We start from the raw sequence: 72089 nt of genomic DNA on the forward strand, positions 1-72089 counted from the left end.
CAACAAGTTGGGGCAGAGCTTAACTTGCCACCATCTTGAGTAGTTTTCTCCGTGTGCTTGTAGGCGTTCTTCTTCTTTACAACTTGTGGACCGACTAAAACACTTACTTATATTTGCTGCCCCTATCAGTTCCAGAAGAGGTGCAGCCTTGGTACCTTCATTACCAACAGTACTTACTCTACTGCAGAAAAACAAGTACCGTCAAGTTTTAAGAAGGTCGGTACCGACTTGGTACCGAAGTATCGATTCTCGTGACATCCCTAATATATATATATATATATATATATATATATATATATATATATATATATATATATATACACATGTTGTAGTTTAAATGAATGCAGTATAGCTAATTGTCTGCAAGATTTAATTCTTCTGTTTGTGAGGTCTACAGATAAATTAAGAATTCAAGAGAATAACCACTGTAGGCCTTGAATCTACCTTTATGGCCAAACTTGACCTTTGCTCTCCGAAACTGATGGTTCTCATGGAGGATGTAGTCTCAGCAAGGGGAGGATCTACAGGAGTGAGACTCAAGCAGATCAAAGACATGCTCCTTGAGGTATTATAATTATTTAGACTTATGTTAGAAATGCAAGTTGTTCACAGTCACCCATTCATATTATATTCATTTAGGTACTTTCTCTTTATCATTTCCCCCCCTTTTTTTCTTAATTAGCACAATACAATTGAAGTACGCAGAGAAGTAGCCATCCGCTGCTTTGTCGTGAACCTTGGAGAGAAGGAAGGGGACCTTTTCAAGGAGTTTGCTGTAAGTAATTTCAGCATCTTGAAAAGAAAAGTAAACACACAGGGCAGAAATCTGCTCCTGCATTGCTTCCTGTCAGTACAAGTTTTAGGCATATTGCACTTGCCACATTCTAGCCAAATCCCTGTCAGTGAGATCATAAAAATGGTCCATTCAGCATGAACAGATGTTGAAAGCAATGGCATGGGAAAAGGCTCATGAAAAATTTGACAAGTGGCTGCTGTGGCTAATTTAATGAGTTCAAGTATTCTATGAAACCTTCAAAAAAGATGAGGAAAAATATCTAAATGTTGACAATCTGATGGTCAAATAATTTCAAATATAAATAAAGCTTCAAGCAGCGATGAACAGGCCCTTGCACCCAGGTACAGGTTGGGGCTGCTCTTCCAGGGGAATGCCATTCCATTTTTTAAAAACACCTTTTAGGACTTATATGTTGTTGTGTATATGTGGATCAGGATGTAAAGCATGTAACCCTCAATACACACCATATACAGAAACGCCTTTTGCTTTGCCTTAACTGGTTCTTGTCCCGACACCCATGTTCGATAATGTTACGAAACGGGACTGGAGGCGGACGCAGGTGCAGGTCAAAGTCTTTATTAATTAGCAGATAAACAAACACAGGGAGCGCGGTCTCTACTGACTATACTTAAACTCTGGCCATCTAGCTAAGACCGCTAGCATGCTACACGTTAGCACATACCGCCATACTTCCTTGACATGACAAACGTAATCCAAATAATACTGCGCAAAGTGCGCAGTCACCGAGGGGTTTAAATAGTCAACATAATCAAACCAAAACATGAACACCTGGGGCAAATGAGAGACATGATCAGACTTAAATTAATGTCCAAGCAGGAAGCAAACGAAAACAAAAGAGAAGCCGTGCCGCAGTGCCCTCTGCTGGCCGTGAGGTAACAGATAATTTCCTGGATTAACCTCATGTTGCGCAACTGTTGATAAATCTAATTTATTATAGCAGGTCAATTTGGTCATAGAACATACTATTTAAGTTGTGTTATAAAAGAAAAATGGACATATGTTACCATTATTGTGTTTTATGATACAATAAATGTTTTGTGTTTCTTGTTGATGCAACCTATTTAGACCATTTGAGTAATTGGGTGCATGTGCATGTGTGAGTATAAGGGTTAAAATAAAATAAATAATGGCTCCATTATATTCAGTAAGAGTGACAGTCTAAAAAGTCATCAGTAATCATCCAATTCATTCTCTCTAACATGCTAATCTATCTTTTCATCTATCTTTCAATCTATCTTGTGCTTTACAAGGACAAAGAAGAGTCGGAGGCAGGATTTGATAGGGCAAATGATGAAAACTGCCATCATCAGTGACTGGTCCACCTCAGGATCTGACCACAAGACAGCAACCATCATGGTCGAGGGAACCAAAATCTTGCAAGGAACGGATATCCCAAGGTGCTGTGCTTTGCTGATGGGCATAATATATGCTCTGAATCTGAGCTATCGCAAGGAACTAAAATATACATTTGAAGAGTTTCAGAAGCTGTTCCCTGAACTTGATGAACTGAAAGCCAGTGCAGAAGTAATGAGTCTAAAGAACAATATTTTCTGAAGATTCCACTTGTTTCAGAGCACTATCAGATTTTATTCAGATTTTGCAGTTTTATATTTTTAAGTCAACTGAAAAGGCACCAAAACTGGTGGTGTAAAAAAAAGAGGGAATTTGTGACGGAAAATTCATTTGTTGTTGTTTGTTTTCAATATGTAAATATTGCAGTTCAAAATAAAAAAAAAGTTAATTGTCTAACAATAGTGTTGTTGAATGAATTCATTTAATAAGTGCTATAAAATTAACAAAAATATGAAAGCTATAAACTATTGAAGAATATCTAATTATAGCAAATTAATTTTTAAACGGTTGTCAACTTAAAAAATGGCGTTCATAATTATGGTAATTAAGTACATAACACTTAAATTCCTTTTAAATAATGTGAAGAAAAAAACTAGTTGGATCAACTTAATTTTTATGAGTAATCAACTTAAAGATGTGTGTTTATTGTACAAAATATTAACTTAGTGTTAAGTGAAAATACATTTGACTGTAGAGGAAAAGGTCATTCGTCTAACTCAATATAGTTTGAACTTGGTTGAACTTAATTTCATTATAAGCTGTCACAACTCAAAAAGATTTGACATAAACTGTTGCGCTAATTTTTTTTTGTTGTTGAGCCAAAACATTTGTTTTTAAAGTGCACAATACGATTTAAAAAAAATCTTAACCGATTTTAAAGACCACAGACATCAAACGTGACTTCAGAAAGCTGAGTTAAGTTAGTTAGTTAGTTCGATATTCGTCACATATTCGGAGATAAATAACAATAACTCCAAAACGATTTGCCCCCAAAAAACCTAAACAGTATTACCGCTAAAAGGGCATAAAGTTAATAATGTTTCACAAGCTTCCTTTTCATTATTTGTCTCGATATAATGAGCACTAGTCCGCAAAAAGATTTCGCAACGTGAGTTAAACCGGAATATCGCTCTTGGCAGAGCTGTAAGTATGGGACCGTGGGGAAAGTGCAAGTTTTCTTCGTTTTTGCTATAACTTCGTGGGTGGTATTTTTGTAATGGCCTTTTTGTTAAAAGGCGTATAGGCATGAAACCAGTGGCACTCAGTAATGGGGGAGAGTGGACATCTTTCACAACCTTTCTTTTTACCCTTACTGGCTGGATACGGAACTGCATGTCCAAAATTAATTTAGTTTTTGTAATAGCTCTTTCCATCAGAGAAGCAAAGACATGAAACCAGTGTCATTAAGTAGAGGAAGACAGTGGGCATCTTTCACAATCTCTTGCTTCGCCTTCTGCGCCTTCTGCCCCATGCTCCCTGGGATAGGCTCCTGGTTCCAAGAGACCCTGTAGGATAAGATATAGAAAATAGATGATGGAAATTTAACATTCATAGAATAAAATGATCTGACTCCAACCAAATTTTTTCACTTTAAAAATGATTTCAAGCAATATTGTAATGCTTTACACAAATGTAAAGGTAAAAAGGTGATTAGAGCTTATAATATTGTAATCAAATATGATATTGTTACATAACAGGCACACTTTACTTTTTTCTTTTTTTTATTGTATTGTACTCTGTTACTATGTATTTGTTTGTTTTTTTTCTTACATTGGAATGAATATTTTCACTGTATTGTTCTTGTATATGGCATTAATTAAAAACAAAAAACAAAAGAACAAAAAAAAAGGTATTTAAACATCATTCAGAAAGCTTTTAGCGTTCTTATTCTGCTCCAAAGCAAATCTAAGAAAAAGTGTGTAAAATGCAGAAACTGATACACTAAGAGTTGCTAAATCTGTTAACAGTATTACAATAATATTACACACAGCAAAAACAAGTACATAATGTGGAGCTGATCACACATTACTGCCATATAAAATCTCCACATGCAATTTAAAACATGTCACATACTATTTAAAATCCGTTTAAGAGTACAGATTTGTAAATTGTTTGTTTTTTAGTGTGATGTTGCTATTTGTCTGTCCTCATGTAGACCTAAACCCAATCTCAGGGTTCTGTTCATTTTACTCAAGTGACAGCATTTCTCCAGCAGATGGCGGTAGAAGGCGATTTGTACGGATTAGTAGGAGAGAGTCTGCACTCTAAAAAAAAAAAAAAAAAGGTGTGTTATTTTTTCTACCCCACTCTGGGTTGGGCCTTTTGGGTCATTTAATTGGCTTATTTTCTCAGTCTTGGGTAGTTTTGTGTAATCCAAGCACTGAGTTAGTGGCTGGGTCAGTTTCACTGACAGTTGCATCAATGCACCCCTCCCACACCCCAGCACCTCAGCCCAGCTACTTGGGTCAAATCAGCTCAGTGTGGACTGTTTGAATTCATCTCAGGTGAAGGTAGCGGTTTTCACACGGACAGACTATTAGAATTATTTGGAGAAACCACGTTTGTATCAATATATTTATTCATAAAATCATAACTGTTCACTAGAAAAAGCAAAAATGTGCAATAACAGTCCAGTTTACATGACATTAAATGCACCGCTATTTTGTTTGTAATGCCCATTGGATTGTTGGAAGTTGGTTACTCAGGGTTTTTTTTTTTTTTTGGAGGTTTTAAAGTCTCCTTTGATTAAAATCTGACATTTCCTCTTAAATATGACTTATTTGAGTAATTTACTTCAAAATCTATATAAACACCATTTTAGCAGATATAGCAATACATTTCTGAAGACCTTCTTGTGTATAAATTAAGGAGGTACCAAGCTGATATTTGTTTATGTTTTTACTGTCATGTCACAGCAAACCAGTGACTACATTTCCCATCCTGCACTGCAGAGTACAAACATGGCCACCATGGACACTTCCCCCACACACGTTCACCTTCTCCGGAATTCTAATCACTCCTGTTTCCAATCTCACACACACTCACACCATAGTAGATAAGAGACTTTTCAAATACTATGACTTTGCATAGTATTGAGTGTATTCTCATTACCAAGCAGTTGTTCGTCGTTTCTCAGGTTTGAGTCACATTTATTGACTTCGTTTCTCATTTTGGATTCTAGCCTTGCTCAGTTTATGCCTGTTTGTAGATTGCTTGACCCATTGCCTGTTTTGACCCTGCTCTTGTATTACGATTTGGATTTGTCTGACCGTCTCTCTCTATTAAACAGCTTTTACTGCACTTGCATCTGTCCTCAACTCCATCACATACTGGAACGTGACATATACTTGACATTTTCAAAGGGTTAAAAAAAAAAAAAAAAAAAACCCTGAAAATATTAACCTATTTATGAAATATAATTAACCCAACATTTAAAAAAAAAAAAAAAAAGAAACCATCCTTTGGGTTGAAAAACAACCCAAACAATGGGTTAACATTAACAACCCAACTCGATGGGTCAGTTTAGCCCAAAATGTGTTGTGTCCTATATTTTCCCAACCATTGGGTTAAAAATAACCCAATTTGGGTTGTTTTTTTTTTTTAAGAGTGTGAGATGTGAGGCCTTGTCTACGCTGAAAAATTGCACTAATCACTAGTGCGTTAAATATGTGAATTAAGACTACTGTCAGGAGATGCCAAGATGGCATCAATCCAAACACATGTTGCTTGTTTTTGTTTGCACTTTCCCTTACTTTAACCTCTTTTTCTTTTCACCAGGATTATCACCAAATATGATACGAACAAGCTTGTTTCTATTGGTTAACAAGCCACTCAGCTATCACTATTTTTGAACACTGAATCCATGCTGGCCAAGCGAGATCCTGAGGAGGAACAAAGGACACGATCTGAAGCAGCGGCCTTGATGGAAATGTGTGGTATCAGGAAAAGGCTGAAGGCCAACATTCAGTCTCTGGAGAACAAGCTTGATGACTTCAGGGCCAGGGTTATGTTCCAGAGGGACATTTGGGACTGCAACCTCCTCTGCTTCACCAAGACATGGCTGAACCCTGCAGTACCAGACTACGCCATCCAGCTGACCGAATTCTTCTTGGTTTACCGCATGGTAAGTCAAGGGGAGGTGGAGTGTGTTTGACTTTAAACAGCAGTTGGTGTTACAACATTAACCTTGTTCCTTTCACATGCTCCTGCACACCCAACCTGGAGCTCCTGACTATCAAATGTCACCCATTCTACCTTTTTCAGGAATTTACCATTGCTACATACCATTCAAAAAACAGATACAAGGCCCAGTCTCAACCACGTTTTGGGAAATTGGACTGGTACATGTTCAGGCACAGCTTTGATGACATCAACACTTTATATGGAAGCAGTTGTGGAATTTTTGGGAAAACTGGCAGATGATACAGTCCACAATCAATCATCAGAACATTTCCCAACCAGAAGCTGTGGGTGGATAAAACCATCTGTGCTGCCTAGAATGTGTGGCTCACCATTGGGAACATGGATGATTACAAGGCTGCATTCTACAACATGCACAGAGGCTGGTGAAGGAGGCAAAGCAGTGCCATGAGAGGATCCTAGAGTCAAAATTCAAACAGGGTGGCTCTAGGAGCTTGTAACAGGGACTGAGAATAATAATGAACTATAAAACACCATCCTACAGAAAGGTGAACACAGATGCTTCTCTGCCAGATTCTTTTCTCTGGCAATGAAGGGACACCATAACACACCTCCTACACACAGCTCAGATCTGGACATCAAGAATGGAAATTAGGTTAAGTGTTTTGTTGACTACAGTTCAGCATTTAACACTATAATGTTCCTCCAAACTCACCACCAAGTTTGAGGACCGGAGATTGAGCCTGTCCCAGTGTCAGTAGATCTCTAAATTCCTGACAGAAGATGACAAGTAATACAGGCAGGCAGATGTCTCACCCTCAGCACTGGAGCCCCCAGGGTTGTGTCCTGAGCCCACTGCTGTACTGACTGTACACTTATTGTCATGTAACGTAGACTGAGACAGAAGTAATTGCAGGAATGGCAGTATAATAAAATAACAAGTCCAAAGGATCAGGAAGAAATCATTGTACATAGACAGGCAAGGGTCAAACGATCAAGAAAACAGGTTAAACTAGGCAAGGCAGAGAATCAAGGTCAACAGAGTAAACAAACTCTAGAACCAGAAAAACAAACATGATATAAGGCTTAGAATAACAACAGAGACTAAACAACTGAGAGAAATACTTTGAAAAGCCATTGTGTTGAAACAGTCTCTATATGCTGAGGAGCGAGTGTGTGTGAGATTGGTAACAGGTGTGTGTGATTAGAATTCCTGAGAAGGTGACTGTATGCATGTGGGGGAAATGTAGTCCTGTGAGTGAGATATAATTACACAGAGAGAAATGTATTAATCAGTTTGAACAGTACTGAATTTTGAGCAGGTTAAAGTGTTCATTCGGTCCAATCTAATCTAAAATTCTGTCTAATTAGTCTAATGAATATGGTTGTTTTTATCAGCAGCACAGGACTTACTTGTGAAGGCTGAGGTTTGAGTTGGTGCTCCTGCAGTTTTTCCATCTGCAGCAACTGCAGTAACAGTGAATATGTAGTTCACTCCAGCAGTCAGACCAGTGACAGTGTAAGATGTGCTTGAAGTGTTACTGCTGTTATTCACACTGCCATCAGTCCAATTTACTGTAAAGTAGGACCTTTTCCCAAGTGGCCCATTCCAGGTTAGAGACACAGATGATGTAGTTTTGTTAGAGACAGTGAGACTGGTGACAGCATTTGGCTCTCCAAATCATACACATGCACAAACAGAGAGAGAGAGACACACACAGAGAGAGACAGAGAGAGAGAGAGAGAGAATGCAAAATATTATAATTAGTGATCCAGCTGGACTGCAAGCTTAGCAGAATCCATTAAGCCCAATAGTTTGAGGTATAGCTTGAACAAGGCGCAATTCCCCCTGAGGAAGAAGGCTGGACACACATGAAACACACATACTGGTTCAGCTGACATGCTTGCTTTAAACGATACCTAGGTTGGGGCTTTGAAACAGTCTTTACCATAACTGGGGTGAAGCAACAGGAAATTGGAGTCTACCTACAGTTACAAACACCTACTCCAATGTCCAGTATGTGCACCATGTTTCTCTAGCTCCACTGAGAGATGTGAGGCATCTTATGACTAAATACATGGGAACACATTCTTGTTGCCCCATGACCACCCTCAAGGAGGAGTCTTATCAATCTCCTGTGAGATGGATCTGCCTGTGCCTTATCAAGACAAATTTTTTTTAGCAAAACTCCCTCTCAGCAGCTAGTTTTGAGAGTAGCAACTGAGGCTGTGGACTAGCCATAAATTAGCTATCCTGCAATCCACGTTGAGATTGTTGTTTAAAACCGAGAAAATATGCTGTTTGGAGGCAACAAAACTCTGTATCCATGGAAGAAGAATCTTTTATGGTGGAGAAACATCTCTGCACAAACAAGGTAGGTCATAGAGTTTGAATTGTGGACTGTTTCGCATAGTCCCCAAAACATCCGTGTAAACGGAGAGCATTCTGAATAAAGCAAAATGCTTGATAGTGCATTAGCCATTAAATATGGGATAGATTGATTATTCTAATCAGTCTAATGAATAAGGTTGTCAGTATCAGCAGTACAGGACTTACTTGTGAAGGTGGAGGTTTGAGTTGGTGCTCCTGCAGTTTGTGAATCTGCAGCAACTGCACTAACAGTGAATGTGTAGTTCACTCCAGCAGTCAGACCAGTGACAATGTAAGATGTGCTTGAAGTGTTACTGCTGATATTCACGCTGCCACCAGTCCAATTTACTCTAAAGTAGGACCTTTTCCCAAGTGGCCCATTCCAGGTTAGAGACACAGATGACGTGGTTTTGTTAGAGACAGTGAGACTGGTGACAGCATTTGGCTCTGCAAATCACATATACACACACACACAGAGATATGTTAAATATTGATATCTATATATTTTAATATCTTAACCATTGTTTCAAGAAATGCATCTAAATCCGGGTGTATAAAATTCTGAATGATTAAAACTCTGGTCAAAACTGTAACTACTAAAACACAACTACAGCCCACATATAAATAAAGGTATATCTTATCTTATATACAGAGACGCATAGAGATATAATTACACAGAGAGAAATGTATTTCTCAGGTTGAACAGTACTGAATTTTGAGCAGGTTAAAGTGTTCATTCGGTCCAATCTAATCTAAAATTCTGTCTAATCAGTCTACTGAATATGGTTGTCTTTATCACCAGCACATGACTTACTTGTGAAGGTGGAGGTTTGAGTTGGTGCTCCTGCAGTTTTTCCATCTGCAGCAACTGCAGTAACAGTGAATATGTAGTTCACTCCAGCAGTCAGACCAGTGACAGTGTAAGATGTGCTTGAAGTGTTACTGCTGATATTCACACTGCCATCAGTCCAATTTACTGTAAAGTAGGACCTTTTCCCAAGTGGCCCATTCCAGGTTAGAGACACAGATGATGTAAATTTGTTAGAGACAGTGAGACTGGTGACAGCATTTGGCTCTGCAAATCATACACATGCACAAACAGAGAGAGAGAGACACACACAGAGAGACAGAGAGAGAGAGAGAGAGAGAGAGAGAATGCAAAATATTATAATTAGTGATCCAGCTGGACTGCAAGCAGAGCAGAATCCATTAAGCCCAACAGTTTGAGGTATAGCTTGAACAAGGCGCAATTCCCCCTGAGGAAGAAGGCTGGACACACATGAAACACACATACTGGTTCAGCTGACATGCTTGCTTTAAACGATACCTAGGTTGGGGCTTTGCAACAGTCTTTACCATAACTGGGGTGAAGCAACAGGAAATTGGAGTCTACCTACAGTTACAAACACCTACTCCAATGTCCAGTATGTGCACCATGTTTCTCTAGCTCCACTGAGAGATGTGAGGCATCTTATGACTAAATACATGGGAACACATTCTTGTTGCCCCATGACCACCCTCAAGGAGGAGTCTTATCAATCTCCTGTGAGATGGATCTGCCTGTGCCTTATCAAGACAAATTTTTTTTAGCAAAACTCCCTCTCAGCAGCTAGTTTTGAGAGTAGCAACTGAGGCTGTGGACTAGCCATAAATTAGCTATCCTGCAATCCACGTTGAGATTGTTGTTTAAAACCGAGAAAATATGCTGTTTGGAGGCAACAAAACTCTGTATCCATGGAAGAAGAATCTTTTATGGTGGAGAAACATCTCTGCACAAACAAGGTAGGTCATAGAGTTTGAATTGTGGACTGTTTCGCATAGTCCCCAAAACATCCGTGTAAACGGAGAGCATTCTGAATAAAGCAAAATGCTTGATAGTGCATTAGCCATTAAATATGGGATAGATTGATTATTCTAATCAGTCTAATGAATAAGGTTGTCAGTATCAGCAGTACAGGACTTACTTGTGAAGGTGGAGGTTTGAGTTGGTGCTCCTGCAGTTTGTGAATCTGCAGCAACTGCACTAACAGTGAATGTGTAGTTCACTCCAGCAGTCAGACCAGTGACAATGTAAGATGTGCTTGAAGTGTTACTGCTGATATTCACGCTGCCACCAGTCCAATTTACTCTAAAGTAGGACCTTTTCCCAAGTGGCCCATTCCAGGTTAGAGACACAGATGACGTGGTTTTGTTAGAGACAGTGAGACTGGTGACAGCATTTGGCTCTGCAAATCACATATACACACACACACAGAGATATGTTAAATATTGATATCTATATATTTTAATATCTTAACCATTGTTTCAAGAAATGCATCTAAATCCGGGTGTATAAAATTCTGAATGATTAAAACTCTGGTCAAAACTGTAACTACTAAAACACAACTACAGCCCACATATAAATAAAGGTATATCTTATCTTATATACAGAGACGCATAGAGATATAATTACACAGAGAGAAATGTATTTCTCAGGTTGAACAGTACTGAATTTTGAGCAGGTTAAAGTGTTCATTCGGTCCAATCTAATCTAAAATTCTGTCTAATCAGTCTACTGAATATGGTTGTCTTTATCACCAGCACATGACTTACTTGTGAAGGTGGAGGTTTGAGTTGGTGCTCCTGCAGTTTTTCCATCTGCAGCAACTGCAGTAACAGTGAATATGTAGTTCACTCCAGCAGTCAGACCAGTGACAGTGTAAGATGTGCTTGAAGTGTTACTGCTGATATTCACACTGCCATCAGTCCAATTTACTGTAAAGTAGGACCTTTTCCCAAGTGGCCCATTCCAGGTTAGAGACACAGATGATGTAAATTTGTTAGAGACAGTGAGACTGGTGACAGCATTTGGCTCTGCAAATCATACACATGCACAAACAGAGAGAGAGAGACACACACAGAGAGACAGAGAGAGAGAGAGAGAGAGAGAGAATGCAAAATATTATAATTAGTGATCCAGCTGGACTGCAAGCAGAGCAGAATCCATTAAGCCCAACAGTTTGAGGTATAGCTTGAACAAGGCGCAATTCCCCCTGAGGAAGAAGGCTGGACACACATGAAACACACATACTGGTTCAGCTGACATGCTTGCTTTAAACGATACCTAGGTTGGGGCTTTGCAACAGTCTTTACCATAACTGGGGTGAAGCAACAGGAAATTGGAGTCTACCTACAGTTACAAACACCTACTCCAATGTCCAGTATGTGCACCATGTTTCTCTAGCTCCACTGAGAGATGTGAGGCATCTTATGACTAAATACATGGGAACACATTCTTGTTGCCCCATGACCACCCTCAAGGAGGAGTCTTATCAATCTCCTGTGAGATGGATCTGCCTGTGCCTTATCAAGACAAATTTTTTTTAGCAAAACTCCCTCTCAGCAGCTAGTTTTGAGAGTAGCAACTGAGGCTGTGGACTAGCCATAAATTAGCTATCCTGCAATCCACGTTGAGATTGTTGTTTAAAACCGAGAAAATATGCTGTTTGGAGGCAACAAAACTCTGTATCCATGGAAGAAGAATCTTTTATGGTGGAGAAACATCTCTGCACAAACAAGGTAGGTCATAGAGTTTGAATTGTGGACTGTTTCGCATAGTCCCCAAAACATCCGTGTAAACGGAGAGCATTCTGAATAAAGCAAAATGCTTGATAGTGCATTAGCCATTAAATATGGGATAGATTGATTATTCTAATCAGTCTAATGAATAAGGTTGTCAGTATCAGCAGTACAGGACTTACTTGTGAAGGTGGAGGTTTGAGTTGGTGCTCCTGCAGTTTGTGAATCTGCAGCAACTGCACTAACAGTGAATGTGTAGTTCACTCCAGCAGTCAGACCAGTGACAGTGTAAGATGTGCTTGAAGTGTTACTGCTGATATTCACGCTGCCACCAGTCCAATTTACTCTAAAGTAGGACCTTTTCCCAAGTGGCCCATTCCAGGTTAGAGACACAGATGACGTGGTTTTGTTAGAGACAGTGAGACTGGTGACAGCATTTGGCTCTGCAAATCACATATACACACACACACAGAGATATGTTAAATATTGATATCTATATATTTTAATATCTTAACCATTGTTTCAAGAAATGCATCTAAATCCGGGTGTATAAAATTCTGAATGATTAAAACTCTGGTCAAAACTGTAACTACTAAAACACAACTACAGCCCACATATAAATAAAGGTATATCTTATCTTATATACAGAGACGCATAGAGATATAATTACACAGAGAGAAATGTATTTCTCAGGTTGAACAGTACTGAATTTTGAGCAGGTTAAAGTGTTCATTCGGTCCAATCTAATCTAAAATTCTGTCTAATCAGTCTACTGAATATGGTTGTCTTTATCACCAGCACATGACTTACTTGTGAAGGTGGAGGTTTGAGTTGGTGCTCCTGCAGTTTTTCCATCTGCAGCAACTGCAGTAACAGTGAATATGTAGTTCACTCCAGCAGTCAGACCAGTGACAGTGTAAGATGTGCTTGAAGTGTTACTGCTGATATTCACACTGCCATCAGTCCAATTTACTGTAAAGTAGGACCTTTTCCCAAGTGGCCCATTCCAGGTTAGAGACACAGATGATGTAAATTTGTTAGAGACAGTGAGACTGGTGACAGCATTTGGCTCTGCAAATCATACACATGCACAAACAGAGAGAGAGAGACACACACAGAGAAACAGAGAGAGAGAGAGAGAGAGAGAGAGAATGCAAAATATTATAATTAGTGATCCAGCTGGACTGCAAGCAGAGCAGAATCCATTAAGCCCAATAGTTTGAGGTATAGCTTGAACAAGGCGCAATTCCCCCTGAGGAAGAAGGCTGGACACACATGAAACACACATACTGGTTCAGCTGACATGCTTGCTTTAAACGATACCTAGGTTGGGGCTTTGAAACAGTCTTTACCGTAACTGGGGTGAAGCAACAGGAAATTGGAGTCTACCTACAGTTACAAACACCTACTCCAATGTCCAGTATGTGCACCATGTTTCTCTAGCTCCACTGAGAGATGTGAGGCATCTTATGACTAAATACATGGGAACACATTCTTGTTGCCCCATGACCACCCTCAAGGAGGAGTCTTATCAATCTCCTGTGAGATGGATCTGCCTGTGCCTTATCAAGACAAAATTTTTTAGCAAAACTCCCTCTCAGCAGCTAGTTTTGAGAGTAGCAACTGAGGCTGTGGACTAGCCATAAATTAGCTATCCTGCAATCCACGTTGAGATTGTTGTTTAAAACCGAGAAAATATGCTGTTTGGAGGCAACAAAACTCTGCATCCATGGAAGAAGAATCTTTTATGGTGGAGAAACATCTCTGCATAAACAAGGTAGGTCATAGAGTTTGAATTGTGGACTGTTTCGCATAGTCCCCAAAACATCCGTGTAAACGGAGAGCATTCTGAATAAAGCAAAATGCTTGATAGTGCATTAGCCATTAAATATGGGATAGATTGATTATTCTAATCAGTCTAATGAATAAGGTTGTCAGTATCAGCAGTACAGGACTTACTTGTGAAGGTGGAGGTTTGAGTTGGTGCTCCTGCAGTTTGTGAATCTGCAGCAACTGCACTAACAGTGAATGTGTAGTTCACTCCAGCAGTCAGACCAGTGACAATGTAAGATGTGCTTGAAGTGTTACTGCTGATATTCACGCTGCCACCAGTCCAATTTACTCTAAAGTAGGACCTTTTCCCAAGTGGCCCATTCCAGGTTAGAGACACAGATGACGTGGTTTTGTTAGAGACAGTGAGACTGGTGACAGCATTTGGCTCTGCAAATCACATATACACACACACACACACAGATATGTTAAATATTGATATCTATATATTTTAATATCTTAACCATTGTTTCAAGAAATGCATCTAAATCCGGGTGTATAACATTCAAAATGATTAAAACTCTGGTCAAAACTGTAACTACTAAAACACAACTACAGCCCACATATGAATAAAAGTACATCTTATCTTATATACGAGACACACTGAGATATAATTACACAGAGAGAAATGTATTTCTCAGGTTGAACAGTACTGTATTTTCAGCAGGTTAAAGTGTTCATTCGGTCCAATCTAATCTAAAATTCTGTCTAATCAGTCTATTGAATATGGTTGTCTTTATCAGCAGCACAGGACTTACTTGTGAAGGTGGAGGTTTGAGTTGGTGCTCCTGCAGTTTGTGAATCTGCAGCAACTGCAGTAACAGTGAATGTGTAGTTCACTCCAGCAGTCAGACCAGTGACAGTGTAAGATGTGCTTGAAGTGTTACTGCTGTTATTCACACTGCCACCAGTCCAATTTAGTGTAAAGTACGACCTGTTCCCAAGTGGCCCACTCCAGGTTAGAGACACAGATGACGTGGTTTTGTTAGAGACAGTGAGACTGGTGACAGCATTTGGCTCTGCAAATCATACACATGCACAAACAGAGAGAGAGAGACACACACAGAGAGAGACACAGAGAGAGAGAGAGAGAGAGAGAGAGAGAGAGAGAATGCAAAATATTATAATTAGTGATCCAGCTGGACTGCAAGCAGAGCAGAATCCATTAAGCCCAATAGTTTGAGGTATAGCTTGAACAAGGCGCAATTCCCCCTGAGGAAGAAGGCTGGACACACATGAAACACACATACTGGTTCAGCTGACATGCTTGCTTTAAACGATACCTAGGTTGGGGCTTTGAAACAGTCTTTACCGTAACTGGGGTGAAGCAACAGGAAATTGGAGTCTACCTACAGTTACAAACACCTACTCCAACGTCCAGTATGTGCACCATGTTTCTCTAGCTCCACTGAGAGATGTGAGGCATCTTATGACTAAATACATGGGAACACATTCTTGTTGCCCCATGACCACCCTCAAGGAGGAGTCTTATCAATCTCCTGTGAGATGGATCTGCCTATGCCCTATCAAGACAAAATTTTTTAGCAAAACTCCCTCTCAGCAGCTAGTTTTGAGAGTAGCAACTGAGGCTGTGGACTAGCCATAAATTAGCTATCCTGCAATCCACGTTGAGATTGTTGTTTAAAACCGAGAAAATATGCTGTTTGGAGGCAACAAAACTCTGCATCCATGGAAGAAGAATCTTTTATGGTGGAGAAACATCTCTGCACAAACAAGGTAGGTTATGGAGTTTGAATTGTGGACTGTTTCGCATAGTCCCCAAAACATCCGTGTAAACGGAGAGCATTCTGAATAAAGTAAAATGCTTGATAGTGCATTAGCCATTAAATATGGGATAGATTGATTATTCTAATCAGTCCAATGAATAAGGTTGTCAGTATCAGCAGTACAGGACTTACTTGTGAAGGTGGAGGTTTGAGTTGGTGCTCCTGCCGTTTGTGAATCTGCAGCAACTGCAGTAACAGTGAATGTGTAGTTCACTCCAGCAGTCAGACCAGTGACAGTGTAAGATGTGTTTGAAGTGTTACTGCTGATATTCACGCTGCCACCAGTCCAATTTACTTTAAAGTATGACCTGTTCCCAAGTGGCCCATTCCAGGTTAGAGACACAGATGACGTGGTTTTGTTAGAGACAGTGAGACTGGTGACAGCATTTGGCTCTGCAAATCACATATACACACACACACACACACAGAGATATGTTAAATATTGATATCTATATATTTTAATATTTTAACCATTGTTTCAAGAAATGCATCTAAAGCCGGGTGTATAAAATTCAAAATGATTAAAACTCTGGTCAAAACTGTAACTACTAAAACACAACTACAGCCCACATATAAATAAAGGTACATCTTATCTTATATACGAGACACACTGAGATATAATTACACAGAGAGAAATGTATTTCTCAGGTTGAACAGTACTGTATTTTCAGCAGGTTAAAGTGTTCATTCGGTCCAATCTAATCTAAAATTCTGTCTAATCAGTCTATTGAATATGGTTGTCTGTATCAGCAGCACAGGACTTACTTGTGAATGCTGAGATTTGATTTGGTGCTCCTGCAGTTTGTCCATCTGCAGCGACTGCAGTAATAGTGAATGTGTAGTTTACTCCAGCAGTCAGACCAGTGACAGTGTAACACGTGTTTGAAGTGTTACTGCTGTTATTCACACTGCCACCAGTCCAATTTACTGTAAAGTACGACCTGTTCCCAGGTGGCTCATTCCAAGTTAGGGAGACAGATGATGTAGTTTTGTTAGAGACAGTGAGACTGGAGACAACATCTGGTGCTGTGAATCATACATATGTTGATTACTATCTTTGAAATAAAAGACATATGAATTATATATTATTATGACAATCATTTTATTAGTAAAATGCACACATTGTTTAAATAGATTTATCTATATATAGTGTAGAATTCTGAGTATAGCTCTATTCAATAACTGCTAAATCCACATTGTGGGGACTCACATTTAAGCCCTGCATATACAAAAGACATAAAAAGATATAAATACAGAGACAATCACTTTGAGTACTGTGTCTATGTCAGGGGCATCCATTCTTAACTGCAAAGGTCTGGTGTGGCTGGCTTTCATTTCAACCAATAAGGAGACACATCTGATTCCAGTTGTTTAATCAGCTGATCTTAACCTTTAATTGACTATCAAGTATAGCTCCTGCTTGGAGAGAACAAAAACCTGCAGCCGCACTGACCCTTTGCAGATAAGACCAGACACTGCTGGCAAAGAGTTACATGTCAAACAGACCACACCAGTTATTTTAGATGGCACTTCAGAATGATTGACACCTTTCAAGAAAATGGGTAAAAAAATTATTGTATAAAGTAAACATTACAGTGATTGACATATTTAATTATAAGAAGTGGTGAAGCTACTAATCTTTCCTCTAACAAAAATGATTCTCATAAAAACTTCATTTTTAAATAATATAATTTTTTTCACAAATTTACTGATACATCTAAAAGAAGAATTTAAATAAAGGCAAAAATTGTGCAGACTGACATCCTCAAAAAATTCTGTTTCTTAATTTCCCTCAGTTTTTCATAACTCTGTACACATTTACAACCCTTTTGTCATCCACAATCATGGACAACCACAACATTTAATTAATTCCTGGTCAACTCTTACAGACCACCTGCACGACAGCAAACAGTTTAGAAGGTTTGCAGCAATGAAGCCATTGCCTAAGAGCAACCCACAAACTGCACAGCCTGAACTGCACATAGTATTACTGGATAATACCAGTTCTGAACAGGGCCAGTAAGCAGCAGGTTATATTAGCCCAAAATCTGGTTGCTATGGCCATGAGGTTAAGCTTAGGTTGTAAATGGATCTTTCAGGATCTTATAATGACCTTAAATATGTGTTTTCTAAATCAACCCAGTTACAAAAAATTAACATATTTCATTGACCACCTCAGCCTTCAAAATTCGAATAATGTAAAAAAGCAGCAGTGTGCATTGAAGAGGACAGGCCTAAGAATATATATATATATATATATATATATATATATATATATATATATATATATATATATGTATATATATATATATCTCTATATATGTGTATATATATATATATATATATATATATATATATATATATATATATATATATATATATATATATATATATATATACATATATATATATATATATATATACATATATACATATATATATATATATATATATATACATATATATACATATATACATACACATATATATATATGTATATATGTATATGTATATATATATATATATATATATATATATATATATATATATATATATATATATATATATATATATATATATATATATATGAATTAAGAATATAATGGAGCTTGAAATGTTTTCCATGAGGTACAGCTTGAACAGGGTGCTAACCCTAACCCTAAATAGCGACCCATCTAAGAACTCTATAAGTTTTCTCAAACCTGCACAAAATATTAATTGTGGTGTGCTGACAAATTTGAAATGAGAGTTTCCCAGACAAAAAGTCATGTCTGAAAAAACGCTGCATGACAATGAAACTTCACAGCATACATATATGTTTAATTGTCCCTCATTGCATGTGTTAGTCAGTTTTGCTTTTCTTTTTAAATGTTCAGAATGGTTGGAACCTATTCTGTCACTCAATATCCATTTATTTTACGTGTGAAAAGAAGAAAATCACTGAATAATCATTTCTGATATTAAAGCTTTGAATAATAATATGAAGTACAGGACTTACTTGTGAATGCTGAGGTTTGAGTTGGTGCTCCTGCAGTTTGTCCATCTGCAGCAACTGCAGTAACAGTGAATGTGTAGTTCACTCCAGCAGTCAGACCAGTGACAGTGTAAGACGTGTTTGAAGTGTTACTGCTGATATTCACACTGCCACCAGTCCAATTTACTGTAAAGTACGACCTGTTCCCATGTGGCTCATTCCAGGTTAGAGACACAGATGATGTAGTTTTGTTAGAGACAGTGAGATTGGTTACAGCATTTGGGTCTGCAAATCATAAACAGACACACACACACACACACACACACACACACACACACACAAAGAGTCCTTAAAGCTGTTATCGATAACTGCTGGAACAGTGTGGCAACTTAAAACTCAGATATACATTCTGACATATGTAGGCATAAATGTATGAAAAGAAATATACACTCACTGGATACTTTATTAGTACACATATACACCTGCTCATTTATGCCATTATCCAACCAGCCAATCATGTGGCAGCAGCACAATGCATAAAATCATGCAGATACAGGTGAAGAGATTCAGTTTTGTTCACATCAAACATCAGAATGGGGAAAAGTGTGATCTCTGTGACTTTGATAGTGGCATGGATGTCGGTATCAGATGGGCTGGTTTAAATATTTCAGAAAATGCTGATCTCCTGGGGTTTTCACACACAACACTATCTGGCTAGGGTTTATACAAAATGGTGCAAAAATAATATATATATATATATATATATATATATATATATATATATATATCCTTTGAGCGGAGGGTCTGCAGGCAGAAACACCTTGTTGATGAGAAAATCAGTGGAGAACTGACTCACTAAAACTGGGCAGTTGAAGACTGGAAAAATAACAGGTGTTTATATTTGTCTACAACTGTTCAATTTCAGTGAATCTGTGCCCATGATAGCCTCAGATTCCTGTTCTTAGCTCACAGGAGGGGACCTTGATGTGGTATTCTGCTGTTGAAGCCCATCCACCTCAAGGTTTCATGTTTTTTTTTTTTTTTTTTGCATGATGAAACGTTTTTCTGCTCACCAAGGTTGTTAAGAAAACAACCTTGTGGAAATAACCACAAAGATACATGGAGAACATGTATAAAACCTCTAAACAGACAGTAACCTGAACACAGCATGGAACTGTGGACATCATGCAAAGCTACCTGCTGCACCACCATACAGTCCAAATACCAAATTACTTATGATATTCAGTCAATATTTCTAAGTTACGTCTTACTTGTGTAGGCTGAAATGCAGCTGTAATTTCCTTCTGTTTTATTATCTGCAGCAACTGCAAACACTTTGAATGTGTACTGCACTCCAGGAGTCAGATTAGTTATGTTAATCCCAGTGATTTCAGTAGTCTTATTGATTGTTGAACTGAAATTCTCATGTTGGATTACATAATGGGAGATTTTGCCCATTGCCTCAGTCCAGTTCAGTAATATAGAGGAGGTTGTAACATTAACTACTGTGAGATTGCTAACAGTATCAGGCTCTGTGAAGGCAAAAGAAGTAGATTAACATAAACTTTGTTCAGAAATTAAGTTTGTCATCAAATGAGAACACAATTCTCTAAAACATACTTGTATAGACTGAAAGACCAACTGCTTCTCCTTCTGTTATATTGTCTGCAGCAACAGCAGATATCAGGATGGTGTAATTGACTCCAGGATTGAGATTAGTAATGTTAAAGAATGTGTTTGAGGTTGTTGAATTCAAAGTGATGCTGTCATTACTCCACTGTACTTTAAAGATAGATCTTTCTCCTATTGGTTCAGTCCAGTTCACAAACAATGAACTTGTTGTAATTTCAGTTACACTGAGGTCACTTGCAGCATCAGGTTCTGTGAGTACAGGTTAGAGGCCATTGTGTTAGGAAAATATATAATCTACATGAAATAAACATTTAATAGTAACTTACTAATGGAATACTTATAACATCTCTTATAACATCAAGCTCTGGGAGTAAAATAACCACACAGGTACATGGAGTACATTTATAGAAACTCTAAACAGACAGCAACCTGAACACAGCATGGAACTGTGGACATCATGCAAAGCTACCTGCTGCACCACCATACAGTCCAAATACCAAATTACTTATGATATTCAGTCAATATTTCTAAGTTACGACTTACTTGTGTAGGCTGAAATGCAGCTGTAATTTCCTTCTGTTTTATTATCTGCAGCAACTGCAAACATTTTGAATGTGTACTGCACTCCAGGAGTCAGATTAGTTATGTTAATCCCAGTGATTTCAGTAGTCTTATTGATTGTTGAACTGAAATTCTCATGTTGGATTACATAATGGGAGATTTTGCCCATTGCCTCAGTCCAGTTCAGTAATATAGAGGAGGTTGTAACATTAACTACTGTGAGATTGCTAACAGTATCAGGCTCTGTGAAGGCAAAAGAAGTAGATTAACATAAACTTTGTTCAGAAATTAAGTTTGTCATCAAATGAGAACACAATTCTCTAAAACATACTTGTATAGACTGAAAGACCAACTGCTTCTCCTTCTGTTATATTGTCTGCAGCAACAGCAGATATCAGGATGGTGTAATTGACTCCAGGATTGAGATTAGTAATGTTAAAGAACCTGTTTGAGGTTGTTGAATTCAAAGTGATGCTGTCATTACTCCACTGTACTTTAAAGATAGATCTTTCTCCTATTGGTTCAGTCCAGTTCACAAGCAATGAGCTTGTTGTAATTTCAGTTACACTGAGGTCACTTGCAGCATCAGGTTCTGTGAGTACAGGTTAGAGGCCATTGTGTTAGAAAACCACAAAAATCTACATGAAACAAAAAGCTAATTACAAATTTCATGGATCGACTCTTCTTCAATGAGTATGTTATCCTGGACAGGGTTGCAGTGAATCCAAAGCCTATGCCGAGGACATTGGGCACAGGATGGGAATACACTCTAGATCTGATGCCAGTCCATCAGGGGGAACACAGACATTCACACACAGGGGCAATTTAAATTAGCCAGCCAACCCACTAGCGTGGTTTTGGGAGGTGGCACTAAAAAGGGAAACATGAAAATATCCACACAGATACATGGAGAACATGTATAAAACCTCTAAACAGACAGTAACCTGAACACAGCATGGAACTGTGGATATTATGCAAAGCTACCTGCTGCACCACCATACAGTCCAAATACCAAATTATTTATGATATTCAGTCAATATTTCTAAGTTACGACTTACTTGTGTAGGCTGAAATGCAGCTGTAATTTCCTTCTGTTTTATTATCTGCAGCAACTGCAAACACTTTGAATGTGTACTGCACTCCAGGAGTCAGATTAGTTATGTTAATCCCAGTGATTTCAGTAGTCTTATTGATTGTTGTACTGAAATTCTCATGTTGGATTACATAATGGGAGATTTTGCCCATTGCCTCAGTCCAGTGCAGTAATATAGAGGAGGTTGTAACATTAACTACTGTGAGATTGCTAACAGTATCAGGCTCTGTGAAGGCAAAAGAAGTAGATTAACATAAACTTTGTTCAGAAATTAAGATTGTCATCAAATGAGAACACGATTCTCTAAAACATACTTGTATAGACTGAAAGACCAACTGTTTCTCCTTCTGTTATATTGTCTGCAGCAACAGCAGATATCAGGATGGTGTAATTGACTCCAGGATTCAGATTAGTAATGTTAAAGAATGTGTTTGAGGTTGTTGAATTCAAAGTGATGCTGTCATTACTCCACTGTACTTTAAAGATAGATCTTTCTCCTATTGGTTCAGTCCAGTTCACAAACAATGAACTTGTTGTAATTTCAGTTACACTGAGGTCACTTGCAGCATCAGGTTCTGTGAGTACAGGTTAGAGGCCATTGTGTTAGGAAAATATATAATCTACATGAAATAAACATTTAATAGTAACTTACTAATGGAATACTTATAACATCTCTTATAACATCAAGCTCTGGGAGTAAAATAACCACACAGGTACATGGAGTACATTTATAGAAACTCTAAACAGACAGCAACCTGAACACAGCATGGAACTGTGGACATCATGCAAAGCTACCTGCTGCACCACCATACAGTCCAAATACCAAATTACTTATGATATTCAGTCAATATTTCTAAGTTACGACTTACTTGTGTAGGCTGAAATGCAGCTGTAATTTCCTTCTGTTTTATTATCTGCAGCAACTGCAAACACTTTGAATGTGTACTGCACTCCAGGAGTCAGATTAGTTATGTTAATCCCAGTGATTTCAGTAGTCTTATTGATTGTTGAACTGAAATTCTCATGTTGGATTACATAATGGGAGATTTTGCCCATTGCCTCAGTCCAGTTCAGTAATATAGAGGAGGTTGTAACATTAACTACTGTGAGATTGCTAACAGTATCAGGCTCTGTGAAGGCAAAAGAAGTAGATTAACATAAACTTTGTTCAGAAATTAAGTTTGTCATCAAATGAGAACACAATTCTCTAAAACATACTTGTATAGACTGAAAGACCAACTGCTTCTCCTTCTGTTATATTGTCTGCAGCAACAGCAGATATCAGGATGGTGTAATTGACTCCAGGATTGAGATTAGTAATGTTAAAGAACCTGTTTGAGGTTGTTGAATTCAAAGTGATGCTGTCATTACTCCACTGTACTTTAAAGATAGATCTTTCTCCTATTGGTTCAGTCCAGTTCACAAGCAATGAGCTTGTTGTAATTTCAGTTACACTGAGGTCACTTGCAGCATCAGGTTCTGTGAGTACAGGTTAGAGGCCATTGTGTTAGAAAACCACAAAAATCTACATGAAACAAAAAGCTAATTACAAATTTCATGGATCGACTCTTCTTCAATGAGTATGTTATCCTGGACAGGGTTGCAGTGAATCCAAAGCCTATGCCGAGGACATTGGGCACAGGATGGGAATACACTCTAGATCTGATGCCAGTCCATCAGGGGGAACACAGACATTCACACACAGGGGCAATTTAAATTAGCCAGCCAACCCACTAGCGTGGTTTTGGGAGGTGGCACTAAAAAGGGAAACATGAAAATATCCACACAGATACATGGAGAACATGTATAAAACCTCTAAACAGACAGTAACCTGAACACAGCATGGAACTGTGGATATTATGCAAAGCTACCTGCTGCACCACCATACAGTCCAAATACCAAATTATTTATGATATTCAGTCAATATTTCTAAGTTACGACTTACTTGTGTAGGCTGAAATGCAGCTGTAATTTCCTTCTGTTTTATTATCTGCAGCAACTGCAAACACTTTGAATGTGTACTGCACTCCAGGAGTCAGATTAGTTATGTTAATCCCAGTGATTTCAGTAGTCTTATTGATTGTTGTACTGAAATTCTCATGTTGGATTACATAATGGGAGATTTTGCCCATTGCCTCAGTCCAGTGCAGTAATATAGAGGAGGTTGCAACATTAACTACTGTGAGATTGCTAACAGTATCAGGCTCTGTGAAGGCAAAAGAAGTAGATTAACATAAACTTTGTTCAGAAATTAAGTTTGTCATCAAATGAGAACACGATTCTCTAAAACATACTTGTATAGACTGAAAGACCAACTGCTTCTCCTTCTGTTATATTGTCTGCAGCAACAGCAGATATCAGGATGGTGTAATTGACTCCAGGATTGAGATTAATAATGTTAAAGAATGTGTTTGAGGTTGTTGAATTCAAAGTGATGCTGTCATTACTCCACTGTACTTTAAAGATAGATCTTTCTCCTATTGGTTCAGTCCAGTTCACAAACAATGAACTTGTTGTAATTTCAGTTACACTGAGGTCACTTGCAGCATCAGGTTCTGTGAGTACAGGTTAGAAGCCATTGTGTTAGGAAAATATATAATCTACATGAAATAAACATTTAATAGTAATTTACTAATGGAATACTTATAACATCTCTTATAACATCAAGCTCTGGGAGTAAAATAACCACACAGGTACATGGAGTACATTTATAGAAACTCTAAACAGACAGCAACCTGAACACAGCATGGAACTGTGGACATCATGCAAAGCTACCTGCTGCACCACCATACAGTCCAAATACCAAATTACTTATGATATTCAGTCAATATTTCTAAGTTACGACTTACTTGTGTAGGCTGAAATGCAGCTGTAATTTCCTTCTGTTTTATTATCTGCAGCAACTGCAAACACTTTGAATGTGTACTGCACTCCAGGAGTCAGATTAGTTATGTTAATCCCAGTGATTTCAGTAGTCTTATTGATTGTTGAACTGAAATTCTCATGTTGGATTACATAATGGGAGATTTTGCCCATTGCCTCAGTCCAGTTCAGTAATATAGAGGAGGTTGTAACATTAACTACTGTGAGATTGCTAACAGTATCAGGCTCTGTGAAGGCAAAAGAAGTAGATTAACATAAACTTTGTTCAGAAATTAAGTTTGTCATCAAATGAGAACACAATTCTCTAAAACATACTTGTATAGACTGAAAGACCAACTGCTTCTCCTTCTGTTATATTGTCTGCAGCAACAGCAGATATCAGGATGGTGTAATTGACTCCAGGATTGAGATTAGTAATGTTAAAGAACCTGTTTGAGGTTGTTGAATTCAAAGTGATGCTGTCATTACTCCACTGTACTTTAAAGATAGATCTTTCTCCTATTGGTTCAGTCCAGTTCACAAGCAATGAGCTTGTTGTAATTTCAGTTACACTGAGGTCACTTGCAGCATCAGGTTCTGTGAGTACAGGTTAGAGGCCATTGTGTTAGAAAACCACAAAAATCTACATGAAACAAAAAGCTAATTACAAATTTCATGGATCGACTCTTCTTCAATGAGTATGTTATCCTGGACAGGGTTGCAGTGAATCCAAAGCCTATGCCGAGGACATTGGGCACAGGATGGGAATACACTCTAGATCTGATGCCAGTCCATCAGGGGGAACACAGACATTCACACACAGGGGCAATTTAAATTAGCCAGCCAACCCACTAGCGTGGTTTTGGGAGGTGGCACTAAAAAGGGAAACATGAAAATATCCACACAGATACATGGAGAACATGTATAAAACCTCTAAACAGACAGTAACCTGAACACAGCATGGAACTGTGGATATTATGCAAAGCTACCTGCTGCACCACCATACAGTCCAAATACCAAATTATTTATGATATTCAGTCAATATTTCTAAGTTACGACTTACTTGTGTAGGCTGAAATGCAGCTGTAATTTCCTTCTGTTTTATTATCTGCAGCAACTGCAAACACTTTGAATGTGTACTGCACTCCAGGAGTCAGATTAGTTATGTTAATCCCAGTGATTTCAGTAGTCTTATTGATTGTTGTACTGAAATTCTCATGTTGGATTACATAATGGGAGATTTTGCCCATTGCCTCAGTCCAGTGCAGTAATATAGAGGAGGTTGTAACATTAACTACTGTGAGATTGCTAACAGTATCAGGCTCTGTGAAGGCAAAAGAAGTAGATTAACATAAACTTTGTTCAGAAATTAAGTTTGTCATCAAATGAGAACACAATTCTCTAAAACATACTTGTATAGACTGAAAGACCAACTGCTTCTCCTTCTGTTATATTGTCTGCAGCAACAGCAGATATCAGGATGGTGTAATTGACTCCAGGATTGAGATTAGTAATGTTAAAGAACCTGTTTGAGGTTGTTGAATTCAAAGTGATGCTGTCATTACTCCACTGTACTTTAAAGATAGATCTTTCTCCTATTGGTTCAGTCCAGTTCACAAGCAATGAGCTTGTTGTAATTTCAGTTACACTGAGGTCACTTGCAGCATCAGGTTCTGTGAGTACAGGTTAGAGGCCATTGTGTTAGAAAACCACAAAAATCTACATGAAACAAAAAGCTAATTACAAATTTCATGGATCGACTCTTCTTCAATGAGTATGTTATCCTGGACAGGGTTGCAGTGAATCCAAAGCCTATGCCGAGGACATTGGGCACAGGATGGGAATACACTCTAGATCTGATGCCAGTCCATCAGGGGGAACACAGACATTCACACACAGGGGCAATTTAAATTAGCCAGCCAACCCACTAGCGTGGTTTTGGGAGGTGGCACTAAAAAGGGAAACATGAAAATATCCACACAGATACATGGAGAACATGTATAAAACCTCTAAACAGACAGTAACCTGAACACAGCATGGAACTGTGGATATTATGCAAAGCTACCTGCTGCACCACCATACAGTCCAAATACCAAATTATTTATGATATTCAGTCAATATTTCTAAGTTACGACTTACTTGTGTAGGCTGAAATGCAGCTGTAATTTCCTTCTGTTTTATTATCTGCAGCAACTGCAAACACTTTGAATGTGTACTGTACTCCAGGAGTCAGATTAGTTATGTTAATCCCAGTGATTTCAGTAGTCTTATTGATTGTTGTACTGAAATTCTCATGTTGGATTACATAATGGGAGATTTTGCCCATTGCCTCAGTCCAGTGCAGTAATATAGAGGAGGTTGTAACATTAACTACTGTGAGATTGCTAACAGTATCAGGCTCTGTGAAGGCAAAAGAAGTAGATTAACATAAACTTTGTTCAGAAATTAAGTTTGTCATCAAATGAGAACACGATTCTCTAAAACATACTTGTATAGACTGAAAGACCAACTGTTTCTCCTTCTGTTATATTGTCTGCAGCAACAGCAGATATCAGGATGGTGTAATTGACTCCAGGATTGAGATTAGTAATGTTAAAGAATGTGTTTGAGGTTGTTGAATTCAAAGTGATGCTGTCATTACTCCACTGTACTTTAAAGATAGATCTTTCTCCTATTGGTTCAGTCCAGTTCACAAACAATGAACTTGTTGTAATTTCAGTTACACTGAGGTCACTTGCAGCATCAGGTTCTGTGAGTACAGGTTAGAGGCCATTGTGTTAGGAAAATATATAATCTACATGAAATAAACATTTAATGGTAACTTACTAATGGAATACTTATAACATCTCTTATAACATCAAGCTCTGGGAGTAAAATAACCACACAGGTACATGGAGTACATTTATAGAAACTCTAAACAGACAGCAACCTGAACACAGCATGGAACTGTGGACATCATGCAAAGCTACCTGCTGCACCACCATACAGTCCAAATACCAAATTACTTATGATATTCAGTCAATATTTCTAAGTTACGACTTACTTGTGTAGGCTGAAATGCAGCTGTAATTTCCTTCTGTTTTATTATCTGCAGCAACTGCAAACACTTTGAATGTGTACTGCACTCCAGGAGTCAGATTAGTTATGTTAATCCCAGTGATTTCAGTAGTCTTATTGATTGTTGAACTGAAATTCTCATGTTGGATTACATAATGGGAGATTTTGCCCATTGCCTCAGTCCAGTTCAGTAATATAGAGGAGGTTGTAACATTAACTACTGTGAGATTGCTAACAGTATCAGGCTCTGTGAAGGCAAAAGAAGTAGATTAACATAAACTTTGTTCAGAAATTAAGTTTGTCATCAAATGAGAACACAATTCTCTAAAACATACTTGTATAGACTGAAAGACCAACTGCTTCTCCTTCTGTTATATTGTCTGCAGCAACAGCAGATATCAGGATGGTGTAATTGACTCCAGGATTGAGATTAGTAATGTTAAAGAACCTGTTTGAGGTTGTTGAATTCAAAGTGATGCTGTCATTACTCCACTGTACTTTAAAGATAGATCTTTCTCCTATTGGTTCAGTCCAGTTCACAAGCAATGAGCTTGTTGTAATTTCAGTTACACTGAGGTCACTTGCAGCATCAGGTTCTGTGAGTACAGGTTAGAGGCCATTGTGTTAGAAAACCACAAAAATCTACATGAAACAAAAAGCTAATTACAAATTTCATGGATCGACTCTTCTTCAATGAGTATGTTATCCTGGACAGGGTTGCAGTGAATCCAAAGCCTATGCCGAGGACATTGGGCACAGGATGGGAATACACTCTAGATCTGATGCCAGTCCATCAGGGGGAACACAGACATTCACACACAGGGGCAATTTAAATTAGCCAGCCAACCCACTAGCGTGGTTTTGGGAGGTGGCACTAAAAAGGGAAACATGAAAATATCCACACAGATACATGGAGAACATGTATAAAACCTCTAAACAGACAGTAACCTGAACACAGCATGGAACTGTGGATATTATGCAAAGCTACCTGCTGCACCACCATACAGTCCAAATACCAAATTATTTATGATATTCAGTCAATATTTCTAAGTTACGACTTACTTGTGTAGGCTGAAATGCAGCTGTAATTTCCTTCTGTTTTATTATCTGCAGCAACTGCAAACACTTTGAATGTGTACTGCACTCCAGGAGTCAGATTAGTTATGTTAATCCCAGTGATTTCAGTAGTCTTATTGATTGTTGTACTGAAATTCTCATGTTGGATTACATAATGGGAGATTTTGCCCATTGCCTCAGTCCAGTGCAGTAATATAGAGGAGGTTGTAACATTAACTACTGTGAGATTGCTAACAGTATCAGGCTCTGTGAAGGCAAAAGAAGTAGATTAACATAAACTTTGTTCAGAAATTAAGATTGTCATCAAATGAGAACACGATTCTCTAAAACATACTTGTATAGACTGAAAGACCAACTGTTTCTCCTTCTGTTATATTGTCTGCAGCAACAGCAGATATCAGGATGGTGTAATTGACTCCAGGATTCAGATTAGTAATGTTAAAGAATGTGTTTGAGGTTGTTGAATTCAAAGTGATGCTGTCATTACTCCACTGTACTTTAAAGATAGATCTTTCTCCTATTGGTTCAGTCCAGTTCACAAACAATGAACTTGTTGTAATTTCAGTTACACTGAGGTCACTTGCAGCATCAGGTTCTGTGAGTACAGGTTAGAGGCCATTGTGTTAGGAAAATATATAATCTACATGAAATAAACATTTAATAGTAACTTACTAATGGAATACTTATAACATCTCTTATAACATCAAGCTCTGGGAGTAAAATAACCACACAGGTACATGGAGTACATTTATAGAAACTCTAAACAGACAGCAACCTGAACACAGCATGGAACTGTGGACATCATGCAAAGCTACCTGCTGCACCACCATACAGTCCAAATACCAAATTACTTATGATATTCAGTCAATATTTCTAAGTTACGACTTACTTGTGTAGGCTGAAATGCAGCTGTAATTTCCTTCTGTTTTATTATCTGCAGCAACTGCAAACACTTTGAATGTGTACTGCACTCCAGGAGTCAGATTAGTTATGTTAATCCCAGTGATTTCAGTAGTCTTATTGATTGTTGAACTGAAATTCTCATGTTGGATTACATAATGGGAGATTTTGCCCATTGCCTCAGTCCAGTTCAGTAATATAGAGGAGGTTGTAACATTAACTACTGTGAGATTGCTAACAGTATCAGGCTCTGTGAAGGCAAAAGAAGTAGATTAACATAAACTTTGTTCAGAAATTAAGTTTGTCATCAAATGAGAACACAATTCTCTAAAACATACTTGTATAGACTGAAAGACCAACTGCTTCTCCTTCTGTTATATTGTCTGCAGCAACAGCAGATATCAGGATGGTGTAATTGACTCCAGGATTGAGATTAGTAATGTTAAAGAACCTGTTTGAGGTTGTTGAATTCAAAGTGATGCTGTCATTACTCCACTGTACTTTAAAGATAGATCTTTCTCCTATTGGTTCAGTCCAGTTCACAAGCAATGAGCTTGTTGTAATTTCAGTTACACTGAGGTCACTTGCAGCATCAGGTTCTGTGAGTACAGGTTAGAGGCCATTGTGTTAGAAAACCACAAAAATCTACATGAAACAAAAAGCTAATTACAAATTTCATGGATCGACTCTTCTTCAATGAGTATGTTATCCTGGACAGGGTTGCAGTGAATCCAAAGCCTATGCCGAGGACATTGGGCACAGGATGGGAATACACTCTAGATCTGATGCCAGTCCATCAGGGGGAACACAGACATTCACACACAGGGGCAATTTAAATTAGCCAGCCAACCCACTAGCGTGGTTTTGGGAGGTGGCACTAAAAAGGGAAACATGAAAATATCCACACAGATACATGGAGAACATGTATAAAACCTCTAAACAGACAGTAACCTGAACACAGCATGGAACTGTGGATATTATGCAAAGCTACCTGCTGCACCACCATACAGTCCAAATACCAAATTATTTATGATATTCAGTCAATATTTCTAAGTTACGACTTACTTGTGTAGGCTGAAATGCAGCTGTAATTTCCTTCTGTTTTATTATCTGCAGCAACTGCAAACACTTTGAATGTGTACTGCACTCCAGGAGTCAGATTAGTTATGTTAATCCCAGTGATTTCAGTAGTCTTATTGATTGTTGTACTGAAATTCTCATGTTGGATTACATAATGGGAGATTTTGCCCATTGCCTCAGTCCAGTGCAGTAATATAGAGGAGGTTGTAACATTAACTACCGTGAGATTGCTAACAGTATCAGGCTCTGTGAAGGCAAAAGAAGTAGATTAACATAAACTTTGTTCAGAAATTAAGTTTGTCATCAAATGAGAACACGATTCTCTAAAACATACTTGTATAGACTGAAAGACCAACTGCTTCTCCTTCTGTTATATTGTCTGCAGCAACAGCAGATATCAGGATGGTGTAATTGACTCCAGGATTGAGATTAATAATGTTAAAGAATGTGTTTGAGGTTGTTGAATTCAAAGTGATGCTGTCATTACTCCACTGTACTTTAAAGATAGATCTTTCTCCTATTGGTTCAGTCCAGTTCACAAACAATGAACTTGTTGTAATTTCAGTTACACTGAGGTCACTTGCAGCATCAGGTTCTGTGAGTACAGGTTAGAAGCCATTGTGTTAGGAAAATATATAATCTACATGAAATAAACATTTAATAGTAATTTACTAATGGAATACTTATAACATCTCTTATAACATCAAGCTCTGGGAGTAAAATAACCACACAGGTACATGGAGTACATTTATAGAAACTCTAAACAGACAGCAACCTGAACACAGCATGGAACTGTGGACATCATGCAAAGCTACCTGCTGCACCACCATACAGTCCAAATACCAAATTACTTATGATATTCAGTCAATATTTCTAAGTTACGACTTACTTGTGTAGGCTGAAATGCAGCTGTAATTTCCTTCTGTTTTATTATCTGCAGCAACTGCAAACACTTTGAATGTGTACTGCACTCCAGGAGTCAGATTAGTTATGTTAATCCCAGTGATTTCAGTAGTCTTATTGATTGTTGAACTGAAATTCTCATGTTGGATTACATAATGGGAGATTTTGCCCATTGCCTCAGTCCAGTTCAGTAATATAGAGGAGGTTGTAACATTAACTACTGTGAGATTGCTAACAGTATCAGGCTCTGTGAAGGCAAAAGAAGTAGATTAACATAAACTTTGTTCAGAAATTAAGTTTGTCATCAAATGAGAACACAATTCTCTAAAACATACTTGTATAGACTGAAAGACCAACTGCTTCTCCTTCTGTTATATTGTCTGCAGCAACAGCAGATATCAGGATGGTGTAATTGACTCCAGGATTGAGATTAGTAATGTTAAAGAACCTGTTTGAGGTTGTTGAATTCAAAGTGATGCTGTCATTACTCCACTGTACTTTAAAGATAGATCTTTCTCCTATTGGTTCAGTCCAGTTCACAAGCAATGAGCTTGTTGTAATTTCAGTTACACTGAGGTCACTTGCAGCATCAGGTTCTGTGAGTACAGGTTAGAGGCCATTGTGTTAGAAAACCACAAAAATCTACATGAAACAAAAAGCTAATTACAAATTTCATGGATCGACTCTTCTTCAATGAGTATGTTATCCTGGACAGGGTTGCAGTGAATCCAAAGCCTATGCCGAGGACATTGGGCACAGGATGGGAATACACTCTAGATCTGATGCCAGTCCATCAGGGGGAACACAGACATTCACACACAGGGGCAATTTAAATTAGCCAGCCAACCCACTAGCGTGGTTTTGGGAGGTGGCACTAAAAAGGGAAACATGAAAATATCCACACAGATACATGGAGAACATGTATAAAACCTCTAAACAGACAGTAACCTGAACACAGCATGGAACTGTGGATATTATGCAAAGCTACCTGCTGCACCACCATACAGTCCAAATACCAAATTATTTATGATATTCAGTCAATATTTCTAAGTTACGACTTACTTGTGTAGGCTGAAATGCAGCTGTAATTTCCTTCTGTTTTATTATCTGCAGCAACTGCAAACACTTTGAATGTGTACTGCACTCCAGGAGTCAGATTAGTTATGTTAATCCCAGTGATTTCAGTAGTCTTATTGATTGTTGTACTGAAATTCTCATGTTGGATTACATAATGGGAGATTTTGCCCATTGCCTCAGTCCAGTGCAGTAATATAGAGGAGGTTGCAACATTAACTACTGTGAGATTGCTAACAGTATCAGGCTCTGTGAAGGCAAAAGAAGTAGATTAACATAAACTTTGTTCAGAAATTAAGTTTGTCATCAAATGAGAACACGATTCTCTAAAACATACTTGTATAGACTGAAAGACCAACTGCTTCTCCTTCTGTTATATTGTCTGCAGCAACAGCAGATATCAGGATGGTGTAATTGACTCCAGGATTGAGATTAGTAATGTTAAAGAACCTGTTTGAGGTTGTTGAATTCAAAGTGATGCTGTCATTACTCCACTGTACTTTAAAGATAGATCTTTCTCCTATTGGTTCAGTCCAGTTCACAAGCAATGAGCTTGTTGTAATTTCAGTTACACTGAGGTCACTTGCAGCATCAGGTTCTGTGAGTACAGGTTAGAGGCCATTGTGTTAGAAAACCACAAAAATCTACATGAAACAAAAAGCTAATTACAAATTTCATGGATCGACTCTTCTTCAATGAGTATGTTATCCTGGACAGGGTTGCAGTGAATCCAAAGCCTATGCCGAGGACATTGGGCACAGGATGGGAATACACTCTAGATCTGATGCCAGTCCATCAGGGGGAACACAGACATTCACACACAGGGGCAATTTAAATTAGCCAGCCAACCCACTAGCGTGGTTTTGGGAGGTGGCACTAAAAAGGGAAACATGAAAATATCCACACAGATACATGGAGAACATGTATAAAACCTCTAAACAGACAGTAACCTGAACACAGCATGGAACTGTGGATATTATGCAAAGCTACCTGCTGCACCACCATACAGTCCAAATACCAAATTATTTATGATATTCAGTCAATATTTCTAAGTTACGACTTACTTGTGTAGGCTGAAATGCAGCTGTAATTTCCTTCTGTTTTATTATCTGCAGCAACTGCAAACACTTTGAATGTGTACTGCACTCCAGGAGTCAGATTAGTTATGTTAATCCCAGTGATTTCAGTAGTCTTATTGATTGTTGTACTGAAATTCTCATGTTGGATTACATAATGGGAGATTTTGCCCATTGCCTCAGTCCAGTGCAGTAATATAGAGGAGGTTGTAACATTAACTACTGTGAGATTGCTAACAGTATCAGGCTCTGTGAAGGCAAAAGAAGTAGATTAACATAAACTTTGTTCAGAAATTAAGTTTGTCATCAAATGAGAACACAATTCTCTAAAACATACTTGTATAGACTGAAAGACCAACTGCTTCTCCTTCTGTTATATTGTCTGCAGCAACAGCAGATATCAGGATGGTGTAATTGACTCCAGGATTGAGATTAGTAATGTTAAAGAACCTGTTTGAGGTTGTTGAATTCAAAGTGATGCTGTCATTACTCCACTGTACTTTAAAGATAGATCTTTCTCCTATTGGTTCAGTCCAGTTCACAAGCAATGAGCTTGTTGTAATTTCAGTTACACTGAGGTCACTTGCAGCATCAGGTTCTGTGAGTACAGGTTAGAGGCCATTGTGTTAGAAAACCACAAAAATCTACATGAAACAAAAAGCTAATTACAAATTTCATGGATCGACTCTTCTTCAATGAGTATGTTATCCTGGACAGGGTTGCAGTGAATCCAAAGCCTATGCCGAGGACATTGGGCACAGGATGGGAATACACTCTAGATCTGATGCCAGTCCATCAGGGGGAACACAGACATTCACATACAGGGGCAATTTAAATTAGCCAGCCAACCCACTAGCGTGGTTTTGGGAGGTGGCACTAAAAAGGGAAACATGAAAATATCCACACAGATACATGGAGAACATGTATAAAACCTCTAAACAGACAGTAACCTGAACACAGCATGGAACTGTGGATATTATGCAAAGCTACCTGCTGCACCACCATACAGTCCAAATACCAAATTATTTATGATATTCAGTCAATATTTCTAAGTTACGACTTACTTGTGTAGGCTGAAATGCAGCTGTAATTTCCTTCTGTTTTATTATCTGCAGCAACTGCAAACACTTTGAATGTGTACTGCACTCCAGGAGTCAGATTAGTTATGTTAATCCCAGTGATTTCAGTAGTCTTATTGATTGTTGTACTGAAATTCTCATGTTGGATTACATAATGGGAGATTTTGCCCATTGCCTCAGTCCAGTGCAGTAATATAGAGGAGGTTGTAACATTAACTACTGTGAGATTGCTAACAGTATCAGGCTCTGTGAAGGCAAAAGAAGTAGATTAACATAAACTTTGTTCAGAAATTAAGTTTGTCATCAAATGAGAACACGATTCTCTAAAACATACTTGTATAGACTGAAAGACCAACTGTTTCTCCTTCTGTTATATTGTCTGCAGCAACAGCAGATATCAGGATGGTGTAATTGACTCCAGGATTGAGATTAGTAATGTTAAAGAATGTGTTTGAGGTTGTTGAATTCAAAGTGATGCTGTCATTACTCCACTGTACTTTAAAGATAGATCTTTCTCCTATTGGTTCAGTCCAGTTCACAAACAATGAACTTGTTGTAATTTCAGTTACACTGAGGTCACTTGCAGCATCAGGTTCTGTGAGTACAGGTTAGAGGCCATTGTGTTAGGAAAATATATAATCTACATGAAATAAACATTTAATAGTAACTTACTAATGGAATACTTATAACATCTCTTATAACATCAAGCTCTGGGAGTAAAATAACCACACAGGTACATGGAGTACATTTATAGAAACTCTAAACAGACAGCAACCTGAACACAGCATGGAACTGTGGACATCATGCAAAGCTACCTGCTGCACCACCATACAGTCCAAATACCAAATTACTTATGATATTCAGTCAATATTTCTAAGTTACGACTTACTTGTGTAGGCTGAAATGCAGCTGTAATTTCCTTCTGTTTTATTATCTGCAGCAACTGCAAACACTTTGAATGTGTACTGCACTCCAGGAGTCAGATTAGTTATGTTAATCCCAGTGATTTCAGTAGTCTTATTGATTGTTGAACTGAAATTCTCATGTTGGATTACATAATGGGAGATTTTGCCCATTGCCTCAGTCCAGTTCAGTAATATAGAGGAGGTTGTAACATTAACTACTGTGAGATTGCTAACAGTATCAGGCTCTGTGAAGGCAAAAGAAGTAGATTAACATAAACTTTGTTCAGAAATTAAGTTTGTCATCAAATGAGAACACAATTCTCTAAAACATACTTGTATAGACTGAAAGACCAACTGCTTCTCCTTCTGTTATATTGTCTGCAGCAACAGCAGATATCAGGATGGTGTAATTGACTCCAGGATTGAGATTAGTAATGTTAAAGAACCTGTTTGAGGTTGTTGAATTCAAAGTGATGCTGTCATTACTCCACTGTACTTTAAAGATAGATCTTTCTCCTATTGGTTCAGTCCAGTTCACAAGCAATGAGCTTGTTGTAATTTCAGTTACACTGAGGTCACTTGCAGCATCAGGTTCTGTGAGTACAGGTTAGAGGCCATTGTGTTAGAAAACCACAAAAATCTACATGAAACAAAAAGCTAATTACAAATTTCATGGATCGACTCTTCTTCAATGAGTATGTTATCCTGGACAGGGTTGCAGTGAATCCAAAGCCTATGCCGAGGACATTGGGCACAAGATGGGAATACACTCTAGATCTATTGCCAGTCCATCAGGGGGAACACAGACATTCACACACAGGGGCAATTTAAATTAGCCAGCCAACCCACTAGCGTGGTTTTGGGAGGTGGCACTAAAAAGGGAAACATGAAAATATCCACACAGATACATGGAGAACATGTATAAAACCTCTAAACAGACAGTAACCTGAACACAGCATGGAACTGTGGATATTATGCAAAGCTACCTGCTGCACCACCATACAGTCCAAATACCAAATTATTTATGATATTCAGTCAATATTTCTAAGTTACGACTTACTTGTGTAGGCTGAAATGCAGCTGTAATTTCCTTCTGTTTTATTATCTGCAGCAACTGCAAACACTTTGAATGTGTACTGCACTCCAGGAGTCAGATTAGTTATGTTAATCCCAGTGATTTCAGTAGTCTTATTGATTGTTGTACTGAAATTCTCATGTTGGATTACATAATGGGAGATTTTGCCCATTGCCTCAGTCCAGTGCAGTAATATAGAGGAGGTTGTAACATTAACTACTGTGAGATTGCTAACAGTATCAGGCTCTGTGAAGGCAAAAGAAGTAGATTAACATAAACTTTGTTCAGAAATTAAGTTTGTCATCAAATGAGAACACGATTCTCTAAAACATACTTGTATAGACTGAAAGACCAACTGTTTCTCCTTCTGTTATATTGTCTGCAGCAACAGCAGATATCAGGATGGTGTAATTGACTCCAGGATTGAGATTAGTAATGTTAAAGAATGTGTTTGAGGTTGTTGAATTCAAAGTGATGCTGTCATTACTCCACTGTACTTTAAAGATAGATCTTTCTCCTATTGGTTCAGTCCAGTTCACAAACAATGAACTTGTTGTAATTTCAGTTACACTGAGGTCACTTGCAGCATCAGGTTCTGTGAGTACAGGTTAGAGGCCATTGTGTTAGGAAAATATATAATCTACATGAAATAAACATTTAATGGTAACTTACTAATGGAATACTTATAACATCTCTTATAACATCAAGCTCTGGGAGTAAAATAACCACACAGGTACATGGAGTACATTTATAGAAACTCTAAACAGACAGCAACCTGAACACAGCATGGAACTGTGGACATCATGCAAAGCTACCTGCTGCACCACCATACAGTCCAAATACCAAATTACTTATGATATTCAGTCAATATTTCTAAGTTACGACTTACTTGTGTAGGCTGAAATGCAGCTGTAATTTCCTTCTGTTTTATTATCTGCAGCAACTGCAAACACTTTGAATGTGTACTGCACTCCAGGAGTCAGATTAGTTATGTTAATCCCAGTGATTTCAGTAGTCTTATTGATTGTTGAACTGAAATTCTCATGTTGGATTACATAATGGGAGATTTTGCCCATTGCCTCAGTCCAGTTCAGTAATATAGAGGAGGTTGTAACATTAACTACTGTGAGATTGCTAACAGTATCAGGCTCTGTGAAGGCAAAAGAAGTAGATTAACATAAACTTTGTTCAGAAATTAAGTTTGTCATCAAATGAGAACACAATTCTCTAAAACATACTTGTATAGACTGAAAGACCAACTGCTTCTCCTTCTGTTATATTGTCTGCAGCAACAGCAGATATCAGGATGGTGTAATTGACTCCAGGATTGAGATTAGTAATGTTAAAGAACCTGTTTGAGGTTGTTGAATTCAAAGTGATGCTGTCATTACTCCACTGTACTTTAAAGATAGATCTTTCTCCTATTGGTTCAGTCCAGTTCACAAGCAATGAGCTTGTTGTAATTTCAGTTACACTGAGGTCACTTGCAGCATCAGGTTCTGTGAGTACAGGTTAGAGGCCATTGTGTTAGAAAACCACAAAAATCTACATGAAACAAAAAGCTAATTACAAATTTCATGGATCGACTCTTCTTCAATGAGTATGTTATCCTGGACAGGGTTGCAGTGAATCCAAAGCCTATGCCGAGGACATTGGGCACAGGATGGGAATACACTCTAGATCTGATGCCAGTCCATCAGGGGGAACACAGACATTCACACACAGGGGCAATTTAAATTAGCCAGCCAACCCACTAGCGTGGTTTTGGGAGGTGGCACTAAAAAGGGAAACATGAAAATATCCACACAGATACATGGAGAACATGTATAAAACCTCTAAACAGACAGTAACCTGAACACAGCATGGAACTGTGGATATTATGCAAAGCTACCTGCTGCACCACCATACAGTCCAAATACCAAATTATTTATGATATTCAGTCAATATTTCTAAGTTACGACTTACTTGTGTAGGCTGAAATGCAGCTGTAATTTCCTTCTGTTTTATTATCTGCAGCAACTGCAAACACTTTGAATGTGTACTGCACTCCAGGAGTCAGATTAGTTATGTTAATCCCAGTGATTTCAGTAGTCTTATTGATTGTTGTACTGAAATTCTCATGTTGGATTACATAATGGGAGATTTTGCCCATTGCCTCAGTCCAGTGCAGTAATATAGAGGAGGTTGTAACATTAACTACTGTGAGATTGCTAACAGTATCAGGCTCTGTGAAGGCAAAAGAAGTAGATTAACATAAACTTTGTTCAGAAATTAAGTTTGTCATCAAATGAGAACACGATTCTCTAAAACATACTTGTATAGACTGAAAGACCAACTGTTTCTCCTTCTGTTATATTGTCTGCAGCAACAGCAGATATCAGGATGGTGTAATTGACTCCAGGATTCAGATTAGTAATGTTAAAGAATGTGTTTGAGGTTGTTGAATTCAAAGTGATGCTGTCATTACTCCACTGTACTTTAAAGATAGATCTTTCTCCTATTGGTTCAGTCCAGTTCACAAACAATGAACTTGTTGTAATTTCAGTTACACTGAGGTCACTTGCAGCATCAGGTTCTGTGAGTACAGGTTAGAGGCCATTGTGTTAGGAAAATATATAATCTACATGAAATAAACATTTAATAGTAACTTACTAATGGAATACTTATAACATCTCTTATAACATCAAGCTCTGGGAGTAAAATAACCACACAGGTACATGGAGTACATTTATAGAAACTCTAAACAGACAGCAACCTGAACACAGCATGGAACTGTGGACATCATGCAAAGCTACCTGCTGCACCACCATACAGTCCAAATACCAAATTACTTATGATATTCAGTCAATATTTCTAAGTTACGACTTACTTGTGTAGGCTGAAATGCAGCTGTAATTTCCTTCTGTTTTATTATCTGCAGCAACTGCAAACACTTTGAATGTGTACTGCACTCCAGGAGTCAGATTAGTTATGTTAATCCCAGTGATTTCAGTAGTCTTATTGATTGTTGAACTGAAATTCTCATGTTGGATTACATAATGGGAGATTTTGCCCATTGCCTCAGTCCAGTTCAGTAATATAGAGGAGGTTGTAACATTAACTACTGTGAGATTGCTAACAGTATCAGGCTCTGTGAAGGCAAAAGAAGTAGATTAACATAAACTTTGTTCAGAAATTAAGTTTGTCATCAAATGAGAACACAATTCTCTAAAACATACTTGTATAGACTGAAAGACCAACTGCTTCTCCTTCTGTTATATTGTCTGCAGCAACAGCAGATATCAGGATGGTGTAATTGACTCCAGGATTGAGATTAGTAATGTTAAAGAACCTGTTTGAGGTTGTTGAATTCAAAGTGATGCTGTCATTACTCCACTGTACTTTAAAGATAGATCTTTCTCCTATTGGTTCAGTCCAGTTCACAAGCAATGAGCTTGTTGTAATTTCAGTTACACTGAGGTCACTTGCAGCATCAGGTTCTGTGAGTACAGGTTAGAGGCCATTGTGTTAGAAAACCACAAAAATCTACATGAAACAAAAAGCTAATTACAAATTTCATGGATCGACTCTTCTTCAATGAGTATGTTATCCTGGACAGGGTTGCAGTGAATCCAAAGCCTATGCCGAGGACATTGGGCACAGGATGGGAATACACTCTAGATCTGATGCCAGTCCATCAGGGGGAACACAGACATTCACACACAGGGGCAATTTAAATTAGCCAGCCAACCCACTAGCGTGGTTTTGGGAGGTGGCACTAAAAAGGGAAACATGAAAATATCCACACAGATACATGGAGAACATGTATAAAACCTCTAAACAGACAGTAACCTGAACACAGCATGGAACTGTGGATATTATGCAAAGCTACCTGCTGCACCACCATACAGTCCAAATACCAAATTATTTATGATATTCAGTCAATATTTCTAAGTTACGACTTACTTGTGTAGGCTGAAATGCAGCTGTAATTTCCTTCTGTTTTATTATCTGCAGCAACTGCAAACACTTTGAATGTGTACTGCACTCCAGGAGTCAGATTAGTTATGTTAATCCCAGTGATTTCAGTAGTCTTATTGATTGTTGTACTGAAATTCTCATGTTGGATTACATAATGGGAGATTTTGCCCATTGCCTCAGTCCAGTGCAGTAATATAGAGGAGGTTGCAACATTAACTACTGTGAGATTGCTAACAGTATCAGGCTCTGTGAAGGCAAAAGAAGTAGATTAACATAAACTTTGTTCAGAAATTAAGTTTGTCATCAAATGAGAACACGATTCTCTAAAACATACTTGTATAGACTGAAAGACCAACTGCTTCTCCTTCTGTTATATTGTCTGCAGCAACAGCAGATATCAGGATGGTGTAATTGACTCCAGGATTCAGATTAGTAATGTTAAAGAATGTGTTTGAGGTTGTTGAATTCAAAGTGATGCTGTCATTACTCCACTGTACTTTAAAGATAGATCTTTCTCCTATTGGTTCAGTCCAGTTCACAAACAATGAACTTGTTGTAATTTCAGTTACACTGAGGTCACTTGCAGCATCAGGTTCTGTGAGTACAGGTTAGAGGCCATTGTGTTAGGAAAATATATAATCTACATGAAATAAACATTTAATAGTAATTTACTAATGGAATACTTATAACATCTCTTATAACATCAAGCTCTGGGAGTAAAATAACCACACAGGTACATGGAGTACATTTATAGAAACTCTAAACAGACAGCAACCTGAACACAGCATGGAACTGTGGACATCATGCAAAGCTACCTGCTGCACCACCATACAGTCCAAATACCAAATTACTTATGATATTCAGTCAATATTTCTAAGTTACGACTTACTTGTGTAGGCTGAAATGCAGCTGTAATTTCCTTCTGTTTTATTATCTGCAGCAACTGCAAACACTTTGAATGTGTACTGCACTCCAGGAGTCAGATTAGTTATGTTAATCCCAGTGATTTCAGTAGTCTTATTGATTGTTGAACTGAAATTCTCATGTTGGATTACATAATGGGAGATTTTGCCCATTGCCTCAGTCCAGTTCAGTAATATAGAGGAGGTTGTAACATTAAGTATTGTGAGATTGCTAACAGTATCAAGCTCTGTGAAGGCAAAAGAAGTAGATTAACATAACCTTTGTTCAGAAATTCCTTTTGTCATCAAATGAGAACACAATTCTCTAAAACATACTTGTATAGACTGAAAGACCAACTGCTTCTCCTTCTGTTATATTGTCTGCAGCAACAGCAGATATCAGGATGGTGTAATTGACTCCAGGATTGAGATTAGTAATGTTAAAGAACCTGTTTGAGGTTGTTGAATTCAAAGTGATGCTGTCATTACTCCACTGTACTTTAAAGATAGATCTTTCTCCTATTGGTTCAGTCCAGTTCACAAACAATGAGCTTGGTGTAATTTCAGTTACACTGAGGTCACTTGCAGTATCAGGTTCTGTGAGCACAAGTTAGAGGCCATTGTGTTAGAAAAATATATTAATCTACATGAAACAAACATTTAACAGTAACTTACTAATGGAATACTTATAACATCTCTAATAACATCAAGCTCTAGGAGTAAAATAACCACACAGGTACATGGAGAACATGTCTAGAAACTCTAAACAGACAGTAATATTATTTAGAATACTATTTAGAATATTGCAAAAAATTCAGATTAATATCAGAATATTGATGTGCATGTGAACATAGTCATTGTTTCAAGAAATACATGTAAATCCAGGTGAATAAAATTCTGAATGATTAAAACTCTATTTGATAATTACTAAAACACTACTAAGGCCCACATATACAGAGACACAGTGAGATATAATTACACAGAGAGAAATGCATTACTAATTTTCAACAGTAGTGTATTTTGAGCAGGTTCAGGAGTTCAGTCAGTTCAATATAATCTAAAATTCAATCTAATCAATCTAATGAATAAGGTTGTCTGTATCAGCAGTACAGGATTTACTTGTGAATACTGAGATTTGAGTTGGTGCTCCTGCAGTTTGTCCATCTGCAGCAACTGCAGTAACAGTGAATGTGTAGTTCACTCCAGCAGTCAGACCAGTGACAGTGTAAGACGTGTTTGAAGTGTTACTGCTGTTATTCACACTGCCATCAGCCCAATTTACTGTAAAGTACGACCTGTTCCCAGGTGGCTCATTCCAGGTTAGAGACACAGATGATGAGGTTTTGATAGAGACAGTGAGATTGGTGACAGCATTTGGCTCTGCAAATCACACACACACACACATACACACACACACACACACACACACACACACACACACACACACACACACACACACACACACACACACACACACAAATGTGTAAATTATTCACATCTATGTATTTTAATATCTTAAACATTGACTATGTTACATGCACATCAAATTCCATTTAAAAGTCTATATCTTCAGCTTGCAGCCATATTCTGAATGCAATGTTTATATGTGTACAGGCATCAGAATATTCCTGTATACATGTTTGTTGTAAGTATGCTTGAGTTGCCATTCCTAAATACTTAGCCTACAGCTAAGCATCTGTTAGCACCCACAATTCCTTGAGGACTGATCATGCGCATATATCTCCTTTCAGTGGATTTTCTGAATAAGGTGTTTACATGAAACCAATTTCCGATTAAAACGGGCATATTCCAGGGGTGGAAATCAGAATTTGGGGCATCAGAATATTGTCTTGATCTGAATTGGGCAGTCGGATTGTTGCGTTTACGTGAATCAATACCATTTAGAATATTGCAAAAAAAATTCAGATTAATATCAGAATATTGATGTGCATGTGAACATAGTCATTGTTTCAAGAAATACATGTATAAAATTCTGAATGACTAAAACTCTGGTTGAGAATTACTAAAACACTACTAAGGCCCACATATACAGAGACACAGTGAGATATAATTACACAGAGAGAAATGCATTACTCATTTTCAACAGTACTGTAATTTAGGCAGGTTCAAGTGTTCTGTCAGTCCAATCTAATAAAAAATTCAGTCAAATGAATTAGGTTGTCTTTATCAGCAGCACAGGACTTACTTGCGAAGGCTGAAGTTTGAGTTGGTGCTCCTGCAGTTTGTCCATCTGCAGCAACTGCAGTAACAGTGAATGTGTATTTCACTCCAGCGGTCAGACCAGTGACAGTGTAAGACGTGTTTGAAGTGTTACTGCTGTTATTCACACTGCCACCAGCCCAATTTACTTTAAAGTACGACCTGTTCCCAGGTGGCTCATTCCAGGTTAGAGACACAGATGATGTGGTTTTGATAGAGACAGTGAGATTTGTGACAGCATTTGGCTCTGCAAATCACACACACACACACAAATGTGTAAATTATTCACATCTATGTATTTTAATATCTTAAACATTGACTATGTTACATGCACATCAAATTCCATTTAAAAGTCTATATCTTCAGCTTGCAGCCATATTCTGAATGCAATGTTTATATGTGTACAGGCATCAGAATATTCCTGTATACATGTTTGTTGTAAGTATGCTTGAGTTGCCATTCCTAAATACTTAGCCTACAGCTAAGCATCTGTTAGCACCCACAATTCCTTGAGGACTGATCATGCGCATATATCTCCTTTCAGTGGATTTTCTGAATAAGGTGTTTACATGAAACCAATTTCCGATTAAAACGGGCATATTCCAGGGGTGGAAATCAGAATTTGGGGCATCAGAATATTGTCTTTATCTGAATTGGGCAGTCGGATTGTTGCGTTTACGTGAATCAATACCATTTAGAATATTGCAAAAAAAATTCAGATTAATATCAGAATATTGATGTGCATGTGAACATAGTCATTGTTTCAAGAAATACATGTATAAAATTCTGAATGACTAAAACTCTGGTTGAGAATTACTAAAACACTACTAAGGCCCACATATACAGAGACACAGTGAGATATAATTACACAGAGAGAAATGCATTACTCATTTTCAACAGTACTGTAATTTAGGCAGGTTCAAGTGTTCTGTCAGTCCAATCTAATAAAAAATTCAGTCAAATGTATTAGGTTGTCTTTATCAGCAGCACAGGACTTACTTGTGAAGGCTGAAGTTTGAGTTGATGCTCCTGCAGTTTGTCCATCTGCAGCAACTGCAGTAACAGTGAATGTGTATTTCACTCCAGCGGTCAGACCAGTGACAGTGTAAGACGTGTTTGAAGTGTTACTGCTGTTATTCACACTGCCACCAGCCCAATTTACTTTAAAGTACGACCTGTTCCCAGGTGGCTCATTCCAGGTTAGAGACACAGATGATGTGGTTTTGATAGAGACAGTGAGATTTGTGACAGCATTTGGCTCTGCAAATCACACACACACACAAATGTGTAAATTATTCACATCTATGTATTTTAATATCTTAAACATTGACTATGTTACATGCACATCAAATTCCATTTAAAAGTCTATATCTTCAGCTTGCAGCCATATTCTGAATGCAATGTTAATATGTGTACAGGCATCAGCATATTCCTGTATACATGTTTGTTGTAAGTATGCTTGAGTTGCCATTCCTAAATAGCCTACAGCTAAGCATCTGTTAGCACCCACAATTCCTTGAGGACTGATCATGCGCATATATCTCCTTTCAGTGGATTTTCTGAATAAGGTGTTTACATGAAACCAATTTCTGATTAAAACGGGCATATTCCAGGGGTGGAAATCAGAATTTGGGGCATCAGAATATTGTCTTGATCTGAATTGGGCAATCGGATTGTTGCGTTTACGTGAATCAATACCATTTAGAATATTGCAAAAAAAATTCAGATTAATATCAGAATATTGATGTGCATGTGAACATAGTCATTGTTTCAAGAAATACATGTATAAAATTCTGAATGACTAAAACTCTGGTTGAGAATTACTAAAACACTACTAAGGCCCACATATACAGAGACACAGTGAGATATAATTACACAGAGAGAAATGCATTACTCATTTTCAACAGTACTGTAATTTAGGCAGGTTCAAGTGTTCTGTCAGTCCAATCTAATAAAAAATTCAGTCAAATGAATTAGGTTGTCTTTATCAGCAGCACAGGACTTACTTGCGAAGGCTGAAGTTTGAGTTGGTGCTCCTGCAGTTTGTCCATCTGCAGCAACTGCAGTAACAGTGAATGTGTATTTCACTCCAGCGGTCAGACCAGTGACAGTGTAAGACGTGTTTGAAGTGTTACTGCTGTTATTCACACTGCCACCAGCCCAATTTACTTTAAAGTACGACCTGTTCCCAGGTGGCTCATTCCAGGTTAGAGACACAGATGATGTGGTTTTGATAGAGACAGTGAGATTTGTGACAGCATTTGGCTCTGCAAATCACACACACACACAAATGTGTAAATTATTCACATCTATGTATTTTAATATCTTAAACATTGACTATGTTACATGCACATCAAATTCCATTTAAAAGTCTATATCTTCAGCTTGCAGCCATATTCTGAATGCAATGTTTATATGTGTACAGGCATCAGAATATTCCTGTATACATGTTTGTTGTAAGTATGCTTGAGTTGCCATTCCTAAATACTTAGCCTACAGCTAAGCATCTGTTAGCACCCACAATTCCTTGAGGACTGATCATGCGCATATATCTCCTTTCAGTGGATTTTCTGAATAAGGTGTTTACATGAAACCAATTTCCGATTAAAACGGGCATATTCCAGGGGTGGAAATCAGAATTTGGGGCATCAGAATATTGTCTTGATCTGAATTGGGCAGTCGGATTGTTGCGTTTACGTGAATCAATACCATTTAGAATATTGCAAAAAAAATTCAGATTAATATCAGAATATTGATGTGCATGTGAACATAGTCATTGTTTCAAGAAATACATGTATAAAATTCTGAATGACTAAAACTCTGGTTGAGAATTACTAAAACACTACTAAGGCCCACATATACAGAGACACAGTGAGATATAATTACACAGAGAGAAATGCATTACTCATTTTCAACAGTACTGTAATTTAGGCAGGTTCAAGTGTTCTGTCAGTCCAATCTAATAAAAAATTCAGTCAAATGAATTAGGTTGTCTTTATCAGCAGCACAGGACTTACTTGTGAAGGCTGAAGTTTGAGTTGATGCTCCTGCAGTTTGTCCATCTGCAGCAACTGCAGTAACAGTGAATGTGTATTTCACTCCAGCGGTCAGACCAGTGACAGTGTAAGACGTGTTTGAAGTGTTACTGCTGTTATTCACACTGCCACCAGCCCAATTTACTTTAAAGTACGACCTGTTCCCAGGTGGCTCATTCCAGGTTAGAGCCACAGATGATGTGGTTTTGATAGAGACAGTGAGATTTGTGACAGCATTTGGCTCTGCAAATCACACACACACACAAATGTGTAAATTATTCACATCTATGTATTTTAATATCTTAAACATTGACTATGTTACATGCACATCAAATTCCATTTAAAAGTCTATATCTTCAGCTTGCAGCCATATTCTGAATGCAATGTTAATATGTGTACAGGCATCAGCATATTCCTGTATACATGTTTGTTGTAAGTATGCTTGAGTTGCCATTCCTAAATAGCCTACAGCTAAGCATCTGTTAGCACCCACAATTCCTTGAGGACTGATCATGCGCATATATCTCCTTTCAGTGGATTTTCTGAATAACGTGTTTACATGAAACCAATTTCCGATTAAAACGGGCATATTCCAGGGGTGGAAATCAGAATTTGGGGCATCAGAATATTGTCTTGATCTGAATTGGGCAGTCGGATTGTTGCGTTTACGTGAATCAATACCATTTAGAATATTGCAAAAAAAATTCAGATTAATATCAGAATATTGATGTGCATGTGAACATAGTCATTGTTTCAAGAAATACATGTATAAAATTCTGAATGACTAAAACTCTGGTTGAGAATTACTAAAACACTACTAAGGCCCACATATACAGAGACACAGTGAGATATAATTACACAGAGAGAAATGCATTACTCATTTTCAACAGTACTGTAATTTAGGCAGGTTCAAGTGTTCTGTCAGTCCAATCTAATAAAAAATTCAGTCAAATGAATTAGGTTGTCTTTATCAGCAGCACAGGACTTACTTGCGAAGGCTGAAGTTTGAGTTGGTGCTCCTGCAGTTTGTCCATCTGCAGCAACTGCAGTAACAGTGAATGTGTATTTCACTCCAGCGGTCAGACCAGTGACAGTGTAAGACGTGTTTGAAGTGTTACTGCTGTTATTCACACTGCCACCAGCCCAATTTACTTTAAAGTACGACCTGTTCCCAGGTGGCTCATTCCAGGTTAGAGACACAGATGATGTGGTTTTGATAGAGACAGTGAGATTTGTGACAGCATTTGGCTCTGCAAATCACACACACACACAAATGTGTAAATTATTCACATCTATGTATCTTAATATCTTAAACATTGACTATGTTACATGCACATCAAATTCCATTTAAAAGTCTATATCTTCAGCTTGCAGCCATATTCTGAATGCAATGTTTATATGTGTACAGGCATCAGAATATTCCTGTATACATGTTTGTTGTAAGTATGCCTGAGTTGCCATTCCTAAATACTTAGCCTACAGCTAAGCATCTGTTAGCACCCACAATTTCTTGAGGACTGATCATGCGCATATATCTCCTTTCAGTGGATTTTCTGAATAAGGTGTTTACATGAAACCAATTTCCGATTAAAACGGGCATATTCCAGGGGTGGAAATCAGAATTTGGGGCATCAGAATATTGTCTTGATCTGAATTGGGCAGTCGGATTGTTGCGTTTACGTGAATCAATACCATTTAGAATATTGCAAAAAAAAATTCAGATTAATATCAGAATATTGATGTGCATGTGAACATAGTCATTGTTTCAAGAAATACATGTATAAAATTCTGAATGACTAAAACTCTGGTTGAGAATTACTAAAACACTACTAAGGCCCACATATACAGAGACACAGTGAGATATAATTACACAGAGAGAAATGCATTACTCATTTTCAACAGTACTGTAATTTAGGCAGGTTCAAGTGTTCTGTCAGTCCAATCTAATAAAAAATTCAGTCAAATGAATTAGGTTGTCTTTATCAGCAGCACAGGACTTACTTGTGAAGGCTGAAGTTTGAGTTGATGCTCCTGCAGTTTGTCCATCTGCAGCAACTGCAGTAACAGTGAATGTGTATTTCACTCCAGCGGTCAGACCAGTGACAGTGTAAGACGTGTTTGAAGTGTTACTGCTGTTATTCACACTGCCACCAGCCCAATTTACTTTAAAGTACGACCTGTTCCCAGGTGGCTCATTCCAGGTTAGAGCCACAGATGATGTGGTTTTGATAGAGACAGTGAGATTTGTGACAGCATTTGGCTCTGCAAATCACACACACACACAAATGTGTAAATTATTCACATCTATGTATTTTAATATCTTAAACATTGACTATGTTACATGCACATCAAATTCCATTTAAAAGTCTATATCTTCAGCTTGCAGCCATATTCTGAATGCAATGTTAATATGTGTACAGGCATCAGCATATTCCTGTATACATGTTTGTTGTAAGTATGCTTGAGTTGCCATTCCTAAATAGCCTACAGCTAAGCATCTGTTAGCACCCACAATTCCTTGACGACTGATCATGCGCATATATCTCCTTTCAGTGGATTTTCTGAATAACGTGTTTACATGAAACCAATTTCCGATTAAAACGGGCATATTCCAGGGGTGGAAATCAGAATTTGGGGCATCAGAATATTGTCTTGATCTGAATTGGGCAGTCGGATTGTTGCGTTTACGTGAATCAATACCATTTAGAATATTGCAAAAAAAATTCAGATTAATATCAGAATATTGATGTGCATGTGAACATAGTCATTGTTTCAAGAAATACATGTATAAAATTCTGAATGACTAAAACTCTGGTTGAGAATTACTAAAACACTACTAAGGCCCACATATACAGAGACACAGTGAGATATAATTACACAGAGAGAAATGCATTACTCATTTTCAACAGTACTGTAATTTAGGCAGGTTCAAGTGTTCTGTCAGTCCAATCTAATAAAAAATTCAGTCAAATGAATTAGGTTGTCTTTATCAGCAGCACAGGACTTACTTGCGAAGGCTGAAGTTTGAGTTGGTGCTCCTGCAGTTTGTCCATCTGCAGCAACTGCAGTAACAGTGAATGTGTATTTCACTCCAGCGGTCAGACCAGTGACAGTGTAAGACGTGTTTGAAGTGTTACTGCTGTTATTCACACTGCCACCAGCCCAATTTACTTTAAAGTACGACCTGTTCCCAGGTGGCTCATTCCAGGTTAGAGACACAGATGATGTGGTTTTGATAGAGACAGTGAGATTTGTGACAGCATTTGGCTCTGCAAATCACACACACACACAAATGTGTAAATTATTCACATCTATGTATCTTAATATCTTAAACATTGACTATGTTACATGCACATCAAATTCCATTTAAAAGTCTATATCTTCAGCTTGCAGCCATATTCTGAATGCAATGTTTATATGTGTACAGGCATCAGAATATTCCTGTATACATGTTTGTTGTAAGTATGCCTGAGTTGCCATTCCTAAATACTTAGCCTACAGCTAAGCATCTGTTAGCACCCACAATTTCTTGAGGACTGATCATGCGCATATATCTCCTTTCAGTGGATTTTCTGAATAAGGTGTTTACATGAAACCAATTTCCGATTAAAACGGGCATATTCCAGGGGTGGAAATCAGAATTTGGGGCATCAGAATATTGTCTTGATCTGAATTGGGCAGTCGGATTGTTGCGTTTACGTGAATCAATACCATTTAGAATATTGCAAAAAAAAATTCCGATTAATATCAGAATATTGATGTGCATGTGAACATAGTCATTGTTTCAAGAAATACATGTATAAAATTCTGAATGACTAAAACTCTGGTTGAGAATTACTAAAACACTACTAAGGCCCACATATACAGAGACACAGTGAGATATAATTACACAGAGAGAAATGCATTACTCATTTTCAACAGTACTGTAATTTAGGCAGGTTCAAGTGTTCTGTCAGTCCAATCTAATAAAAAATTCAGTCAAATGAATTAGGTTGTCTTTATCAGCAGCACAGGACTTACTTGTGAAGGCTGAAGTTTGAGTTGATGCTCCTGCAGTTTGTCCATCTGCAGCAACTGCAGTAACAGTGAATGTGTATTTCACTCCAGCGGTCAGACCAGTGACAGTGTAAGACGTGTTTGAAGTGTTACTGCTGTTATTCACACTGCCACCAGCCCAATTTACTTTAAAGTACGACCTGTTCCCAGGTGGCTCATTCCAGGTTAGAGCCACAGATGATGTGGTTTTGATAGAGACAGTGAGATTTGTGACAGCATTTGGCTCTGCAAATCACACACACACACAAATGTGTAAATTATTCACATCTATGTATTTTAATATCTTAAACATTGACTATGTTACATGCACATCAAATTCCATTTAAAAGTCTATATCTTCAGCTTGCAGCCATATTCTGAATGCAATGTTAATATGTGTACAGGCATCAGCATATTCCTGTATACATGTTTGTTGTAAGTATGCTTGAGTTGCCATTCCTAAATAGCCTACAGCTAAGCATCTGTTAGCACCCACAATTCCTTGACGACTGATCATGCGCATATATCTCCTTTCAGTGGATTTTCTGAATAACGTGTTTACATGAAACCAATTTCCGATTAAAACGGGCATATTCCAGGGGTGGAAATCAGAATTTGGGGCATCAGAATATTGTCTTGATCTGAATTGGGCAGTCGGATTGTTGCGTTTACGTGAATCAATACCATTTAGAATATTGCAAAAAAAATTCAGATTAATATCAGAATATTGATGTGCATGTGAACATAGTCATTGTTTCAAGAAATACATGTATAAAATTCTGAATGACTAAAACTCTGGTTGAGAATTACTAAAACACTACTAAGGCCCACATATACAGAGACACAGTGAGATATAATTACACAGAGAGAAATGCATTACTCATTTTCAACAGTACTGTAATTTAGGCAGGTTCAAGTGTTCTGTCAGTCCAATCTAATAAAAAATTCAGTCAAATGAATTAGGTTGTCTTTATCAGCAGCACAGGACTTACTTGCGAAGGCTGAAGTTTGAGTTGGTGCTCCTGCAGTTTGTCCATCTGCAGCAACTGCAGTAACAGTGAATGTGTATTTCACTCCAGCGGTCAGACCAGTGACAGTGTAAGACGTGTTTGAAGTGTTACTGCTGTTATTCACACTGCCACCAGCCCAATTTACTTTAAAGTACGACCTGTTCCCAGGTGGCTCATTCCAGGTTAGAGACACAGATGATGTGGTTTTGATAGAGACAGTGAGATTTGTGACAGCATTTGGCTCTGCAAATCACACACACACACAAATGTGTAAATTATTCACATCTATGTATCTTAATATCTTAAACATTGACTATGTTACATGCACATCAAATTCCATTTAAAAGTCTATATCTTCAGCTTGCAGCCATATTCTGAATGCAATGTTTATATGTGTACAGGCATCAGAATATTCCTGTATACATGTTTGTTGTAAGTATGCCTGAGTTGCCATTCCTAAATACTTAGCCTACAGCTAAGCATCTGTTAGCACCCACAATTTCTTGAGGACTGATCATGCGCATATATCTCCTTTCAGTGGATTTTCTGAATAAGGTGTTTACATGAAACCAATTTCCGATTAAAACGGGCATATTCCAGGGGTGGAAATCAGAATTTGGGGCATCAGAATATTGTCTTGATCTGAATTGGGCAGTCGGATTGTTGCGTTTACGTGAATCAATACCATTTAGAATATTGCAAAAAAAAATTCAGATTAATATCAGAATATTGATGTGCATGTGAACATAGTCATTGTTTCAAGAAATACATGTATAAAATTCTGAATGACTAAAACTCTGGTTGAGAATTACTAAAACACTACTAAGGCCCACATATACAGAGACACAGTGAGATATAATTACACAGAGAGAAATGCATTACTCATTTTCAACAGTACTGTAATTTAGGCAGGTTCAAGTGTTCTGTCAGTCCAATCTAATAAAAAATTCAGTCAAATGAATTAGGTTGTCTTTATCAGCAGCACAGGACTTACTTGTGAAGGCTGAAGTTTGAGTTGGTGCTCCTGCAGTTTGTCCATCTGCAGCAACTGCAGTAACAGTGAATGTGTATTTCACTCCAGCGGTCAGACCAGTGACAGTGTAAGACGTGTTTGAAGTGTTACTGCTGTTATTCACACTGCCACCAGCCCAATTTACTTTAAAGTACGACCTGTTCCCAGGTGGCTCATTCCAGGTTAGAGACACAGATGATGTGGTTTTGATAGAGACAGTGAGATTTGTGACAGCATTTGGCTCTGCAAATCACACACACACACACAAATGTGTAAATTATTCACATCTATGTATTTTAATATCTTAAACATTGACTATGTTACATGCACATCAAATTCCATTTAAAAGTCTATATCTTCAGCTTGCAGCCATATTCTGAATGCAATGTTTATATGTGTACAGGCATCAGAATATTCCTGTATACATGTTTGTTGTAAGTATGCTTGAGTTGCCATTCCTAAATAGCCTACAGCTAAGCATCTGTTAGCACCCACAATTCCTTGAGGACTGATCATGCGCATATATCTCCTTTCAGTGGATTTTCTGAATAAGGTGTTTACATGAAACCAATTTCCGATTAAAACGGGCATATTCCAGGGGTGGAAATCAGAATTTGGGGCATCAGAATATTGTCTTTATCTGAATTGGGCAGTCGGATTGTTGTGTTTACGTGAATCAATACCATTTAGAATATTGCAAAAAAAATTCAGATTAATATCAGAATATTGATGTGCATGTGAACATAGTCATTGTTTCAAGAAATACATGTATAAAATTCTGAATGACTAAAACTCTGGTTGAGAATTACTAAAACACTACTAAGGCCCACATATACAGAGACACAGTGAGATATAATTACACAGAGAGAAATGCATTACTCATTTTCAACAGTACTGTAATTTAGGCAGGTTCAAGTGTTCTGTCAGTCCAATCTAATAAAAAATTCAGTCAAATGAATTAGGTTGTCTTTATCAGCAGCACAGGACTTACTTGTGAAGGCTGAAGTTTGAGTTGATGCTCCTGCAGTTTGTCCATCTGCAGCAACTGCAGTAACAGTGAATGTGTATTTCACTCCAGCGGTCAGACCAGTGACAGTGTAAGACGTGTTTGAAGTGTTACTGCTGTTATTCACACTGCCACCAGCCCAATTTACTTTAAAGTACGACCTGTTCCCAGGTGGCTCATTCCAGGTTAGAGCCACAGATGATGTGGTTTTGATAGAGACAGTGAGATTTGTGACAGCATTTGGCTCTGCAAATCACACACACACACAAATGTGTAAATTATTCACATCTATGTATTTTAATATCTTAAACATTGACTATGTTACATGCACATCAAATTCCATTTAAAAGTCTATATCTTCAGCTTGCAGCCATATTCTGAATGCAATGTTTATATGTGTACAGGCATCAGAATATTCCTGTATACATGTTTGTTGTAAGTATGCCTGAGTTGCCATTCCTAAATACTTAGCCTACAGCTAAGCATCTGTTAGCACCCACAATTCCTTGAGGACTGATCATGCGCATATATCTCCTTTCAGTGGATTTTCTGAATAAGGTGTTTACATGAAACCAATTTCCGATTAAAACGGGCATATTCCAGGGGTGGAAATCAGAATTTGGGGCATCAGAATATTGTCTTGATCTGAATTGGGCAATCAGATTGTTGCGTTTACGTGAATCAATACCATTTAGAATATTGCAAAAAAAATTCAGATTAATATCAGAATATTGATGTGCATGTGAACATAGTCATTGTTTCAAGAAATACATGTATAAAATTCTGAATGACTAAAACTCTGGTTGAGAATTACTAAAACACTACTAAGGCCCACATATACAGAGACACAGTGAGATATAATTACACAGAGAGAAATGCATTACTCATTTTCAACAGTACTGTAATTTAGGCAGGTTCAAGTGTTCTGTCAGTCCAATCTAATAAAAAATTCAGTCAAATGAATTAGGTTGTCTTTATCAGCAGCACAGGACTTACTTGTGAAGGCTGAAGTTTGAGTTGGTGCTCCTGCAGTTTGTCCATCTGCAGTAACAGTGAATGTGTAGTTCACTCCAGCGGTCAGACCAGTGACAGTGTAAGACGTGTTTGAAGTGTTACTGCTGTTATTCACACTGCTGCCAGCCCAATTTACTGTAAAGTACGACCTGTTCCCAGGTGGCTCATTCCAGGTTAGAGACACAGATGATGTGGTTTTGATAGAGACAGTGAGATTTGTGACAGCATTTGGCTCTGCAAATCACACACACACACACACACACACACACACACACACACACACACACACACACAAATGTGTAAATTATTCACATCTATGTATTTTAATATCTTAAATATTGACTATGTTACATGCACATCAAATTCCATTTAAAAGTCTATATCTTCAGCTTGCAGCCATATTCTGAATGCAATGTTTATATGTGTACAGGCATCAGAATATTACTGTATACATGTTTGTTGTAAGTATGCTTGACTTGCCGTTCCTAAATACTTAGCCTACAGCTAAGCATCTGTTAGCACCCACAATTCCTTGACGACTGATCATGCGCATATATCTCCTTTCAGTGGATTTTCTGAATAACGTGTTTACATGAAACCAATTTCCGATTAAAACGGGCATATTCCAGGGCTGGAAATCAGAATTTGGGGCACCAGAATATTGTCTTGATCTGAATTGGGCAATCGGATTGTTGTGTTTACGTGAATCAATACTATTTAGAATATTGCAAAAAAATTCAGATTAATATCAGAATATTGATGTGCATGTGAACATAGTCATTGTTTCAAGAAATACATGTAAATCCAGGTGAATAAAATTCTGAATGATTAAAACTCTATTTGATAACTACTAAAACACTACTAAGACCCACATATACAGAGACACAGTGAGATATAATTACACAGAGAGAAATGTATTACTCATTTTCAACAGTAGTGTATTTTGAGCAGGTTCAGGAGTTCAGTCAGTCCAATCTAATCTAAAATTCAATCTAATCAATTTAATGAATAAGGTTGTCTGTATCAGCAGTACAGGACTTACTTGTGAAGGCTGAAGTTTGAGTTGGTGCTCCTGCAGTTTGTCCATCTGCAGCAACTGCAGTAACAGTGAATGTGTAGTTCACTCCAGCAGTCAGACCAGTGACAGTGTAAGACGTGTTTGAAGTGTTACTGCTGTTATTCACACTGCCACCAGTCCAATTTACTGTAAAGTACGACCTGTTCCCAGGTGGCTCATTCCAGGTTAGAGACACAGATGATATAGTTTTGTTAGAGACAATGAGATTGGTGACAGCATTTGGCTCTGCAAATCACACACACACACACACACACACACACACACACACACAAACACACACACACACGCATACGTGTTAATTATTGACATCTATATATTTTTTTATCTTAAACACTGTTTTGAGAAATGCAGCTAAATCCAGGTGTATAAAATTTTGAATGATGAAAACTTTGGTTGATAATTACTAAAACAAACAAAGACTAACACATACAAAGACACAGTGGGACATAATTACACAGAGAGAAATGCATTATGCATTTTCAACAGTTGTCATGATTCCCCCTTGAAGCAGCGTGCTCTAAGCGCGAATGCGCGAGCACCTGCTTTTCCGTTGTTGACCGTAATGACATCTGGACACGTGTGTTTTGTTTATGTTTCTGTCATGTCTCCTCCCTGTTCCATCATTGGCTGGGATTTCACGTCGGTCTCTATTGCTCTCAGCTGCTAGCGGTTTAGACGCTGATCATGTCCGCATATATACCGCGCGCCTCCCAGCACACAACGCGGAAGATTGTCATAGTTAGTTTAGTTCGTATCATAGTCTCGGTCCATGTTTAGAATTAGTTTATTTCGAGTCATAGTCATAGTCACGTTCCATGTTTAAAGTTAGTTCGCGCTGGATTATCCGCTTCCAGTTCCTCGTCATAGTTCGTTTCTCGTTTTGTTTATCAACCCTGTTTTCCGTGACCACGACCTAGATTCCAGCCTTGCCCCGTATATGCCTGTCTCTCTTTCAAATAAACAACTGTTCATCCTGCACTTGCATCCGTCCTATCTCTGCTCCATCACGATTCGTGACAGAATCTTCCGCCGAAACATAGATGCAGCAGGAGAACGGAGGAGACGCAAAACCCGGAAGTCGACGCTAACCGTCCCCGCTATGGACTCAGTCCACTTCCCACAATGGACATTTATGGAGCTTCCTGATCCATTTGATGGATTTTTCGGTGCCCCAGAATATTCCCTGGTAGACTGTCAATTCTATTTCTCCAGTCTGTCAGACCCTAAGCCAGAGGAGAAGTACTGGCTCCGATTCATGTGGTCCCGGTTCTTTGGACCGGCCCGTCAATGGGTGCAGCTCAAACTGGATAAGCACTGTAGGAACCTGGACAGTGTAGAACAGTTTGTGGGGGAATTCATGATGCGATTCTGGAGGCGAAGGACGAGCTAGAACAACTTCTCAGGGGGGTAAGTCTGGCAGGCGAACCTGCCCTGCCGTTTACCCACTACTACAGGCAAATTCATGCAGAGCTCAACTCTGAAATCCAAGTCAAGTCTCAAGTCCCTGAAATCCCAGTGAAGCCTCCAGTCCCCGAAATCCCAGTCAAGCCTCCAGTCCCCGAAATCCAAGTCAAGCCTTCAGTCCCCGAAATCCCAGTCAAGCCTCCAGTCCCCGAAATCCCAGTCAAGCCTCCAGTCCCCGAAATCCCAGTCAAGCCTCCAGTCCCCGAAATCCCAGTCAAGCCTCCAGTCCCCGAAATCCCAGTCAAGCCTCCAGTCCCCGAAATCCCAGTCAAGCCTCCAGTCCCCGAAATCCCAGTCAAGCCTCCAGTCCCCGAAATCCCAGTCAAGCCTCCAGTCCCCGAAATCCCAGTCAAGCCTCCAGACCCTGAAATCCAAGTCAAGTCTCAAGTCCCTAAGGTCCAAGTCCCAGTCAAGTCTCAAGTCCCTAAGGTCCAAGTCCAAGTCAAGCCTCCAGTCTCTGAGGTCCAAGTCAAGCCTCCAGTCAGTGAGGTCCAAGTCAAGCCTCCAGGCTCTGAAGTCCAAGTCAAGCCTCCAGTCACTGAGGTCCAAGTCCAAGTCAAGCCTCCAGGCTCTGAAGTCCAAGTCAAGCCTCCAGGCTCTGACATCCAGGCCAAGTCTCCAGTCTCTGATGTCCAGGCCAAGCCTCACGTCCCTGAGGTCCAGGCCAAGCCTCACGTCCCTGAGGTCCAGGCCAAGCCTCACGTCCCTGAGGTCCAGGCCAAGTCTCACGTCCCTGAGGTCCAGGCCAAGTCTCATGTCCCTGAGGTCCAGGCCAAGTCTCACGTCCCTGAGGTCCAGGCCAAGTCTCACGTCCCTGAGGTCCAGGTCAAGTCTCACGTCCCTGAGCTCACGTTCAAGCCTGCTGATCCAGTTGACCAAGCTCTGCTAATATCTAAGCCTAATGACCAAGTTCTGCTCACGCCCCAGTCTGCTGACACGCCCAGCCAAGCTCTGCTCAAGCCCCAGTCTGCTGACACGCCCAGCCAAGCTCTGCTCACGCCCCAGTCTGCTGACACGCCCAGCCAAGCTCTGCTCACGCCCCAGTCTGCTGACACGCCCAGCCAAGCTCTGCTCACGCCCCAGTCTTCTGACACGCCCAGCCAAGCTCTGCTCACGCCCCAGTCTGCTGACACGCACAGCCAAGCTCTGCTCACGCCACAGTCTGCTGACACGCACAGCCAAGTTCTGCTCACGCCACAGTCTGCTGACACGGCCACCCAAGCTCCGCCCATGCCCAAGGTTCACCTGGTGACCTCAGAGCCTCAGCCCCCCCTGTTCAGCTGTGGTCGTCGCTCAGCCTCCCTGTTCAGCTGAGGTCGCCGCTCAGCCTCCCTGTTCAGCTGAGGTCGTCGCTCAGCCTTCCTGCTCCATGGCAAACATCATTCCCCCTTTCTGCTTTGAGGAGACCCACACTTCTCTCCCTGGCCGCACAGAGACCCACGCTCCTCTCCCTGGCATTACAGGGGACGTCGCTCTACCTTCATGCTCCGCCGAGGACGTCGCACAGCCTGACTGCCCGACTGCGGACGTCGCTCCGCTTTCATGCTCCGACGAGGACGTCGCCTTGCATCCCTGCTCTGCTGAGTACAGTGTTCTGTTTCCCTGCTCCGCCGAGGACGTCACTCTGCCTTCATGCTCCGCCGAGGACGTCGCTTGAAAATAAAATACTTATTTTTTTTTTTTGCACCATTTTGTGTAAACTCTAGCCAGATATTGTTGAGTGTGAAAACCCCAGGAGATCAGCAGTTTCTGAAATACTCAAACCAGCCCATCTGATACCGACATCCATGCCACAATCAAAGTCACAGAGATCACACTTTTCCCCATTCTGATGTTTGATGTGAACAAAACTGAAGCTCTTGACCTGTATCTGCATGATTTTTGCATTGTGCTGCTGCCACACGATTGGCTGATTAGATAACTGCATGAATGTACAGTAATGTTAAAAACTATGATAATGGAAAAAGTTCTACCCAGCTTCTACCAACCCATCCCTGCCCCCACTGCTCTGCTTATGCTATGCTATTACCCATGGCATACTCAGTCCAGTTCAGTAATATAGAGGAGTTTGTAACGTTAAGTACTGTGAGATTGTTAACAGTATCAGGCTCTGTGAAGGCAAAAGAGGTTGATTAACATTAACTTTGTTCAGAAATTCCTTTTGTCATTAAATGAGAACACTATTCTCTAAAACATACTTGTATAGACTGAAAGACCAACTGTTTCTCCTTCTGTTATATTGTCTGCAGCAACAGCAGATATCAGGATGGTGTAATTGACTCCAGGATTGAGAGTAGTAATGTTAAAGAACGTGTTTGAGGTTGTTGAATTCAAAGTGATGCTGTCATTACTCCACTGTACTTTAAAGAAAGATCTTTCTCCTATTGGTTCAGTCCAGTTCACAAGCAATGAGCTTGTTGTAATTTCAGTTACAATGAGGTCACTTGCAGAAACTGGTTCTGTGAGTACAGGTTAGAGACCATTGTGTTAGGAAACCACAAAAATTTTCATGAAACAAACAGCTAATAACAAATTCCATGGATCGACTCTTCTTCAATGAGCATGTTATCTTGGACAGGGTTGCGGTGAATCCAAAGCCTATGCCATGGACATTGGGCACAAGATGGGAATACACTCTAGATCTAATGCCAGTCCATCAGGGGGAACACAGACATTCATACTCAGGGGCAATTTAAATCAGCCAGTCAACTCACCAGAATGGTTTTGGGAGGTGGGAGTGCCCTCTACTAATATTGGCACCCTTGGTAAATATGAGCAAAGAAGGCTGTGAAAATTGCCTTCATTGTTTAACCATTTGATCTTTTGTTTATTCACAAAAATATTCTACTCTCATGGATATCTGTCACGTATTGTGACGTGAGGAAGTTCAGACGGACAATGAGACTGCCAACAGCATTTGGCTCTGCAAATCACACACACACACACACACACACACACACACACACACACACACACACACACACACACACACACACACACACACACACACACACACACACACACACACACACACATGTGTCAATTATTCATGTCTATAATTTTAATAACAAAGATTGTCTGAACAACATGAATGTGTCTGAACAGTGCATGGGCCTACATGCACTCAGACATACTGAAATATAGAGAAATACAAAAAGAAATTTTCACATTTTTAGAACTTGGACAATTAGTTGTAGTTGACCAAAATTATACAGTATTTTATATTCACATACAGTATTTTATACTGCGGTAAGTTTCGTTCCACAAATTTCATCGGATAAGCACCTTTCCAAGAGTGCTGATATTTAGCATATCTGGACTGAAACATTTCACTGTATCACTCCGCTTGTCTGTGTTCACTATGTACAATTCCAAAACTAGCAATAATGTGTTACATTGAAACCGTTACTAATAAGAACTTTCAGTCAGTCTGTGCACTGCATATCAACACACTACTCTCTGTCTAGCTGTGGCTTCTTTCTGAACTATTTTATAAACAAAATATTTAGCCATATTGTGTCTGAAATGTCATATATAATGTATATAATTATAATGTATATAATTATAATTATAAATGTATATAATTCTACAGTGACTGTGGTAGTCAGACCAGTGATTGGGTAAACAAAGTGTCTGAAATGGTACTGTTGGACCAGCCATAGTTACTGTAAAGTTGGTGTTTGGGGTGAGGTCCCACATTAGAGACACAGGTGACATATTTTCATTACAAATGTTAAGATCCATGAAATATCCATGTAACCATTTAATAACAATGAGATTTACTGTTATAATCAGACAGGTTTCACAGAGACTACTTAGCCTGTGTTTCCATTAATATTACCTACAGCAAGAAAGCTTAATAGTGTGTCATTGCACCCTACACTCAGAAAATATTCAGACCCTCTAGACATTTTCCTCACTTTGTTACATTAGAGCATTATGCCCTGTCCCAAATCGTGCATTTGTTGATTCAAGGTCATTTGTGCATTCCTATAATGTTGGTGAGAATGTAGTCCCATTTTGCATTTTAGACCTTAAAAGTGCTCAATTTAACTTGTTATTAAGCAGCCTTAGGGTTAGAACTTATGTAAAACATTAATTTGTTCATCCCATTAAATCTCCTTTTATATGAAGCTACTGCATGCAATCAGCTGATTTCACCATGATGCATCATATGAGTTTAACAGTGTGATCTTGTGACATTTCTATCTGTTTAGTGATGAAAATTAATTTTTCATTTGTCAGTGCATCACAATCAGTTATGTCTAATTAAATTATTTGAGTGAGCATTTCAGCTGAATGGCAACCCATTGAGTGCAAACAGCTGTATTTGCCACAATATATCATATGAATTTTTTATCATGTGAGGAATGCGATGAAGTCTTGAAAGAGTGTCTTGAAAAGACACAAAAACAAGTTATCTTCTTGCATCGACCCGTCTTTATACATACGTAAAATGCCATAACCAAAGAAAGTAACTCTTAATAAATATTTTCTAGCTCAAGCATATGCTAGAAAACGGTCACCTCGTATGATTGCTTTGTGACAGTATATGGCGCTGTTGAGCTTCATCGGCCTGCTGCTCTGACGTGAGAATCAAGAAGCAGGAAAATGCTTTAAACATGACTAATATTTTCTCTCCAGGTATGTTATCTGCTTTCTCCACATTCCACAGTGTTTAATCATATCCTCTACTTCATGTTTTCCTGGAGGCACAATATTGCAATGAAACCTTTCAGATAAGTATTTCTGAATAATCAGAGTGCTTTGGTTACCTTCTGATCAAAGATTCTCCACCACAAAATATTTTTTATAGTCTCCCACGATGTTTGTCTGACATTCATACATCTCACTTATTTGCTGGCCGACTTTCCATTGGATGATGACTACAGCTCTCTGTCTTACGCCTCAAAACTGATCTTACTGGCCTCATAGCTGTAGTTAAACTGGCTTGACTTCAAAGGAAACTTTAAAAAATAACTTCCTCCTCTTTTATCAAAAATCCAACTTTATATGAAGGAAATAAAAGGTTATGCAATTACTTACCTGTACTTTCCCCTTGTGCTAGAAGTATGCTCTGAAAGAGAGATGAGGCAAAGAAAAACAAAAGGTCAGCATAATGATTCAGAACACCAATGGATGTAATCAAAAGGCATTAAGCTTTACTAAATTGGACTGAACTTAATATCTCGACATTTAAATAAGAACGCAACATGTAAACTGCAGGATGTTACCCAGAGGCCTGAATTTCGCAGTTTAACGTTATATAAATAGCTTCATTAGTTTTGGACTGTTTAGTATGCAGCAGGAGTATAGAAATTAATGCACTACTGATTATGGGAAACTAACTCATACAGATCAGTATTTGCTATTTGATTCCCACCATACACTGAAACACTGAATGAATAGAATACTAAACCATCAGGCTGAAAATGTGTCCATCAGTCCAAGGTCAAAGAGTAAAAAACATCTGAGAAAAGCCTTAACACCTTGTAACAGTCACAGTCAACATTTACATCTCTATCTTTTATGATTGTGGCACACAAGTTTAAGCAAACTTAAAGTGTTTTATAATTTTGGTATTTCATAAGAAATTTGATGCAGCGCAGCACAAATGGAACAAAAGGGATGGTTTTGAAGGAATAAATTATTAAGAGGTGTGGTTAGACGAACAGTTGCAATCAAATCAAGAACCAAGTCTGTGCAGTACAGCACAGTGATGTTTTGTAAGGACTTACGATTAAGATATCATTTATACATTTAATGTAAAGACTTAGTTGAAATAACCAGCTAATTGACATAATGTACAACGAATCTGTCACTATATTTTATGTTGATTTCTTAGCAGTGATGTAATAGACTACATTGTACAGTCTAGACCTACAAAAACCAGATTTTAAGCTAGATTCAATACTTTGCTTCCAAAACATGACAAACAATACATTTTCACTTTGTGGTTTTAACAGTGGAACTGCATATGTGCTGATTACGTCTGATCAAATTACAAGCAATCATAGCTTTATCAATTTGAAAGATGAGTTTATCTTCAAAGCTCTATCTTTGCGATGTCTGATTTTTTTTTTTTTTTTAAACAAATTGCTGCATTACAGGAGAACTAAAGCCCCATATCTTTATCTAGATAATCAAAACCAGGGTGTAAGAAAAGGGATTCTAGATCTCCATCTGCTCTAGAAGGGTTTGTGGGAGGCACACAAGTGGACCAAAATAACTTTGAAACTCAGACTGCACTGGCCAAATTTGAATGCCATATGCTTTTCTGCGATTCCACCTGCTTCACCACAGCACATTTATTTGTGACCTCAAAAATACCAACAGGGTGCAAACAAAAAAACTAGGTTTGCACCCAATCAAAATAGAAAACCCTCTGCACTTACCAAATTACACTTGTAACAAGAGCCTTAAAACCTAACCTACAATTCTGTAATAAAAAAGTCCAACCAATCAATCTAAATTAAACTTCAAAAGGATGCCCATGAGCAACCTTAATGTATATTTGGTGACGCAGATATTGAAGTGGATTTAGCAGTGGTCTCTTAACCACAACTTGTATGTTTTTTTTTAGCAAGGACCAGTCATAGTGGATGGGTTGGTTGAAAGCAACAAGGTGTTTTAAACAACACTAAAGCCAACATCATGGTCCTGCAGTGTGTCTCACACAAATGACAAAAATAATGACAGGGCAAAAGAAAAAGAGAAAAATCTGTGTGATCACAACAAAGTGTTTCTAAAGGGGTCAGTCCATCTCAAATAACTGCAAAGTTGGTTGCTTGACCCTTTTAAAATTTTCCAGATTTTTTTGGAGTAATTAAATCGATGTATTGGCATTACAAAACCACCAGGTTTTTATTTTATTTTATTTACATAAGTAAGTGACTACAGCAGAGAAGTTACTGATTTTATCACAGGAGAAACAACACCATAGCTCTGTTTATGACACTGTTCAACACCTAACTGAACACTGTACTTCCATATTTGGATAAAATCTATTCACACATACCAACTGTAAGCCTGTACCAACATGATAGATCAGACTGGTTCTTCAAATCTGACCCTCAAGGACCACTGTCATACAGAGTTTACCTCCGATCTCAAACTCACCATTTTTTTTTTTTTTTTTTTTTTACAAAAAATGCTATTATAGAGGACTTATTTCTGTCAAAATTTTTTCGCCCCCATAAAAAAGTCTCAAACCTGAAATGTTCTGCATGCACACTATAGTTACCTAGGTACCCCCTAAAAATATTAAGACTGAGACTCAAACCCTTCCCATTATAAACTGACCATAAAAGTGGAACTGTGAGCAATCTTGAGCATTACATTTGAACTTAAGTTCTAAGTCTCAAGAACACGAATGTGCAAAATGTTTATATACGCACCTTGCAAATGTCTATACCTTGTGTACCGTGTAATGTGCTCTAGAGATCAGTTTTTGTTCCAAGGAGCTAGGACCATCCTGAGTCGAGATATTGAGGTTTCCGTAAACAGCTGTATAACCACGATTTGTTGTGTGCAATTACACAAAGATGTTGTAGTTAAACCAACTAAAAGAAAAAAAAAGGGGGGGGGAGACCCCTAGTGGTTTTGCAATTACAATACATAGAGGTAATCACTCCAAAAAATTAGGAAAGTTAAAAATGGTTGAGCAACCAGCACTGGACCACTTGATATTGAATAATGCAAAGACTTTTCTGTAATCTGTATCAAGCATGTCTAACAGAAAGATTCAGCTTCCATTTTAACTAGTGTTTAAATTCATACCAGTTGATGCTTTGGAAGTCATAAAGAATTTATTTGATATAGTTTACATCACATCATTACTGTAATCAAACAAAATAGCAAAATAAATGAATACCGACTAAACTTACCAAACTTAGCAAGATACCATAGTATTCCAGAATCATAATTCTTTTGATATCCTGTTTAAGAAAACAGGTCCAATTTAGTTGCTACGAGGCACTGTTCAGTTACCCACAACTAACTACATAAAAAAGTTTAAGAAATAATATAATAAAATCATGATTAATCTTTAATACTAACATATAACAGCTTCATTGTTAGAAACAACAGACACCTATTATTTGGCCTTAATCATTGTTACGCCACGGCCGGCAGATGGCACTGCGGCGCAGCTTCGGACTATACACGTGACTCTTGTTTTGGTTCGTTCGATTCCTGCTTAGACATTGGCGTATGTGCGAGAGTGTAGCTTGATTTGAGCTAGGTGTCTGTGTTTAGGTTAATCATGTAGGCTTTTTAAACCCCCAGTGGGGCTGCGCACTTCGCACAGTATTATCTGTTGTATCGTTCGTAATGTTTAGCGCGTATAGCTATAGCGCCGTGTGTTAGTGCAGTAGCTAATGCGTGTAGCATGCTAGTGGTCTCATGTCCCTGTTCTGTTCTTGAGTAATGCATAGACTAGTACCATGTCTGATCCGGATAGCCCTGTTCAACATAGACCGCGCTTCTTGTGTTTGTTTGTTTGCTTATTAATAAAGACAGCACTCCTGCGCTTACTTCCTGACTCCATGTCCCGTGACGTTACAATCATTAATGGGAAATTGAATAGAAAGGCATTTTACAAACATGCCAACAATGTCACTCAATGAGTGGTCTATTTACAAGACTGGTAAATATTAAACAAATTCCACTATCACACTCAGTTCGGTTGGTCTTTATTTTATGTTATTTTTTTATTTACATTTTTTTTAAATTAGAAGAATTAGACTAAAGTTTTTTCTTTTCTTTTTTTTTCTTCTGAATATTAGATTCAGTCCAGACTCTACACAGTGGGTGTGTAGCGTCGCCTTGGCCTACAGAGAGCAGGAAGAGCACCATATTAATACCACACTTGCCACTTCCACAACGACTGTTCTCAAAGAACCTTGCATTGCTGCCAACCCTCCTGACCCTTTTCCACTGCTCTGCCCTGTCTCGAACTCAATACTCTATTCTTTATAAAGGTCACAGAACTCACCACATATAATGTTGGTCTATATATAGCATTTTCATAAAGACTACGGCATATGCCTACAATTGTTACAACATTCTCTACTTATAGACTTAATATTAAACACAAGATTAATCTCATATGCTTTAAAAAACCCTTCACCTCTGAGGATTATAACTTATGAGAAAGAGATGGGACAGCAGAAGGGCATACAGTGCTTACAGTTTTCTACTGAGGCTCAAATTTCAGCACTGGCTGTATAAATAAAATCCGTACACATTATACATGGGTGGATGAATGGATGGATGTATGATTAATAAAATCTCATGGGTGACCGCTATGTTGTCAAACTACACAGATTGAACTTCATTCAGTGTCCAGAGTGTATCTTACATTTCTTTAATAACGTAGTAACTATGTAGGGTTACAAGTTAAAAATTACCCTCTAGTTTCTACCAAAGAATGCCATGTATTAAAAGACAGTAAAGGAAGGTCATGCTAGAGGGATATCACATTTCAGTCTATACTAGATATACTGGATTTTCTGTTTTGATGATGCTATGTCTGTGTTGTTTTATGTAGGCCTATGTTTAGTTCCCTGGACTGGTTCTCACAGTACTTTGCTTGAGTTAGCTATTTATTAGATTATTATCAGCTCACAAGGCTTAAAATTACAGTGTTCATTCTGTTGATGAAAACTTTTTGCTCCATCATAAAAAACTAAATAACAAAATAATAATTCAATGGTCTGCTCAAAATATATGATACATGTACATTTCTTTAACAAATAAAAATGTCAAAATAGAGATAAAATAGACAATAGACAAAAATTTCATAAGTGGTCGTTTGCACAAAAGTGAAACATCTTTCTCTCACCCGCAAGTGAAACATCTTTGTTCATCTTTAGAATTATTTAAGACATGTTGCACACTGAGGCAAGAAAGCACACATGAAATGCTAGATGAATTCTGGACCTGTGTTCTCGGATCGACATATGTGCACTAATGCTTCATATGTGGAGAAAAATACTGTCGTACTTCTTGCTTGAGTGGTAACTTTAGCAACCTTTTTGATTACAGTGACAGTGTTTTGCGATATATCATTTCATCTTCTAGGATTTTTTTTTTTGCACTGTCTTTTTATGCTTAAATAATACTAGCTACTTATAACTAGCACAGCACAATTATTACAATTACAGTCACAATTATTGGCATGCCTGCATTTGGTACTTTAGATAACCTGTGTCTGTTAAAATAAAACTATTGCGTCTAGTCATATAATACATGATGAGATCAGGGAAAATAAACCAAGGAATCTGAGATCACTCCTCAATACAGCATCTCTCCAGATCTTCCATGGGACTATGTCTTCTTCTATGACCTCAGCCTTTCAGCCCATTATTCGTAACAAGGTTCCTCACAGATCCTCTACCAAATTTAACACTGGGGATTAGGTTCTTTGTTGTATAACCATCCTTCTTTTTTTATGCCAAACCCACCTTGAGTCTAAGTTGTCAAAAACTCTATTTTTGTCTCATCTGACTACAAAACTCCAGAAGTGTCCAGCAAACTCCAGGAACACTTGTGATTAGATGAAAGAAAATGTGCATGCCTTCCAGAAAGTTTGTTGGCATGGAGTTTATTCTGTCTGATTGTAGATTTGGAGACTTACCGTAGTGACCTCAAAATGATACCATATTCTGCAAATCTCCAACTGTGATCCTTGGAGTAATTTTCAACTCTCTAATGATTCTCTCTCTAAACATTCTCATCATGGTGTGTGGTACATGTACATCCTCTTATGGGCACTTTTTAAGTCCTAACAGTGGGTGTGAGATTTTTCAGATGAGTAGTTAATTTTTTGGCATTGCCTGGTTTATGAAGGTCATACTTTTGCCATATTACATTTATGTATTCTTCAGATGATAAAGGGACTAACTGCTTCACCTTATATTTATACTCCAGTGAAACAGGAAGCCATGGATGACCACTTTTGAGACACTCAGGTGAACCTACAAGTGTCAAGTAAAAGTGGAAACATGCTTCAGTCATATTTTGTTCATTATAATTCCTAAGGATTCCAAATTAAAGGATATATTTATTTTATCCTTTCAGTGTGCAATTGTCTAATTAACCATAATTTTAATAATCCTTTTTTGATAAACTTTATAAAAGAGCACTGATCATTCTGGAGCTGTTTGTTACTATGTATATTGATGTATAAAGCCATCAAGTTTGGGGTATAAACAACTCCAAAACATCTTTATATCAGTTAACTTAACTTCTAACAGATAGTGCAATGGTCCTCTTCTCACATGTTTTCAGAAGAACATTTTTGGGCCCCAGACAATGAGGGATTAAATGCTATCTGCTACCATTGTACTACAAGACTTGTCACTCCTGATTCGCAAATTTTTCTCGCATTTTTCTTTGCTCATTATATTTTCTGTCCAAGCAATGTCATTTCTAATATATGTATCAGATTAATTTGAATTCAGATTCTTTAATCTAATTTTTTTATTTATTTATTTATTTTTTTAATTTCATGGTATTGCCTTTAAAATAACCACATGCATTGTGTGACAGCTGTCAAAAGCTGTGAAAATGTCATTGTGATTTGGTCTCAAACCCATGGAGATGTATAAGACATACAGGAACCTTAAGTAAAGAAAGAGACTAAGCACTACAAGCACTACTATGGCCATAAATGTTTTTGCATATGCAAACAGGATAAAAATATCTATAGTCTGATTCACATACAGAGATGTAAATATAGAGGCCCGACTCATAAACTTCCTCAAATTACAGTAAACAGCATTGTTACTGGTTTTCCTGACATTAGACATTAGGTGAATAGCGAAATGAGTCCTAAGTTTCAACCTGCTACATGAAATGTGTTGGCACTGAAAACACAGCACTGTGGGTGAAAATCTCCTTTAATACAAATCCTGAAGAATCAAGAAGAATTAACAAACCTGTATCCATTAAAAACAATAATGATCTGTAATGGAAACGCAACACATTATTTTAACCACATCAGCTGTTCTACCAATGGGAAAATTTCCATGTTACAAATGGAAAACTCATCGGTACAACCCTGTGGGAATGATATACTATCAGATAATCATGCAAATGAGAAAAAGTGTAGCTTCATAATAATTCATAGTAAAAACATTCCAAATCAAGTCTAAACTGTTCAATTTTTTTTCTTGATCTTTTAACGTTTTTTTTTTTTTTTTTCTTTTTTTTTTTTGCTTTTGTGCCTTGTACAATCATATCTGAAGTTAGCCTTGCCTGTTCCTTGTTTCACCTCTCCTTTTTACGCTTCATGCTTCTGCTCTGTTCCTTGAGACGTCATGCATATGTAAATCTGCATTGCTGAGCTCTGGTATTTAGTACTTTATTTCCTTGTTCTTTCCTATCTGGACCCTGATTATTGATATGCTGGTGATAATCTTGACTGCCTGTTCCCTGACTCCAGCCGTGAATGTTAACTACAGTATGCTTCAATGAAAAATAATAATACAAATACTCTATCTACTCTTGATGTATTTCTGAGAATGCACATTGATTTAAAGATAACTATAAGCATAAGCACTCATTTGCCTATATTACTGTCATCGGATTCCATGTAAAACAACCTTTCACAGGGTATTATGCAAAGCAGTGCAGCAGTCTGACTGATGCTTCAAATGCCCACATTATGGGTTACAGAGTAACTGTTATGCCCAGGGAAATGTCAATATGGAAATGGAAAGACTGCTTTGACTTCATCCTTCAGTAACAGATCAAACTCACAATGCATTAAGACTTAACAACTGAAATTAGGCCCTGACTGGTCTTCCTGCATGTGCTATTAAGTCCTAGCATCAGATCCAGAAGGCCAGGTCACACCAGACAGACTTTAGACCCCTCCTTTTGAATTAGCACCTGAACTAACACTTTATTAAATTAGAAATAGCAGTAAGAGTGTATTGTTTATTCTGTCATTCACTCAGTTCCAGTAAGCACACAATCCTTTTTAAACACCTTATTGTATTAGTTATTTCTTACACGTTTACTGATGTATCAGTACTCACTCCTGTTCCTAACATTGTCGTGTCAGTATCTTCTTAAGATTGAAGTTGATTTGCACTTGCATTCCAAGTAGATAAAGCAAGCCAACAAAATAGCAAGTCTGCCAAGTAAATGTGAAGCGAGAGCTTGGAATTAGGAGACTATATCTGATTTTCCTAGCAAAAATAAGAGTTAGTGTATGTGAGACATTTTACATCAAAATATTGCTTTGAGGCATTTTTTAAAGTTATCTGCTTTGACCTCATAAGGATGATAGGTCAATATCCAAAGTCAGAGAACTGTCTCATGTAAATTAATGTAAAATATAAAGGGCACTTCTTTCTCCTGAATTGACACAGTTTTGCTGTTTGTTTAAGAAACTACCATGTGAACACCGATTATTGCTTACCATAATCCGACTAAAGTCATACTCGAAGTAAACACAAATCGAATTAAGTCATGTGGAGTATTCCTGTTTTAGTCTCATTATCGAAGTGTATTACACACATGTACACACCTTAATCACACTATTAACATCGTGTGGGAGTTTTCACCACAATTTTGCGACACGACACATTCACACACGGCAAACAAGAGAGCATGGCTGTGTCCAAAACCACATACTTACCTGCTATATAGTAGGTGAAATATACGTATATCAGCTACAATATATAGGTAAGTATGCGGTTTCGGACGCAGCCCATGGCTTCAAGCAGTTGTCTATTTGCACGTGCAGCATGACAAATACTTAACTGCACTTGAAGCTTTTGTAAAATTATAAATGAAACACTCAAAACAATATATGATACCATAACAAAGACGAACTGTATGTTGATATGTGAAATTCTGGAGGGAACATGGGACGGCGTGGGGACATAATGACGTGTGCCATTAATCGAACTATGTTCTATAACAAGTAAAACAGGAACATGAAAGGAATATTCTAAAAGCAACTCATTTAAACACCATATTTAAACACAATATTGTCTTATTCTAATACGGTCAATAGTTAGATTATTGTTGTCCATGTAAACATAGTCAGACCAGCCCTGTGCCATTAACACTTGGGGCCAATTGAAATTACCTGCTGCATCCATGAGTAACCGATGTATTCGGTCAGGTTTGC

General features: G+C 38.2%; 1 protein-coding gene across 1 annotated transcript; it reads right to left on the reverse strand.

The window, feature by feature from the left end:
- Nucleotides 1-1356: 1356 nt before the first annotated feature.
- On the reverse strand, nucleotides 1357-59484 carry LOC108274725 (titin). Its single transcript, XM_053685930.1, has 28 exons — nucleotides 59419-59484; nucleotides 56441-56494; nucleotides 55381-55561; nucleotides 54370-54630; nucleotides 53361-53621; nucleotides 52349-52609; nucleotides 51342-51602; nucleotides 50330-50590; nucleotides 49323-49583; nucleotides 48311-48571; nucleotides 47304-47564; nucleotides 46293-46553; nucleotides 45286-45546; nucleotides 44273-44533; nucleotides 43186-43446; nucleotides 18855-19115; nucleotides 16622-16882; nucleotides 15989-16249; nucleotides 14828-15088; nucleotides 14199-14459; nucleotides 13050-13310; nucleotides 12422-12682; nucleotides 11274-11534; nucleotides 10646-10906; nucleotides 9496-9756; nucleotides 8868-9128; nucleotides 7724-7984; nucleotides 1357-3675 (listed from the first exon to the last, which is right to left on the reverse strand). Exons 1-28 carry the CDS (start codon nucleotides 59482-59484, stop codon nucleotides 3602-3604), a joined length of 6639 nt encoding a protein of 2212 aa, XP_053541905.1. The 3' UTR covers nucleotides 1357-3601.
- Nucleotides 59485-72089: the final 12605 nt, after the last annotated feature.

The sequence above is a fragment of the Ictalurus punctatus genome, chromosome 14, assembly GCF_001660625.3.
Source record: "Ictalurus punctatus breed USDA103 chromosome 14, Coco_2.0, whole genome shotgun sequence".
NCBI lineage: Eukaryota > Metazoa > Chordata > Actinopteri > Siluriformes > Ictaluridae > Ictalurus > Ictalurus punctatus.

What these genes read in the sequence shown, in the direction of transcription:
- LOC108274725 (XM_053685930.1), bottom strand. Translation starts at nt 59,484, where the DNA reads ATGAAAGCGGAGCGACGTCCGCAGTCGGGCAGTCAGGCTGTGCGACGT. An exon ending in GTCCTCGGCGGAGCATGAAG is followed by an intron (nt 56,495 to 59,418) that starts GTAGAGCGACGT and finishes CTGTTACTGCAG; the next exon opens with TTGCTGCAGATGGACAAACT. An exon ending in TCAAACCTCCACCTTCACAA is followed by an intron (nt 13,311 to 14,198) that starts GTAAGTCCTGTA and finishes TATGATTTGCAG; the next exon opens with AGCCAAATGCTGTCACCAGT.